At 38.7% G+C, this 72089-nt stretch overlaps 4 protein-coding genes, 1 long non-coding RNA gene and 1 pseudogene across 6 annotated transcripts; 2 read left to right on the plus strand and 4 right to left on the minus strand.

Moving 5' to 3' along the window:
• Positions 1-4189: 4189 nt before the first annotated feature.
• On the plus strand, positions 4190-6424 carry LOC144648458 (uncharacterized). The gene has a single exon (XM_078508006.1). It carries the CDS (start codon positions 4190-4192, stop codon positions 6422-6424), a length of 2235 nt encoding a protein of 744 aa, XP_078364132.1.
• Positions 6425-14440: 8016 nt separating this feature from the next.
• LOC144650230 (uncharacterized) lies at positions 14441-22649 on the minus strand. 2 transcript variants are annotated; one of them, XM_078509881.1, is made up of 10 exons: positions 22443-22649; positions 19304-19629; positions 18517-18562; positions 18033-18179; positions 17447-17533; positions 17154-17333; positions 16516-16689; positions 15923-16036; positions 15462-15613; positions 14441-14844 (listed from the first exon to the last, which is right to left on the minus strand). In XM_078509881.1, exons 2-10 carry the CDS (start codon positions 19484-19486, stop codon positions 14821-14823), a joined length of 1107 nt encoding a protein of 368 aa, XP_078366007.1. In that variant the 5' UTR covers positions 19487-19629; positions 22443-22649; the 3' UTR covers positions 14441-14820. The 2 variants fall into 2 exon arrangements, with proteins under 2 accessions (XP_078366007.1, XP_078366008.1); XM_078509882.1 differs by lacking the exons at positions 17154-17333; positions 22443-22649 and having other exon boundaries at positions 19304-19880.
• A 1305-nt stretch (positions 22650-23954) lies between these two features.
• Positions 23955-30033, minus strand: LOC144650231 (uncharacterized). The gene is made up of 9 exons (XM_078509883.1): positions 29810-30033; positions 29041-29086; positions 28557-28703; positions 27913-28008; positions 27618-27797; positions 26347-26511; positions 25646-25759; positions 25152-25300; positions 23955-24380 (listed from the first exon to the last, which is right to left on the minus strand). Exons 1-9 carry the CDS (start codon positions 29990-29992, stop codon positions 24363-24365), a joined length of 1098 nt encoding a protein of 365 aa, XP_078366009.1. The 5' UTR covers positions 29993-30033; the 3' UTR covers positions 23955-24362.
• Positions 30034-31857: 1824 nt separating this feature from the next.
• On the plus strand, positions 31858-34774 carry LOC144648459 (uncharacterized). The gene is made up of 3 exons (XR_013569698.1): positions 31858-31959; positions 32278-32420; positions 34623-34774. It is a non-coding gene; the product is annotated as an uncharacterized LOC144648459 (long non-coding RNA).
• Positions 34775-38152: 3378 nt separating this feature from the next.
• On the minus strand, positions 38153-39544 carry LOC144648461 (uncharacterized; annotated as a pseudogene).
• Positions 39545-44925: 5381 nt separating this feature from the next.
• LOC144650218 (uncharacterized) lies at positions 44926-47493 on the minus strand. The gene is made up of 3 exons (XM_078509869.1): positions 46607-47493; positions 46210-46402; positions 44926-45953 (listed from the first exon to the last, which is right to left on the minus strand). The coding sequence occupies exons 1-3, from the start codon at positions 47474-47476 to the stop codon at positions 45118-45120; spliced, it is 1899 nt and encodes a 632-aa protein (XP_078365995.1). The 5' UTR covers positions 47477-47493; the 3' UTR covers positions 44926-45117.
• Between the last annotated feature and the right edge of the window lie 24596 nt (positions 47494-72089).

Genomic DNA, 72089 nt, shown 5'->3' on the forward strand with positions numbered 1-72089 from the left:
TAGTAAAATAGTAAATCAATTTAGAATCGCTGTTTGCAATAATGCTATGAGTATTGATCAAACATTGTCTGGGTTTAATATCAATGCATCCAACATTAAAATCAGTTCAGATTACTATGTACAAAGAATCGCTTTTAGTAACACAGCAATGTCAGTGAATAGTCGAGAGTATCACAAAGTCCAATTTTTAGATAAAACAATGGGTATATTCTTCGAATAAATTATCTAACTCACTATTATATGAAAACTGCAGATTTAATACATGAGATGCTGAAAACTATTGAACGATTGATCACAAATATCAGGAAATTATGCAACAGATTTAAAAATAGAAATAAAACATAGTCTAAGCATAATATATATGCCGAAACAACACAAAAATATATTCGAATGGAATCATATTAGTGACAAGTTAAATCAAGCGCAAATTCAAGAATTGAAAGAATACTACAAAGTATACCATAAGAAGTGTTGGTGTTATAAACAAGCTACAAAAACCTTTAAAAGGCTTAAAATAATAGGCAATTCGCTGGCTATTTTATTTGCTTCGGGGGGCATAGTATCGTCCGTTTCAACTGGTGGTATCAGCCTGGTTGCAATCAGCACGGGAGCTTTATTGATACAAGGCTGGCTTAAACATCAAAATCTCGATTTGAAAATTCAAAATTGTATATATGCAACCCAATCCTATATGCATATACTTAACACACTAAAATTTATTTTGCGAACGGGTGAATTCGACCTATCCAATATCCTAATAACGATGAAAAACACCGATGACTACATAAGTGATAACAGCCCGATTATAGATAAGTATATGGTAAAATATGATAAAATTTTTACTTTATAAGGCGCAATATCTCTGCATTTTTCAATTCTAAAATATTTGCCCAATATCGATTATAAAATTCAAGCGTTTTTCTCGATTCAGTAACACAGATAAAATTGTATGGGATATCGAGCATTTTAAACAGCTGTCTTATAATATATTTCGTTGAGATCATCCTCTTTCTTCTTTTATTTATAGATGGAAGAATAGTACCGATCTCATGAAACACTTTGTAAATCTTATAGCGCTGATTATGAGACAATTGAACTCCATTTTTAATACATAAATCGTTTAAAACATTCTCAACATGGTATTTACGATGATAGATGCTTTTTCGCCATATCTTGTGTATGTTCTCGTAAAAATCGAAATACTCATTGTAATAAATAGAACCATGAACCAAACCGCAATTAATACAAACATTTATACCGTTTTGATTTGACATATCCTGCTTACTACAGCATGGCTCAGCATCCTTGTTACCTTCTATCAATAGTTGATCGCATAAAGGGCATATAGTTTCTTTTAAAATTTTTAATTCATCGTGGATTTCAGAATTACAAACCATTATATATATAACACACATAACTTAACGGCACAGCTGTTTTGGCAGTAAATTTTAGAGTAAACTTTTTGAGTAAACTTTTTGAGTAAACTTTTTGAGTAAATTTTACTCAAAAAGTTTATATATAAAAAACTTTTTACTTGTTAAAATATGATTGGTCAATAGAAATCACGTCATTAAAAACATTGTGGAACCATCTTTTACTCATTAATCATTTATAACTTATGGCTAAAACCGTAAACTGAATAATTATGTATTTAATGTTGATCCTTACGAGGCCTTCCACGTTTTTTCTGGTTTTTAGGTATACACTCTAAACGTACATGATTTTTGTCTTCATTTGATATTTCAGATCTGCTGTTAAGGTCTGAAGATAGCATTTTAATAATACAAATATTTGTTTTAAGGATGCTCTGAATACAGTACATTTTATTAATGAAGTCTATATCGTTCAAGCTTTGATCAGCTTCTGATATGTGTTTGATATTTAATGTTATATCACTCATTCTATATATATTAATAAAGAAAATAATTATCTGTTTATATCTATCACTTAAACGCACTATAAAACTACATAAGAATAAAAAAAATTCTTACTCATGAAGAAGCATTTTAAATATTAATCATTTCAAAACCGTTGGGGTTCCAGCCCTGATTTGCATATGTCAACCTAAGCCAAAACCAAAAAACGAACCAACTTTTCAACCAAAACCAAAAAACGAACCAACTTTTCAACCAAATGGTTTAATTATGGGCAAGAATTCATGCATTATTGAATATTAATCATGTTACGCATCTGTTTATATCTAAACGCACTATAACTGGTATAAAGAAATAATATATAGTATTATATTAATGGGAAGGAATCTTAAATACGATAATGATGAAGACAGACGTAACGCTATTACTAAATCAAAGACGAAATACATGCTTAATAAGCCTTGGTATTGTGATATTTGTGAATATCACAGTTGCCTTGCAGGAAAATGGAGTCATATGATGACCAAAAAGCATATTAAAAATGCTGTTATTAAAGCTCTTGAAGATGATGATCGGTTTAATATTATACCTGATGAATAACATATAAAGAAAAATTATATAATTATATATTGTATAGCACAGTATATATGAATTGCTGTTATCTGTTGCCTTAGGTGACCAAAAATATATTTATTTCTGGTTATCTTCAAACACACCAAAAATCTCAAAAATAATTTTTACTATAAATCACTTAAAGAAATATTAATACTATAAATTTAAAAATGGAAAATAAAAATTTTATCTCAACCAATATTAATATGGATGAATCTGATCTCAACAATCTATCTAAAACTGAACTCATAAAACTAGTATTATCACTAAAAGCAAACCAACCAAGAGTTTACAAACCTAGGCCACCAATCCCAACTCCTCGTAAGAGTGTTAAACAGATGATTGATGATTATGAGGAAAATGTCATTCAACCACCTCCTGAATTTAGGGATGATTACAAGCCTAAACCCATGCCACGGACTATAAAGACAGCCCCACTACCATTACCAAGGACAAAGATAGAGGAAGTTGCTAAAGCTATGAAAGGCTACACAAAGTCTTTTGAAATTGGTATAAAAAATAATAAAGACCCGTTATTACAGCTTCAAAACACAAGAAAAGCTGTAGAAAATCACATAATAAAAGAGCTATCAGCAATGAAAGGACTCAAATTTGCTGAAACTCTTAAGGTGACATTTTCAAAGATGACTGGCGATAGTGTAATATATAAAACAGCTTATTTTAATTGCAAACCACAAACAATCATCAATAATCTAGAGATCGCAGCATCACTACAAGCATCTAAACAACAGATATTAAATTTCGTAGCTCAGTGGATATCAGAAGGCTCGGGCTGGGTATTACAATCTGTTGATGGTCATTATCTCAATATAGTGAAATATGAACCAATGAAAGGCTCCTCGTATATTCAGCCACCACCAGAACTCAGAAACAGCGCAAAAGGATTGATTAACATTAAAAATGAAGATAATGAATGTTTCAGATGGTGCCATACAAGGTGCTTAAACCCGCAGGATAAATACCCTCAGAGGATTAAAAAATCAGATAAAGCATACATTGAGAAGTTGAATTACACTGGGATTGAATTCCCAGTAACCATTAAACAGTTTAACAAAATTGAGAAGCAAAATGAGATTAATATTAATGTTTTCGGTTATGAAAACAAACAACCATATCCCATCTATATATCAAAAGAAAAGTATGACAATCAGATGAATTTATTATTGATAACTGAAAATGAAAACAAGCATTATGTTCTAATAAAAGATTTTAATAAATTCATGTATAACCAAACTAAACACAAAGAGAGGAAGCACTTCTGTATGCACTGTTTACAATGCTTCAGTTCTGAAAAAGTATTAAATAATCACAAAGATAATTGCATTCAAGTCAATGGGACACAAGCAGTTAAAATGCCTGATAAAGACAATAATATACTAAAATTCAACAACTTTCATAAGCAACAAGCCGTCCCATTTGTGATATATGCTGATTTCGAAGCTATAACCGAAAAGATTTCCGGTTGCAAGCCTAGTAATAACAAATCATATACTGAAGCCTATCAAAAACACAAAGATTGTAGTTATGGTTATAAGGTTGTTTGTTGCTATAATGATAAATATACCAAGCCGGTACAAATATATCGGGGTGAAAAGGCTGTATACAAATTCATGGAAGCCATGCTTGAAGAGGTTGATTATTGTAAAAAAGTGATGAAAAAACGATTCAACAAACCATTAAAAATGACTGAAGAAGATGAAGAGGAATTTAAAAAAGCAAAAGAATGCCATATCTGTGATAAATCATACAATGATGACGACATACGAGTTAGAGATCATTGCCATATTACTGGTAGATACCGAGGTTCATCTCATCAAGACTGTAATCTAAAATTGAGAATTGAACCTGATAAAATAAAAATACCCGTGATCTTTCATAATCTAAGAGGATATGACAGCCATTTCATAATGCAAGAGATTGGAGCCATTGTAAAGAACAACACATACAAAAACAAGAAAGGAGAGATTAAACAAATGAATATAAATGCAATACCTAACAACATGGAGAAGTATATGGCTTTTATGCTTGGAAATCATTTAACATTTATTGACAGCTTCCAGTTCATGAGCTCTAGTCTTGATAAATTAGTTAGTAATTTGCCTAGAGAATCTTTTAAATATACATCTGAAACGTTTAAAGAAAAAAAGCTTGATCTAATGACTAAAAAAGGAGTATATCCTTATGACTATATGGACAGTTTTAATAAATTCAATGAAGGGTTGCCAACTAAAGAAGACTTTTACAGCATATTGAATAATGAGCATATCAGTGATGAAGACTATCAACATGTTAAAAATGTCTGGGAAGCATTTAATCTTACAAACATGGGTGAGTATCATAATCTGTATCTTAAAAGTGATGTGCTTTTACTAGTTGATGTATTTGAGAGCTTTAGAAAAACATGTATTCAGTATTATAAGTTAGACCCATGTCATTACTTTAGTAGCCCTGGTTTATCATGGGATAGTATGCTAAAGATGACTAACATCAAATTAGAGCTGATGACTGATATTGATATGTATCAATTCATTGAAAAAGGTATGAGAGGGGGAATAAGCTATATAGCCAATCGATATGGAAAATCAAACAATAAATACATGAAAACATACGATGAAAAGGCGCCCTCAAAGTATATAATGTATCTTGATGCTAACAATCTTTATGGATGGGCTATGAGTCAATATTTACCAACTGGTGGATTCAAATGGATGACACAGAAACAGATTGATAAAACAAATATTACTCAGTACACTGAAGACAGTAAAAAGGGATTGATATTGGAAGTTGATCTTGAATACCCCAAAGAGCTGCATGATTTGCATAATGACTACCCTCTTGGACCAAAAAAGGTGAAAATAACTGGAGACATGTTATCAGATTATTGTAAAAACATTGCCAATAAATACAATATATCAACAGGTATTGTTCATAAACTGATTCCAACTTTAAACAACAAAGAAAAATACGTATTACACTACAGAAACCTTCAGCTATATCTCGATCTTGGGTTAAAATTGAAGAGAGTACACCGAATCCTCAAATTTAATCAATCACCATGGTTAAAGCAGTATATTGATTTCAATACAGAAAAACGTAGGGATTCTAAAAATGCTTTTGAGAAGGACTTCTTCAAGCTTATGAACAATTCAGTGTTTGGTAAAACTATGGAGAATCTCAGAAAGCGGGTTGATGTAAGGCTAGTGACTGATAAAAACAAATTATTAAAAATTGCTTCTAGACCAACATATGTAAGCAGTAAAATATTCAATGAAAATCTAGTAGCAGTACATAAAATCAAAGAAACACTAACCTTGAATCGACCTGCATATGTGGGTATGTGTATCTTAGATCTAAGCAAGACGTTAATGTATGATTTCCATTATAACTACATTAAAAAGCATTATGGAGTCAAAGCAAAGCTGTTATTCACAGACACAGACAGCTTGACCTATGAAATCGAAGCTGAAGATGTATACAAAGATTTTTGGAATAATAAGCATAAATTCGACAACAGTGACTATCCTGAAAGCTCCCAGTTTTATAATAAAACCAATAAAAAGGTTATCGGTAAATTCAAAGATGAATCCGCAGGAGTGCCTATACGCGAATTCGTTGGTTTGAGATCTAAAATGTATTCATATCTAAAAGACAATTATAAAGAAGAACGAACCGCAAAAGGAATTAAGAAAAACGTCATTAAAAAAGATATGACGCATAAGAATTACAAAGACACACTCTTTAATAACAAACAAATGCATCATACCATGAAAACCATCAGAAGTCAATGCCATCAACTTGGAAGCTATGAGATCAATAAAATATCACTGAGTTGCTTTGATGATAAACGATATTTACTTGATGATGGTATAACAAGTTATGCATACGGGCATTATAAAATAAAAAAAACTTTAATATAATTCAATTATATATGGAAACAGTAAATCAACTTGCAAACCACATTAAAAAATTCACGGTAAAAGAATTAAAAAAAGAAATATTAAAGGTCAAAAAAACATTTCAAGTTTCTAGGCTACGACGTTCGGAAGTGGAACAAGTTATACTTCTAAATCATCAGTATTTCACTCACTTATTAAAAACAAATAAAAAAACCGACAAAAATCACACAATGGTGTATTACGGAGCCGGTTGGGATATGAAGTTTTTAAATATGAAAAAGTACGCAAAAATAAAAACATTCATCCTCATCGACGCTTTGCCTAATTTACAGCATTATAAGCCTGATTCCACTGGTTATAAAGACAGTTACAACAAAAAAGTATTCATAAATAAAATAACAAAAGAAGCCAGTATGAAGGGCTACAAACTAGAAAGCATAAAAGGAAATTTATTAACTTACACAAATGGTCCCAAAAAGATCTTGTATTACATAAATACTACGGTCGAGCAGAGTCTAAGAACACCTTCAATCAGAAATAAAATCAATAAAGCTATATGGATACACATTGAAGGATTTAATCCATACCAGTACGGATTAAAGGCAGGCGACTTACCTAATTTAAGAGAAACAATTTCAGATCTATGATTATTTTTAACAAGCTAGATTCAAGGTTTAGATTTAGGTTTATATAAACGCATTGTTTTTTCAAAATTATAAAAAGAGTATAAGAAGATTTTTTTATTTGAACCAAGGGTTGTTTTAGGGTTGGTTTTTCAGGCTTGGTTTTACAGGCTTGGTTTTCTAGGGTTTGAATTTCAGTTTTTGATTCTAATATTTGATTCCAATATTTGAATCCATTTTTGGATCCAGTGCTGTGAGTAGTATAGGAGTTGGGGATGTATGAGATCATAAAAATTTTTATGATCTCGTACCCCCAACTCCTATACTACTGTACATATGCATTACCGGGTGTGCGGGAATCATTAAATGCCATCAAAGAGAAACTACTTCTACTCGAGTACGATTAATTATATTCTCAATCTTTCTATCCCGCCCACCACTTGAAATGTTAATTTTATTTACAACATAATCCTTTGTTTTATAATGGGAAATAAAACGATGTTTGTTTTGAAGTAAATAATCTTGTCACCTTCTCTGTAACCTCGTGATCAAGGAGAACAATGGAAACTACTGCTTATCAATTAGGCTATGCCAGGAATGTGGAAAACTTTGGCCAATTTTTTTGTTATGTTAATAAGCTCTCTGGCAGTTTTTTTCGGGTCTGCGGCTCCTCATGTTCTTTACAACAACAAAAAACAGACAGACGAGTTGAGGCTTTGATTATAAAGATTTTAAATTAGATTATTGTTTATAGTAGATTTTTAACTTTGAGTACATTTAAGATGACCACAAATTTACTAGTTGAAAAACTCTTTAAGTGTCACCCTTGTAAAATAAAGTTTTGATTTTGATTGATTGATTGATTGATTGATCAAAGCGTCAAGTATACATGAAAGACACTGAAGCAGAAGTGAAGAAATCAGAGGCAGAAACTTGTTGAGTTTTTTTAAATAAATTACAACACTTGTACTATCAACACCCTTTGAATCAGGATTGTGTATCGAGAACTCAGGATGCTATTTTTCAATATAAGACATTTGTAGAGTAGGTAAGAAACAACTTAGTAGGCCCAAACAATACAATGTGATTACTGAATTGTCATGACTTTGGACCAGCAAAAGAAGATTAAACCTAAGAAATAGACATAATGCCTCCCAGTGTAATGACCAAAATAACAATGAATTAGCCTGGTCAGCAGATCAACATTGTATAGTAGTAATTACAAGTAGTGTGGCATCTATCGGCTTACCAAGGTTTTTTATATTTTTTGTTTATTAACTGGAATACAAACAACATTTTACTATCGACTTACCCAGGTGCTCAACAGCAGCGGCAGATGTATTCCTAGTTTATATGCAGTCCCAGTCAACCTCGCTACCTTGGGAAAAAAAAACAAAATGGAAACTTGGTTTAAAAACACCAAAAGAAATGGCAGTCCAAATTGTTTTTCATATTCTGTGCGCAGCATAAAGAAATTAAGAAAGCCTGCATTTGGGATCTGTAGCACTCCTTTTAATTGTTTAATCTCAAATCGGCATATCATACAACATCATATTATACAGACTGCTAGTTCTTTAGTGGTTCAAAAACCTTAACAGTCTATCGAGGGTCCTGTTTCACGCACAAATTTTAACCAAATTCACGCATCACATATACTTGAAACAGCAGAATTCACAAATCACATCTCTTCTAGCTATTTTCATCTGTCACTGAATAATTTTTGCCCTATTTTCACACATCACTGACTTATATTTGTCCTTTTTACATGTCAAACATAGTCCCTTTGCTACCCTCTCTATGCCATGCAGAAATCAGTGTCACATTCCAATAATTCATAATTTGTGTTTAACAAATAAAGAAGCTTAAATAAGGTCTCGGTCGAGAGCGACCGAGCAAAGATGAAATTCAGCAATTAGTTTACGGGAAAACCACAAAACTGACACAATAATTATATTTCATTCAGTGTCCGACGTAAAATAAGGCTAAGCATTTCAGGTAAGTTTTTTACCTTTCAATCTTGATCTCGTCTTTTTGAACTTCAATATTAAAACTTCAACGACTCTGAGTGCAATTTCGTTTCAGCATAATATAGTAGTCTCGATGACAGCCGTCCTTTGCTTCGTTCGACTTGAACAAGGCGTATAATTTCCAGAAAAGCTATTGCTTTGGATCTTCCCGTAAACATTAATTGTTGTCACAATTTTCCAGGATGAATAGATGATTTAAGAGGAGATTGTCGATGAAAATATTCAAAAGAAAACTGTCTCGCTCGCTTTCCTTGCGAGTTTCATTCAACTCAAGAAGTGAACACCGCGCCACAATTTTTCCCGCCTCACTTCGTTTACATCAAAATGAAATGTCCAGTGGATTTATACTTACAAAGGAATTTAATAAAAACAATTATTGCATTCGCCCTTGTTGGATACAAGAAGAGAAGCCTTCGAGAAAAGCTGAAGAAAAACGATAAAATATGATTTTTCTATGTTTTACACTCTGATAAAACATAGATTTTTAGCCAATCAGAGCGCGCGTAGACTCCTATCTATATTATAAATAGTAATAATTTCATAGTAATAATTTCAGAAATTAGAAAATTGGCACTGATTAAACATTCATGTATATTAATTACAAATTTGTTTGACAGATTTTTTGCAAATTAGGAAATTGTGATATTTTGCCGATTTTTAAAGAATCTCCAAATCTATCTTTCATATTTTTACAAAAAAATTGGGCTGTGAGCATGGTTCAAGCCGAAAATTAGGCTTTATTATAAAAGTTTTCGCGAGATTTTAGGTCAAAAAAGGCTTTCGCGACCTCTAAGGAGAATCAAATTGCCCATGCCCATTAATTTATTTACTATTTGTTTTGTTGTGAAGATTCTAAGCAAGTTAATTAGTGGACGGTTTATGTATGATTTATCGTTTAGACGAAGTAGTTTCGTCTCCGCGAAAAAATGCAACAGCTTTCTTGTGCTGCTCGACTCGGAAACCGACGAAGACTCGGTCTATCTTGCCTGTAGGATTTGTTCGCGTCTTCAATGGATTATTAATGAAGTTTAATACAAAGAAAGTTGACTTACCGTGGTGTTTTGGTATCTCTAGCTCTGAAAATACGAGCGTTGACTTGACGTCGTGCAGGGTCGTGACAGATCAACGCGAGCTGCAAGACTTCCATCGAGTTGTAGCGAGAATAACAACTGTACCAGACGTCCATGGCTCGAACCAAGAAGAAAGACGACCTTTTTGTAAAGAATACTGTCTTAGCTGTACAAAAAGTATTCGTTCAGAGTTTTAAACTCTCTATAACTCGCAAGAACAACGCACATGTCACACTGCAAAGCGAGCTGGGGGCGGCCATTTTATGGGCTGTTTTCGTTCCCATGCCCTTGCGGTCGCCCTCGTGTCTTCTATGCTCTCGACCAATAGCAAGCAAGAGCGATTCACGAGCATCAGTGGAATGGACTGCGTGGAAAGTGGTCTCTGGAGCAAGATTTGATCTTTCTTTTCTCTACTTCGAACGTTCGGATTTATTTATCACAAAAAGAGCAGCCCTTTTGTGACCCTTTAATGCCACGAGGCAATAATTCTCCATCCTTATTCAAGTTTACGTACAAAGTGAAGACTACTCTCTGTACGGTCAGTTTTTTGACCGTTGAACTCAACTGTAGGGGTCTGTTTGGAAAAGCTCGCAGAGTTTGCTTAAGCATCAATATATTTTCTATTGCTAGAATGAAATGTAATTAATGGTTGACTGCATTAAGAAAGTAAACAATAAAGATAGCTTTACGGCGAGCTTAGTTTCTTTGTTGTTGTTCTTTTTTTTTTGCATTTTTACAAAAGCAAGACAGGTATGTTGCTAAAATCCTGAGTAAATTATATTCTCCTGTTTCTTTGTTGCTTTTCTTTGCCCCTTGAAACTTGCCGTTCCAAGGGGTGATCTCAACTTTATTACCGGGGGGGGGGGCACTTAAAAAAGTTCATGATACGGGGAGGCTTAGTCCAGTCCCTGAACTCTCTCTTCCGCGCGCTCTTATAGGGGTTGAACCCAGGCGCGCAAAGAGAGTCGTTGAACAGTTCGTTACAGAACGCATACCGAGATTAATGTAACGTCTCCCCGCGCGCGTTCTGTTATTCACAAACATGACAAATATCGTGTTAACGATGAGCATGATACTTCTTATTCGTGTACGTTTTTGCCACGAAAATAATATTTGTTACCTGATAGTGAGACTAAGCAGAATCTTGACGAACATGACTCAACGAGAGTACTTGCGTCAACGAAAAACCACTGTTGCGGTACTAAAAAGATTATTTCGGAAGAATCATCGGGGAGGATATACCAGGAATCGCTCCGAGAACAAATGGACACATTAATAGTCTCTGTTTTAACAAATATATAAAAACCGTTTTAGCAAATATATATCTCGCACAAAACAAAAAACAAAAACCAAATCAAATCAAATGCCATTCCCGTATAAAAAAATATTCCCATCAACAAAAAAATCTAGTCCCGGAACTCTCTCTTCGCGCGCCTGGGTTCATCCCCTATAAAGGGCGCGCGGAAGAGGGAGTTCAGGGACTGGACTAGGGGAGGCTCTGGCCCGCTCCGCCCCGAGCTTTAACCCCTTATCCTTTCATATTCCATTTTGACAGAAATTGTAGCCCTTTCGTATACCTTTTACTTAAAAAGGTACCCCTTAATAAACCTGTAAGACATGGCATAGACTAAGAACACGCCTTTTTGTCATTTTCAGAGTAGCGCTTAATTAATTAAATTATAAAATAATACGGCCATAGATTGCATCAGTTCGAAATATTTAAATTAAAAGCCCTTTTAAAAAACCTAAATGAGATATTTCCATACCCTTTCGTTTACCTAAACTTGTGAAATCCCTACCCTTTTATATACCTGAAGCCTTAAAAAGGTACCCCTTTCGGCCGGAGCCTCCCCGTATAGGCCATTATAGGGAGTACGCCCCCTCCCGAGCTATATGAGTTGCCGAGTATGTTGCTTATCTAGGGAACTTTGGCCCTCTGTGGGCAGTTTTGTCGCAAATAGACCGTAAGCAATCGGTTTTTTGTTTCCGAAAAACTACGTGCGACAGTTAAGTTCGAAGTACGCAAATGAGGAGACAAAAACAAGGATGTAATCTTATTGGTAATGGGGCGGGAGAGGCAGAAAGAAAAAACACTGCGGTGGTTTCTTTGTTGAACAAATTCCCGTACGCGGGAAATCCAGGAAAAATTCAATACATGCGTGTTACCCGGGAAATCCTTGCGAGTGAAATATAGCGGATCGCAATGTGTGTATATGCTTCTCCTGGCTTCGCCACTCGATACAGAGGCGACGGAGCGTTTTGGCACGTGAGGGGGTTAAGACTGTCCTAAAAATACTTTTTGTTTTCCGAGCAGTTTTAAGTCCGAATATTTCCGAAGATTCTACGATTTTTGTTCGAGGGCCATACGAACTTTTTCGAACTTTTCCGAAGATAAACGAAGTTTCTCGAAGACTTCCAATGAAGTTTTGAAGATGTTTGATCTCACTAACAAGACGGAATATCTTGACAAACCAATTTAGCGCTGCGCTCACGATATTTTCGGCACCAAACCATTGTGGGGCTGAGCCCACTGCTCCCGATGTACACGCTAACATTGCTGTTTTCGCGTTACACAATAGGAAAAAAAAGCCGACTGCTCGCAGTCTATGTGACAATGATCAATAAAATTCTCACACCCAAATCGCGGATCCTGTTCACCCGGACAAAAAAAATCAGCTTACGGCAGGTCACCATTGAGCGGATTTGTGTGTTTCATTGATCTTCACTGTTACTTTTTTCACTCGGTACATGAGTTGTGCCTATTTGTTTCCCAGGATCTAATCGCAGGTTTCGCTCGCCCGAAAAAAAAAATGCTTGAAGTACAGTAAAAACCCGCGAGTAAGAACCTATTGTTGTTCAGATTAGCCTAAACAGGTGCTTACATAAAGGGTCATTAACACGAATTTAGGCTAATACGGACCTTTATAGGTTTCATCTGTGAAATATCTTGAGCTTATTTTTCACAAACTAACTGTTGATGCAAAAAAGGCCTAAAAAAATTGTCAACGTTGTTTTGCATACTTTTCTGAACATTATCAACCCAAAGAAATACTGTACATTCTAACTACGTGCCATCTGTGTTAGAGCTAGAACTATACATGGGCTGTAGACGCACTTGATGTTTTGTTACAATTAATTTTGGATTTATTTTCATATATGTTCATGCACTTTTTAAAATAATTTTGCTATATAGAGTCAATTAAATCATGTTTACTACCACTCCTGTCCAATCTATATTCCACCTCTATTTAGCGGCCAACTTCTATTTAGCGGCCACTTTTCAAAGTCCAAGGGTGGTCGGATTGTATTTTTTTATCGTTATGTTGTGGTTAAAATTTATCTTTGGTTTAACCCTTTTACACCCAAATTTTCCCCCAAAAACGCTTTGTTTAGCCGCTAAACTGAAATTTTGGTACTATGGTCTTGAATTTACCTCAACTTTGGAATGAAAAATTGCTGAACCGTTCCAAATTTTTTGGGGGGCTTTTTTAGCTTCTTTTTTTTTTACAGGTGTAGACCGTGTTGTGGCCTGTTTAAGCAATGATTTTGCACCAAAAATGGATTGTGCTTTTCTTTCATTAGCTCTGTCAGAATGCAACCGATATTCAAAATGAACAGTCCTGTAGAAAGGACGATCCAATCTCTGTCAGATTGTCATGAGATTCCACTGACGTGCTAATTGATGACGTCACAAGTGAATCAATAACTGCACCTCCAAATAGCGTGTTTAATATTTTCAAACCAGGTTGATTTTCATTCCCTTTTGTTTCAGATCACGATAATGAATATGAGACAATGAAAATTAAAAATTAAGCTAGTTTGAAAAAATCTTAAACTAAAACAGATTTGAACCGGACAGTTTTATGAGTTGTATTACGGAACCAAATTCGCAAAGGGGGAGGGGGAGCCCTATATTGCTAGTGGATTAGGTCCAGAGAGGGTCTAGTGCGTTAGGTCACCGACATTATGGGTCTGTGGTTCGAACGTGAATGAAACTTTTGACTACAAACACGACTTCTTTTAAAACGAGATGTGGCAAGACGTTTCTTAAACAGTTGCTGATAAGAAACATAAGAAAAAGTGCGAATGAAGACCCCGATGTCAAAAAGGCAGTGTACCATTTAGATGACATTTTGAGTGTTGCGGTCAATATGATATGATGGGTCTGTAAGTACGCACCATAAATAATCCGGCTAACTCGCGACTACCGCCATACTTTTCATATTAAACTCGCGTGCAGTAAAACAGTCAGGCTGAAAATCGTTACCGTATTTTTATGGTTTTCTTAATATACACAACAGAGATACAATTGTTTGTTTATATTTATTTTTATTTCTACTTCACTTATTATTTAAATATTACATTTTCCAGGTGACATAAGCTTTTAGTACAATATATTTACACGTTTGAAGTCGATAACTTAATGCATGTATGTTTTCTGTTCGTAGAAACGCGCTCAATTACGTATTGACCCCCGAGTAGACTGTATTGACCAGTTAATGTCGCGAAAATGTTGCTTTACATATCGATATTAGAAATCTGCGACAGAAAAACGTGCGATAAATGTCGTACATTTTGTCCATTCCATGCTTTTTTTTAAATTGAATATATAACTAAATATCTACAAAAAATACATCAACATTTTTTCTGATTTATATTTACAACTTCATCAACAGGTCTTAACAATATATTTCCTTTTACTCGAGTAACAGCGAGGAATTCTGCGAAGAAGAAAAAGAAGTGTAAGTTTGTCAATCAAATCAAAGGGTTTAACTTTTCAAGGTTACTACATTTCCCATCAGTGTTTTCTCACAGCCAGGATGTTTTCGTACACTTACTTTCCTTAAGAAAATCTGTTACGCTCTAACCTTGCACGCATATGATAAAATAATTACCGCGACTGGATCATACTTCGGTTGTCGCCTGCTTATACATGTTCTTTTCGAACAGTCAACGAGGCTCAAAAAGACAACAAGGGGAAAGTAGCCTAGTCGTTTAAGTACAAATTCTGAAGCAATGCAATCCAAACCTCGCAACTATATGCCCCTTTAAGTCCAAAAGAATATTATTTGTGTTTTAAAAAGTAACGGTCGAGTGACTGTGTTGTATCAGCGAGCGTTGAGAGAATCAATCAAGGTTTCCGGGCTCAGTTCCACGCGCCTGGGTTGGACCCCTGACGCGGCAGGAAGAGTTCAGGGACCGAACTTAGAAATCCGGGGGTACAATTCCATCTGCTCCGTGTAGTAGAAATCAAGCCATGCTCTGGTCACACGAGTCACTGACCTTGAACATTTTTTTGTACTCGATCGAACAAAAAAAAATGTTGGTGTTGGCATACCTCGATAGTCCCCTGTATTTCCTTAGAGAAAGGATATTCCTTCTCTGAAGCGATGTCTTCTGTTAGGACAGGAAAGTTCTTAATTTCGAGGCATCCAATGTTGTCTGCCACAGTATCAAACCATGAAGATTTAGAAGTCGCTGAATGTTCTTCTGAGAAAAGAAACAAGATTCGTTAGACGTGATGATCTTGATGGAGCTTTTTCAGTAACGTTGAAATTCCTTTTTCGGCGATTTGCAAATTCCAGTTTATTTGCAACGAGGTAAATGCACAGAAGGGGAATTTGTGTTATAGAAGCAACCATGCCTCGGACAACTCAACGCATTGTCCAATCAATGATGTAAGAGAATTGTGAAAGATAACAGTTTTATTGCCGGTACTAAACCATGTGTAACCCTGACATTCAATTTCAATAAAGGCTGAACTCACTCAATTTAATTTGTATCTTGTATTATATATACCTGAATCCACAAATAAATAACGAGTGCTAAGAGAGAAGCACCTATCAGCTCTTTTAGGCTCGCTAGCTGCTGGGGTAATGGATAGAAGACACGCCTTTGGTCCACAAACGTCATCTGAAATATCACATACAACATAGCTAATCAATTTTATGATATTTGGAGAATTTACTGCATCCGGACTCTGACCTTGGAGACTAGTTTGTTTACAAACTGGAATTTGTTAATCAGTTCAGACAAGTAAGGCTAGTAGTTTATAGGAAACGTTATTTGTCAGTGGTTAGTTGTTTTCCCCTTGCACAGCCAACCCCAGAATGCAAAGTCGAATCCAGGAATTTTTATTTGGGGGAGGGGGGGGGGGGGGGTGGTACCAGACTTCGATTTAGAAAACACACAAATTACTTCATCACTACACTTCTCACACTTAAACTTTGCCGATTAAGTGTCTAGTAGGGGTTGTCCCCCCCCCCAACCAAACCCTCCACTTGGATCGGTACTGGCATGTATATTGCGTTCTACCATTGTAAAAAGGCATAATTGTTAAAAAGGCATGTCTACACACGGATACTCGACGCGTCATGATTTGTGATCTTTACCTTTTAAAATATTTGTAATAGCGCCTGCATTGTTGCAAGGGATACTGTGGACATTTCTTGATTCACCCTTTTCTTTTTGGCCTTTTGGCACCGGACTAAACTCGATATCCAGGCAGCCAGTGTTATTCAACAGTGTGTCAAACCACGACGGTTGAACGTCAAAGTAATCTTCGGCTATAGAAGAACAATTGTATAAAACAATGTCGTATTAGACCGAAATATGGGCACACTAGTGACTATCTTCGTCCGAGTAATATATTTAAGGCAATAAAGGGTGTTTCGTTACAATCTTAAAGCCCGTAAGGTCCGTAAGGGAAGCTGAAAATAGGACCCGCAGCCATAACTAACTATGCTGCAGAGGAGTATTTTTCATGAGCTTCGAGGTGTTTGAAATTGTGATGAGACACTCTCTCGATCGACTGTTTGATGTATCTTCTCTATGAAAACGGGTGAAAATATATCCTTTCTGAGATTACATATCTAAACAAGCGCTATGATTAAAGGATCTTGAGGAGAATAATCGCGGGATGCTTTCGCGCTAACACTAAGTTAGCAGACCCACTCCTTGTGCGAGAGTTTTATATTTCTCAGCAAATTAGACAATATCGGGCAAATAGAGGATATCTGCTGGTCCATACCATTGATCCTCTCTGAAGGTGTGTCTGCGTTGTAGTGGGAAGTGTTGCCAACAATTCTAGATTCCTCGTTGTGATGTTTTTTCTCCTTCTTTAGCACCGGATTGAACTGGATATCGAGACAACCAATGTTGTTTGCTAACAAATCGAACCACGATGACTGAGCTTCAAAGTAATCTTTACCTAGGGAAGAAACATTAGATTCAAATTTCCAATATCGATGCCGACCCATTTAGCATGGGAATACTACTTAACAATTTTCGCGAAAATGCGACAGCAGACACTACTATAGATACCTTTCAACAGCTCCGTATCAAATCCACCTTTCTGGTCGGTAATCGTTTGAAACTGCTCTTGTGACAATTCGTTCTTCTCGTCTTTGTCTGTGACAAATATAAAAAAAATCGAATAGTAATGGCCAAATATACAATGTTTAGGTAATTTTCGACCTTCGCTAAAAAATAACATAAATAAGAAACGGACGATAACTGCGACTCATTGAAGACATTCACTCGTACCCTTTCACCACACCCACCTGTCTCTTCCACCTTTCTATCTTACATTTGTAGCATTGGCCTTAAAATATCACGCTGCGTGGTCTGCCTGTTCCGTGAGCTAACTATTTTGTACTCACCTTTCTTGATGCAGGGGCAGTTGAGAGAAATGACAAATAAAACGAATAGCTATAGTCGATACATTATTTTTATGTTCTTAGCTTGATCCGAGTTGCTTTTGGGTGGTCCAGGTAGACGAGAAAACGGTATAGGGTTGGTGCTGGACATGTGGTTGGTTCAGCAATTCTCTACTTAAAGTAGTCAAAAGACTGACAGTACCGGGCTACAGATGGAGTCTCGCCGTAGTTTTGTTGCTGAGAGCACTTACCATGCATCGATGGAAGTTCTCGGCGAAGCTTTTCGCCCTCTGCCACTTTCTCAAGGACGTACTTTTCAACCTCCGACACGGCCCTCTTTAATTCATCTAACTCTTTTTCGATGGCGTCTAGTTTCCTTGCCAACTCAGTTTGCCCTCCTTCAAAAGAAGTAAGAATAACCATAACCATGAAGCTTACACTAACTGAACACTGGTTATTTTGTACTCTTTGACCGCTTGTTTTCGGATTGGTAAAAAGATTCGACATAATATCTCAGATGTCGAAATTTGCTGCGTTAAAGTAACTGATTACTAATCGAAGTGCGTAAAGTTGTATCATCTTTGTAAATATTTCTGCGCATTTTCTCCCAAACAAAACTTTTGGTAAAGGAAATGAACAGTATCGAAGAACACAGAACCGAAAAACCGGAACACACAAATCGCGGTGAGAACTGTATTGAGTCGCTATGAGGTAGAAGTGCAATGTTGAACTTACCGTTGAACTGTGCCTTGTAGACAGCGTTGATCTTCTCTTGCTTCGACTGAAAGGAAAGGTCGTTGAAATAAAACATGAAAATCATGCACAGTTAAATAGAGATGTGATTTTCTATATTGGCTGCAATATGCGATGAGTTTTTTTTTTCTCCCTCCCCCCCCCCCCCCCCCCCGCAGTAGTAGTAGTAGAGTAGTAGGAAGGGAGCCGACATGATTTCAGGTTTGATCGGCCCCTATTGTGGTTTTCCTGTTTTGACAATATTTTCTCGGTCCAGAGTGTCTAACAAAGCCTTTTTATTCTATGATTGTTATTTTTGCCAATCTTTCTCGCGCTCATTCGATCCTCTGATTGTTATTCTTTTTTATAATCCTGCGCGCGCTCTCGAGAGAAATAGTCGAATAGCTTGACAGTGACGTCATAATCCACGGGTGTATCCGCGCGCAGTTTCTTTTCTTATTTTCTAGTGATCAAAATAAAAATAATTTTTGTCCTCGCTGTAAAGGCGGAATAGTTTTTGGATTGATAAAATATCAAAGGGTGGTACTAGGATAAATTGCTTTCTCGAAACAAACTTCATTAACATCCCAACAAATGAATATAATCCATACCAGAGCCCCCGTATTTGGCGGGCTTTTAGAGTTCTAGAAATAAACTTCATCAATATGAAAAAATAAAAAAAAATAAAAAGGGCGCAAGTCTCATAGACTTCTGTAAATGCCAATGCAGTCGAGTTTCTTCATCGGTAACTCATCTAACAGTTTAAAATGACTAAAAAGGAAACGCCTACCTCTCTTGCCATACGTTTAAGAACGAGACCAGCCTCGAGGAGTGCATGCTCACTAGCGGAAAGATCAGCAACGCGCGCTCGTTCAGAAACAACAGTTTCCATAGTCAGTTTGTCGTCAGATATGTCTTTAGGCAAGTTACTCAAATTCTCATTCCAAGTGGCTTGCAAACACACAGCATCCATATCTGCACTTTGTTACAGCAGGCGTCCGAAGCGAAATCAGTTTTTGAGAATGTGATCGGTTGCCATGGCCATCTCCATCGTAACCTGTCATGCCGTCACTTCACAACGTCAATCCAAATAGAGGGAAACCTGGGCGCTAATGCCTCACAAATGCAAGTTGACGCGAAAAGAAAAAAAAAGAACAGCAACAACAAAACAATCTAGCCTGAATTTGTTACGTCTCTGTACGGTCACAGAAGAAGGCGACTAGAAAGACACCTCTGAAACTCAGTCTAAAAACAATCTAGATGAGAAAACGCAAGCCAGTTGTCAGAAGATAAAAATAAATTACCAAAAGGGCACAGAAAAGTACAAAGAAAAGGTCAGAAAAACAAACAAACAATATAACCCTGTATTAGACGCGACAGTTTTTGCCATGCCTTATGCTTTCACTTTCGCTATTACCAGGCGCTATTACAGAATTTTCTGATAAAAATTGTATAAAACGCGAAATTTCCAACCCGTTGTTGTATTTTGTTACGGCTGCCTTCTCTGCCTGGATCGCAAACAAGGGACGGACCATTATTTTTTGCAGGGAGGGGGGATGAAAAATTTTCCCCTGCAAACTTTTTTTTAGTTTTTACACCTCTTTTTCAAAATTCCACCTATGTTTTGTTATACATATCGTGTTTGCAAACAATTTATTTTGTCTTTTTAAACCCTGCAAACATTTTCCCTAAAAACTTCGGCCCCGCCGCCTCGTACGCCTATGTTTATGCATGTTAGAACCTGTTTAGGCTAACCTGAAAAATAATAAGTTCTTACTCGCGGCTTTTTACTGTATCGCAATGCTAGTGTATGCTCCTCCCGGCTTCGCCATTCGATACAGAGGCAGCGGAGCGTTTTGAAACGTGAGGGGGTTAAGACTGTCTCAAAAGTACTTTTTGTTTTCTGAGCAGTTTCAAGTCCGAATATTTTCAAAGATTCTACGATTGTTAATCGAGGGCCATACGAACCTTTCCGATCACTTTTCGAACTTTTCCGAAGATAAATGAAGTTTCTCGAAGACTTCCAGTAGCTCACAATTGAGCGGACTTGGTCCTCCTTACCGAAACTCTATTCAAAGGTTTGTTTCTTTGTTACTTTTTTGATCGTTATGTTGTGGTTTAAATTTTACTTTGTTTTAAAATTTGGTCAACCCAGTTACATTTCCTTTTGTTTCAGATTATGATAATAATACGAGACGATGAAACTAAAAATTAAGCTGATTTGAATAAATTTAAACCAAAGATGAATTTGAATCACAGCAGTTACATGAGTTGTGCAAGAGAACCGAATTCGCGTAGGAAGGGACCCTATATTACTAGCGAATTAGGTCCAGGGGGGTCTAGTGCGTTAGGTCACCGAAATTATGGGTCTGTGGTCCGAGCGTGAATAAAACTTTTGACTAAAAACACAATTTTTTTTTTAAAGGAAATGTGGCAAGACGTTTCTTAAACAGTTGCTGATAAGAAACATAAGAAAAAGTGCGAATGAAGACCCCGATGTCAAAAAAAGCAGTGTTTCGTTTAAATGACATTTTGAGTGTTGCGGTCAATATGATGGAACGGGTCTGTAAGTCCGCACTATACCTTAAGGTTATTATTTTTAGCGGCTACTAATTTTAGTGATTTTAGCGAGTTGGGAAAAAATCGCTTAATTTAGTACTCGTTAAAATTTGTCCTCGTCAAATTAATACTCATCGAGTTTAAGTACCGCCCCCCCCCCCCCCCCCGCTCCCGCACTCCCACACTAAAGGGAAACCAAATTAAGCATAATCGACTTGAAAAATTATTTTAAAAATAGATGCCTGAAACTTTTTTCTTTCTGGCAATGCAAATTTTCGTTCAATAGCAAATGCATGAGTTTGTTATTTTACCGAACATTTACTTCCATCTTAGCTATATGTTAATTTAAAACTGGTTCACACGATATCACTAACTTTTTAATTTTTCTGAAAATCGCTAAATTAAATAGAACTCGGATAACTCGAACAACCCCGCTAACTCGAACAAACTTCCATTTCCCTTGGATTTGAACCCACCTTTCAGACTTATTCAATCGACCCCGATAACGAAACCCCGCTAACTCAACTGACTGATTTTCGTTTTTTTAAACACTTCCAAGAAGTTTTAATTTTTCTATTTTGTATTTTTATTTCGTGGCGCATCTGAAAACTAGCTTTTTAGCTAAGTGTGCGGACCACGTTAAATAAAGATTGTTATTGTTATTGTTGTTTTCCTTTAGAGTTCGAATTACCGGGGTCGCTAAATCTTGCTCTGAAAAAAAAAAAAAATCGCTAAAATGAATAGCCGCTAAAAATAGTAACCTTAACCCTTTAACTACCAATCGTACAAATTTGTACGAATAACACCAGTAGTGATTAAAAAATCTCTAGCCTTTACATATCTGGACACATGATAGTAATGATTGCTTTTTATGGCAAAGTGATAACTTTCATAGCTTTAAAAGCCAACTAACTGACTACAACTCTTGATTTACGTTGCATATGGTTGTTTGTTCAGCAGCAAATCCGAAAATGCCCGTTTTCTACCTAACAGGACAACAGCAAAAAACACACATCTTTGCTTCCATTTTTTTAATGCAAAAAAATAATTCTGACTTCAAAAATATACATTTGCAGCAAACTTCAACCCTATTCGTTTCCGTTCACCAAGGAAATTTCCCATCAATCGTTCAGCAGACTCAGCAATTACTATTCGATTAGAGCTATGCTTGCAAACCTGTCGAGCCATCCAATCCTGCCGGCAAAATGTTGTACCCATTGCAATCTTTTGAAGTCAGAATTCGTCCAAATTGCCATGGCAGGTCTCGGAATCCACCCACAGAACGGCCAGAGAGACAACTTTACTCATGAATCGCCATCTTTCGATTCGAACATTTTTGGCGTTCCAATCAAGACAAAATCATCTCTCACCTCTGGTTTCTTTCAGACGCTGGCCTCTACCCACCATTTTAGCTTAATGATGCCAGCCTGGGGGCTTCTGCAGTGAAAAATGACTCCAAAAATCACTTATAAATACAAAACATGCCAAATCAAAGCCCAACAGCTCGCCTACGAAGGAAGCAACTGTCGACTACTGACGTCACAATAAAAATGTGAGCCCTCGGTGTTTCGAAACAGCACACATTTTTACTTGAACTTCTAATATGCGATCACGAATTCGAAGGTCTACAGAATGTCTAAGCCAAGAAAAAAACTTTAAAAAGTCACAGAAACTTGGTAGTTAAAGGGTTAAGGTAATTAACTCGCGATTACCGCCATAGTTTTCATATTAACAAAGTATTACTGTGGTTCAATGGGATGCATAACACCTCTATTTCTCCTACAAGCTACGAATTTCTCTTTGGCATACCACACTCTAAGGACAACACCCTAAGAAAATTTAATGCATCAGTCAATTCCAGCAGTACCCATCCCCCCCCCCGGGCAACCCCGGGGCATTTCCTAATGTTGCCCGTCCCGAGGGTGGGGCATTTGCGTACCTCGGGTTGACCCCCGGGCATTTGACACGTACTTTCAAAACCGTGGAGTGAGTAGCGTATTCGTGATGGAGGCGTTTATTGGCCAAGACGTGGACTACGTTGCAGATTAGCTAGTTCACGAATGACTAGAGAAGCTCGTGGATGTTCCTGGATGTTTTTAAAGGTATATTTTCTCAATTTTAGATATTTCTTCATTGCTAAGAAGCAACAACTTGTATTATATTCTTATATCACCTATCGAGAGATTGAAAACAATTAACCCGGGAGCGGGGCATTTGCCCGGTTCCTTCATCCCCACCCCGGGGAATTTGCCAATTTTATTTAAAGAAATGCTAATGCCCGGGGGTTAGCCCGGGGGGGGGGGGATGGGCACTGTTGGAATTGACTGATGCATAACTTCTGCCTCCTCTTTGCAAATTACTACCTCCATTTTCAGAAAATTAATGAGAGAATTCTTAACTGGGCTGAGTTTAAAACAAAACTGACTATAAACTAAGATGTGAAAATTTACCTTAATCTTTTTTTTAGTAAAATAAGTTCTTCTTCCTTTATTTATACGTCCTTTTGGTTAAATAGGGAGAGCTAAATAGTGATTATAATAACTGAAGCAATGTGATGTAGTATGTCTCGTAACAAAAGTAACTTATTGTACATTAGGTAATGTAACCGGCATGTGAGTAATGTGTGTGCATGTAGTGTAAGTAGTGTGAAGAATGTAAGTAATTCTAATGCAGTGAAATGTAAAAATGTAAGTAATTGTACGTTAAGTCATGTAGGTAACCTAAGTAATTGTTCTGTAAGTAGGCTATAATTTTTTTTTTCTGTGTGTTGCAATAAAAAAATAAATAAATAAATAAAAAAACTTGCGTGCAGTAACTTGACCAGTTAGTCTTTAAGGAAAGACAGTAAAAAAGACAGGCTGAAAATGCATTTTTATGGTTTTCGGCTTAATACACGCAACAGCCATACAACTGTTTGTTTATATTTATTTTTATTTCTACTTAACTTATTATTTGAATATTACATTTTGCTTGTGACAAAGGCCTTCGATACAATATACATTTACACATTTGAAGTCAATAACTTATTGCATGTGTGTTTTCTGTCCGTAGAAACGAGGTCGATTAAGTATTAATCCCCGGGTATTGAGCAGTGCTTTAGATATAGATACCAGAAATCTGCGACAGAAAACGTGCAATAAATGTCGTACATTGTGTCCATTCCATTCTTTTAAATTGAATATATAACTAAAAATTATATCTACAAAAAATAATACATCAATATTTTTTTCTGATTTATATTTAAAAAATCATTGACAATATAGTGAAGATACATAAAAAAATATTTCCTTTTACTTGGGTGAGGAATTCTGCGAAAAAAGAAAAAGAATTGTAAGTTTCTCAATCAAATCAACGAGTTTGACTTTTCAAGGTTACTACATTTCCCATGCTTTTTCTCGCTGTCAGGACGTTTTCTTTCACTTTCCTTGCGAAAACCTTGCACATATATGATCAAATAATTACCACGTTTCATACTTCGGTTGTCACGTACTTTTACGTGTTCTTTTGAACGTAAATGTTGCGTAAATGTTAACGATAACACTACGAGCCAGAGTCTTACGTAATCGACATAATGGAGCAGTCAACGATAATCGAACTGTCGACGAGGCGCATAGCCTGCGAACGCAGACGTATTTTTTAAGAGAAACGACGGTCGAAATATGTCTACGTTCGCAGGGTACGAGGCGCGTAAACAACAAGGGAAAGTGGTAGTTGTTCAGGTACGAATTCTAAGCACTGCAATGCAAAACTCACACCTTGATGCCCCTTTAAGTTAAAAAAAAATAATATTTGTGTTTAAAAAAAGGAACGGGCGAGTGATTGTGTTGCATCAGCGCCCATTAAAAAAATCAATCAGGTGTCTGGGTTCAGTCCAACGCGCCTGGGCTGGACCCCTATATAGGGCGCGGTAAGAAGAGTTCAGGGACTGGGCAAATAAACCCGGGTGTACAATTCCATCTGCTTCGTGTAATAGAAACCAAGCCATGTTCTGGTCACACGAGTCACCGACCTCGAACAGTTTTTTGGACTCGTTCTAAAAAAAAAAACACACAAAAATAATATTGCCGGTGTTGGCATACCTTTAAAGTCACCTGTATTTCCTTGGAGGCAGGATCTTCCTTCTTTGACACGCTCTCTTCTGTTAAGACAGGAAGGTTCTTAATTTCGAGGCATCCAATGTTGTTTGGCAAAGTATCAAACCACGAAGGTGTAGGACTCACTGAATCGTCTGAGAAAGGAAACAAGATTCGTTAGAGATTATGATGTTGATGCAGCTTTTTTAGTCACGTTCAAATTCCCTTTTCTGTGATTTGCAAATTCCAGTTGACTTGTAAACAGGTAAATGCACAGAATGTGAGTTCGTGTTGACTGGTTAATCTTGGCGAACGTTTACTATCGAGAGGAAGCAGCCATGCCTCGGATAACTCAACGCATTTTCGAATCGATATTCATGATGTAAGATAATTGTGAGAGATAACAGTTTGATTGTCGGAACTAAGCCATGTGTGACGCTGACATATAATTTTAATAAAGGCTGAACTCACTAAATTTAGTTACAATCTGGTAATTATACCTGAATCCACAAATAAATCACGAGTGCTGAGAGAGAAGCACATATCAGCTCCTTCAGGCTCGTTAGCTGCCGGGGTGATGGATGGAGGACACTCCCTTGGTCGACAAACGTCGTCTAACAAATCAAATAAAGACATCACTAATCAATTTTATGATATTTGGAGAATTTACTGCATCCGGACTTTGATCTTGGCCCATTGCTTGTATTTTTAAAGGTGATCAGTTTGTTTATATATTGGACTTTGTTAGTCAGTTCGAATAAGTAAGGCCTGTAGTTTAAAGCGATCGTTTTTTGCCAGTAGTTCTTTGTTTCCCCTTGCATAGAGGCTCCTGCATGCAAGGGCGAATACGGGAATTATTTTATTGGGGGAGGGCTATTCCAAACTTTGAATCGGAAAACACTTTAGGCGCAAATAAACTTCACCCCCGCGCTTCTCACACTCCGAGCTATGAAAATGATTAATTAATGTGCGCGACAGTCGTGCACGCCTGTTATCGCAGAGTCAAGTAAGTGTTAGATCTAATGGGGGTGGGGTCCGGACAATTATCCCCCAACCAAACCCTCCGCCTGGATCGCTACTGGCATGGACATCGTGTTCTATCATTGTAAAAAGGTATCATAGTTAAAGAAGGCATATCTACACACGGTGCAGCGAATAATTACACGCGGATAATCAGTACGTCATGATTTGTGATCTATACCTTTCACCCTCTTCGAGGTAGCGTCTACATTGCTGGAAGGGATACTGTTTAATCCTCGTGATTCTCCCTGTCCTTTTGGCTCTGGACTAAACTCGATATCCAGACATTCAGTGTTATTTACCAGTGTGTCAAACCACGACGGTTGAACGTCAAAGTAATCTTCGGCTAGAGAAGAACAATTATATAAGACAATGTCGTATTAGAACGATGTATGGGCACACTTGTGACTACCTTTGTCATGGTAATATATAAAAGACAGGAAAGAGTGTTTCGTTACAATTCTAAGGACCGTAAGGCCAATAAAGGAAGCGGAAAATTGGACCCGCAGCGGAGTATTTTTGTCGAGCTTCGAGCTGTTTGAAAATGTGATGAAACACTCTTTCAATCGAGATGTATCTTCTCTACCGAAGCTAGCCTGCAAACAGGCTCCCGAGTGGGGTTTCGGTGAGCAAAGCGAGTGGGGTTACGCGAGCGAAAGGAGCTGAAGAGCGGCGCCTGTACTCCCGCTCCCGCTGTACGTACAGACCCCGCTCTTCCGCTCGCTTCGCTCACCGAAACCCCACCCGGGAGCCTGTTCGCAGGCTATACCGAAGCGGGTGAAAATATATCCTTATCAATATTACATATCTAAACCAGCGCTACTGTTAAAAGATCTTTATTAGTATATTTGCGGGATGCTTTCATGCTAACATTCAGTTAGCGGACCCACTCCACATGCGAGAGTTTTATATTACTCAGGAAAATTACCTTATCACATGAAATTTTCGCGACACGTTAATTTCGCGATTGTAAAAACATCTCGAAATCAAAGTGGCGCGAACATAACATTACGCGAAAATTAAGTGACTCGCATTATGCAACAAAGAATAAGTTTAATACCAGCAAATGAAGGCTCAAGAACAATAATTCATGCTGACCTACTTGTAGCCTTTGGGAGAACTGCTCTGTTGATGCAAAAGCCGAGATTTAGTCTCGCCCTTGCGTTTTTGTTAGTTTTGATGTTATTGCCCCTTTAATGAAGTCGTTTTATTTAATTCAAAGGTATGTTAAATAATATTGCCAAGGAAATGTAAATTGTGTTTTACTAAAAAACGCGGAATAAAAGTGATTTAAAATAGAAATTTTTTTTGCAAAATCGCGAAATTAACGTGTCGCGAAAATTTCACGCAATAAGGTAGACAGTATTGGACAGATATGGGATAATTGTGTTGTTTACTTTCCGAGGGCGGTCTTTCATCCGCCTTTCCATTCTACTGTTTCATGGTCCGTACCTTTGATCCTCTCTGAAGGTGTGTCTGCGTTTTCGTGGGAAGTGTTGCCAACCATTCTGTATTCCTTGTTGTGATTTTTTTTCTCCTTTCTTGGCACCGGATTGAACTGAATATCGAGACAACCAATGTTGTTTGCCAACAAATCGAACCACGATGACTGAGCTTCAAAGTAATCTTTACCTAGGGAAGAAACACTAGATTCAAATCTCTAATATTGATGCCGACCCCTTTAGCATGGGATTACTACTGAACAGTGTTCGCGAAAATGCGACAGCATTAACTATACTGTAGATACCTTGAAACAGCTCCGTATCAAGTCCTCCTTTTAGGACAGTAGTCGTTGTAAACTGCTCTTGTGTCGATTTATTCTGCTCGTCTTTGTCTGTGATAACTTAAAAGAAAAATCGAATAGTAATGGTCGGTTATGAAATCTTAAGGTCAATTTCGACTTTTGCTAAATAAAATATAGTACAGAACGCGCTAAAAGGAGAGAGGCGCGCTAGGTGGGGGAACATGGGATGAAAAAAGGTACAATAACTGGGACGGATTTACGACATTCACCCGTATCCCTTCATCGCATCCATCCCCCTCTCCCACCTTTTTGTAGTTGTTGTAGCATTCGCCTTCAAATATTACACTGCGTGGTCTACCCGTTCTGCAAGCTAACTATGTTCTACTCACGTTTCTTAATGCTGGAGCGATAAGCTGGAGAAATGACAACTATAACGAATACCTATTGCCGGTACACTATTTTTATGTTCTTAGCTTGATCTGAGTTGCTTCTGGGTGGCCCAGGTCTGGTGGACGAGAAAACGGTATAGGGTTGGTGCTGGACATGTGGTTGTTTTAGCAACTCTCTACTTAGAGAAGTAAAAAAACGTAAACAGTACCGGGCTACAGATGGAGTCTCACCGTAGTTTTGTTGCTGATAGCACTTACCATGCATCGATGGAAGTTCTCGGCGAAGCTTTTCGCCCTCTGCCACTTTCTCAAGGACGTACTTTTCAACCTCCGACACGGCCCTCTTTAATTCATTTAATTCTTTTTCGATGGCGTCTAGTTTCTTTGCCAACTCAGTTTGCCCTCCTTCAAAAGAAGTAAGAATAACCATAACCATGAAGCTTACACTAACTGAACACTGGTTATTTTGTACTCTTTCACCGCTTGTTTTCGGATTGGTAAAAAGATTCGACATAGTATCTCAGATGTCGAAATTTTCTGCGTTGAAGTAATCGATTATTAATAGAAGTGCGTAAAGTTGTATCATCTTCGTAAATATTTCTGCGCATTTTCTCCCAAACAAAACTTTTGGTAAAGGAAATGAACAGTATCGAAGAACACAGAACCGAAAAACCGGCAGACACAAATCGCGGCGAGAACTGCATTGAGTCGCTATGAGGTAGAAGTACAACGTTGAACTTACTGTTGAACTGTGCCTTGTAGACAGCGTTGATCTTCTCTTGCTTCGACTGAAAGTAAAGGTTGTTGAAATAAAACACGAAAATCATGCACAGTTAAAAGGAGATGTGATTTTCTATATTGGCTGCAATATGCGATGAGTTTTTTTTCTTTCCCCCGCAGTATTAGTAGTAGGGAGGGAGCCGACATGATTTCAGGTTTGATCGGCCCCTATTGTGGTTTTCCTGTTTTGACAATATTTTCTCGGTCCAGAGTGTCTAACAAAGCCTTTTCATTTTACGATTGTTATCTTTGCCAATCTTTCTCGCGCTCATTCGATCCTCTGATTGTTATTCTTTTTTATATTCCTGCGCGCGCTTTCGAGAGAAATAGTCGAATAGCTTGACAGTGACGTCATAATCCACAGGTGTATCCGCGCGCAGTTTCTTTTCTTATTTTCTGGTGATCAAAAAAAAAAATTTTGTCCTCGTTGTAGAGGCGGAATAATTTATAGTTTGATAAAATACACAGGGTAGTACTAAGATAAAATTGCTTTCTCGAAAGAAATTTCATTAAAATCCCAATAAATGAATTTAATCCATACCAGAGCTCCCGTATTTGGCGGGCATTTAGAGTTCTAGAAATAGACTTCATCAATATTAAAAAATAAAAATAAAATAAAATAAAATAGGGCGCAAGTCTCATAGACTTCTGTAAATGCCAATGCAGTCGAGTTTCCTTATCGGTAACTCAGCTTACAGTTAAAGAATTACTAAAAAAAAGGAAACGCCTACCTCTCTTGACATACTTTCTAGTACGAGACCAGCTTCAAGGAGCGCAAGTTCACTGGCGGAAAGATCAGCAACGCGCACACGTTCAGAAACAACAGTTTCCACAGTGAGTTTGTCGTCAGACATGTCCTTAGGCAAGTTATTGAAATTCTTATTCCAAGTGGCTTGCAAACACACAGCATCCATATCTGCACTTTGTTACAGCAGGCGTCCAAAGCGAAAATCAGTTTTTGAGAATGTGATCGGTTGCCATGCGTATCTCCATCGTAACCTGAAATGCCGTCACTTCACAACGCCAATCCAAATAGAGGGAAACCTGGGCGCCAATGCCTCATAAACGCAACAAAACAATCTAGCCTGAATTTATTGAGTCTCTGTACGGTCGCGAAAAAAGGCGACTAGAAAGGGACCTCTGAAATTCAGTCTAGATTGACAAAACGTAGGCCTGTTGTCAGAAAAGAAATAAATTACCAAAATGGCATGGAAAAATACAAAGGAAAGGAGAGAAAAACAAACGAACAAAACAAACAAACAAAATAACCCGATACTGGCCCCCTTACTGGCCACGGCAGTTTTTGCCACGCCTTCTGCTTTCACTGTCGCTATCGCCAGGCGCTATCATAGAATTTTCTTGTAAAAACTGTATAAAACGTGAAATTTCCAACCCGTTGTTGTATTTTGTTACGGCTGCTTCCCCTGCCCGGAACACAAATAAGGGACGGACAGGTCATGGGCTTACGGTGACGGACCATAATACACCTCTTTACGAGTATCCACCTATGTTTTGTTTTACATATCGTGTTTGCTAACAATTTATTCTTTCTTTTTAAACCCAGCAAACATGAATGGTCCGTCCCCGAGGAGAGAAGACAGAGAACACTTGAGCTTTCTGGTAAAAAAACATGTTGATCTTTTTAAAATCTTGTTAAAAAAAAAGGTTCGAGTAAAAAAACCGCGAAATTTTAAACTAGTTGTTCTTGTTGTGTTTAACTTCTTTTGTTACGGCCTCTCTCTTCCTAGGTCACAAACAAGGAGAGGACATTTGAGTTTTGAAGGGAAAACTGGACATATTAACCTTTTTTAACTTGTGTTTCGTTTTAAGGTTCGTTCGACCTTTGTAAAACTTGGGTTTTAAATGTATAGCGCCCATTTTGAGACTACCGAAAAAATCGAAAATTGAAGTTATCAGAAAGGTTATGGAACCCAGAAAGTAGTAGTGCTTCTCTTAATTAATCTTAATCCGAAAGGGGTACCTTTTTCAGGCTTCAGGTATTTAAAAGAGTAGGGATTTCACAAGTTTTGGTATACGAAAGGGTATGAAAATCCGTCATTTAGGTTTTTAAAAGGGCCTTTAGTTAAAATATTTCGAACAGACGCACTTTATGGCTGTATTATTTTAATTTATTTAGCGCTGCATAAAAATGACAAGAAAACGTCCTGTTCTAAGTCTATGCCATGTCTTTTAGGTATATGAAAGGGGTACATTTTTCAGAAAAAGGTATACGAAAGGGGTACGATTTCTGTCAAAATGGTATATAAAAGGGTAAGAGGTAAAAGCTTGGGGCGGAGCCTCCCCGTATAAAACTTTTTTGAGCCCCCCCCCCCCACCCGGGTTAAGGTACGTTAGCGTTGAATGGCGAAGCTGCGTTTTCATAATATCTTCGTCCACCCTATGCCCCACCGTTTTGAAAGCGATGTAAAAATGGGAGCGCTTTCAGAACGGTTCGGTTTCACCAAGAGATAGGAAACGGCATTGATCTGAAAACGGTTTATTTTTCATGTTTGGCGCGAAATTGGCGCCAAAAAACATGATCAAACATGGGAACCTGGCAAATAGTTCAGGGTAAACAAACTCGCTGAAACACCTGGAAAACGGTTCGATAACTGCCTTGTAATGTTCAAAACTATTGTCGTTTTCGATGCAGTTTCGAAGTCATAAAACCGTGTCGATATAAACCGCATTCGTGAACGCTTCTTGCGTTCCTTCTTGCGTGAAAGAAATGTAAAATTGCGTGTCGTGCGTGACGATTCGCGTCGCGTGACAATAACAAATGTGGGAGCTCTGGGTACTAGTCAATCCGGGAACAAGAACCGAACGTCGTTTTGAGCTGAGCGGCGGCGGAGTTTGCAGAGTTCATAACATCAACTGTGAGGTGAGTTGCAAAGATTCTGTTAGTTTCATACCATGCTTTAGCATTTAAATGTTAAATGAATACCACTTTCTCAGGCCATTGTTGTTTTTATTCGACCCCCGGTGTTTTATTAGCTGGTGTACTTGCGTACACTCGCAATCGAATCAAGGCTCGCCCTCGTGCGTTCAAAGCTACAAAATAACTCGGGTTTTCACTTGCTTTTCGCAAACGTAACGCTCCAGGTATAAAGTTCCTTTCCCACCTAGAGGCAGAAAAATATATCTTATACTAACTTATGGTCTTCTTTTCCATTTTGCTTCCCACTTTGGAAAACTCTAGGTGACTCGGAGCGGTTGCCGAGAGTACTTGACAGTTTACCACTCAGCTGGCAGAGGCAGTGTTTTCCTTGATGTCTACGATCCGCGTGGTACTCGACGACACTTACCAATGGTCGCCAATTGTGTACTTTACTTTCAAAGAAGGTAGGCTTTTAAAATGTTACTTGACATCTGATATTTCCAGAGAGAGATGACAAGTTATTAAACTTAATTTCAAAACAAGGAATGCCCCTAGAGCGCTTGTTTGTACAAGCTTAATTTATAGCCTTTCATTTGCAATTGTGCTTTTCTTTAGATGTCGTTTTTCGCAAATTGTTACAGCTATTAACTAATTTTAATGTCTAGCTCGCCTTTCACGACCTTTATTTTGAATGACCAGGCAACGTCACAGGGCACAGAGGAGTCAAGTTTGTCCGCAATTCAAAATCTCTACCGTGCAAAACGACCTTCAAAGCGATCGTGTAAGCGTACGTGATACAAACGCCGTCATGCGATACTTGTTTGCAGATCGCCTGGTGATATCGCATTCTGACAATGGTCGCCTGGGGCGAAAAAATTGTCGCCCGAAGGGCGACGATTTGTTTTCGGAAAGCGAAGCTTTCCGACGAGGCACGAAGTGCCGAGAAGAAAAAAAAGACAAGGGACGAAACATTATACCACGTGATCGGCTCGATGTCGCCCGAAGCATACTGGTGGCGGAAACGGAAGTCGTGTGTAGATCCATGCTGTGACAGATGAAATCAACCGTTACTAATCCGAAATTCAAAACAACAGTGATCCTTCGACCGGCGGTAAGATTCAAAATATGACTAGTGCTCTCCGGGAAAAGCGAAATTTACCAGACGAGGAACAACGCAATCCGAAGAAATTGAAAGTGGAAAACAAGGTTTTCTCTTCAAAGTGCTAAGTTACTTGTGAAACACATTACGGTATTGCAACATCACATGTCTCGTGACGCATTTCCGCCACCAGTATCCTCCGGTCCACATTGTACGAAAACAAATTTTTAACTGCCTAAAACTCGTCCCCCGAAATACAGCTTACACGACTTGTTTGAACATTTTCTTACAGCGTATGGGGAGAGAATACTAATCTTAAACCACATGTCAAAAATGAGATCGTTTCGTTTGATTTTGAGCGAGGAACGAGGGATCGGAATTTCGCCTCAAATCGCTTTCGTCCCTTGCTCTCTTTCTTACTGCTGGTCTCTCTGGTAACGCCCATTGCTGTCTGCGGATGTCACATGAGGGTACGAATACGATATCACCAGATCAGACTATCTGTAAACAAGTATCGCAAGACGGCGCTGTATCACGTACGGCTTACACGATCGCTTTGAAAGGCTTTTGAAGGTCGTTTTGCATGGTAGAGATTTTGAACTGCGGACAAACTTGACTCCTCTGTGCCCTGTGGCAACGTCAGTTCATGTACACTTTGTACATTAGTTTTTGGGTGAAGGGAGGGGGTGGCCGGGCGGGTGTGTGTAATTTAAACTCTATTTATAGAAAACACTTCACACATTCACTCTAATGTTGTGTGAGTTTGGATGCTAACTGAATGAAAGAACAACAAATTAATGTAAGTTTTTTTAATTATAAAGTGTTGATGTCTGCATGAACACATGCCCCTTTTCTGATGCTAGTAGTAAAAACTTCACCCTAACATATTTATCTCAGCATTGTGTCGTTTGAGTAAACGCCACTAACTATCATTTGCAATTTTGAATTTTGTTATGAATAGTTTATAAAGTTAAGCAGTCCTTTACAAAACTTATACAATTCAACTAAAACAACATGCTGCATCCACCCATTAGCTTCAATTCTAGGAAGTTTTACAAAGTCATATTTTTAGTAACATGACATCATGGCAAGTTCTCAAAATAAGTATTTCCTGAGAAAATACAAATTTCATCACACTTGATTAAACACCAAAACATTGGCAAAAACTTTTAACATGTCACACAGTCTCAAAGTAACACAATGTTTTTAAACAAATATCTATGATACATATACATATGAAACCCATATTTATTATGTATTTTCTAATGAAAGCAATAAATAATTCTTGAGAAATAAGAACATAGTTCATGAACCAAAAAATAAACAATGTGTTAATAAAATCAGTGATAAAAATCGATGCAAATTTTTAAGCCTTCCTACTTTTGCTGAAAGAATGATCAACACTAAAACTCTCCTAAAAATCCCCTTTAGTTAATGGACTGCCTGATAGGAAATAAGTCCAGGAACAGTGAGGCTCATAAAACACAACCTTTGACATTAAATTACAGATTGACATTACACTTCTCGTACATGAACGAAAAAAATCTTAGCACAAATTTTTTTTCAGGTCCATATGGCTTAGCATACCGGGTCACATGCCTAAACATCATGCTTGCTACTGATAGGCAAGAAAGTTCTAACATTGCATTGATAATTTTGTAAACCTGGGCAATGACGAGAAGGACATAGGGAAAATACCTAAATGCTTGTAAATGGCACATTGCTAAAACATGAGAACCTGCTGCTGCAAAACTAACAAAAATGTTCAAAATACATTGAACAAGCATACTTCTTATATCCTGCCAAAAGACAGCATCCAGTGCAATTCTTTTGACACACAGCTCTTTATAATAATTAAAAAAATTGTCAGCATTGTAAAGTGCTTACGACAACAGATGTATAGTGATATAAATCCCAGGGTTCAAAATAGCAGCCGGCTGTCGGCGGTAGCCGACACTTTCATGACACTTGCCGGCTACTTTTCCCCAAAGAAATACAAAATATCATGCCTTGATCGGCCAACTGAAATCAAAGTTGCTGTAATGTTGAAGTAAACATTTCATATCAAACAATAAAGCAACTTAACAGGGCTAGAAAGTGCGACTCACTGATCGCTAAAGCGACCAAAATCTTATATTTGGCGACTAAAACTTCTGGTTTTACAGTTTAGTCGCCAATGTGGCGACTTTATTTCTGTGTTAAGATGAATAACAGGCCGCCCCACCTTCTCAGGTATTGTGTCCCTCCAGAAAATTATATTAAAGATCTTATTTGCTTCTCAAACATTCAAAATAAGAAAAGAAGTCACATTGCTCCAATCCATTCTTTTGCTTTGCCGTAAAATATTTTATCACTTCCACGCAACTGGATCGGAAAACTTACAAATGGCCGACTGTGTCAGAATGCATCTGGGTACATCATGTATGCATATGGATTGTGTCCCTTGAAAATGCATAGCTCTCTCCAAATAGCCGGGAAAAAATGAGCCTTGACAAAAAGAGCTGACAAATTCAGGCTAAAAACGAAATTTTATTTTGAACCCTGAATCCTAGATTATAATCTTAGTTGATTTGCAGAACTGTTGCCAGAGTGCTCAATAGATATACTAGAGCGAAATATTTGAAGACAGTCTGATCAACCTTGGATTTGACTTGGCATATTTATTACTATATAGTTTGGTACTGCACAACTTGTGCAGCACTCATCAGATAATATAGCCAACTGCTACATAACGCTGATATATATAGAAAGAGACGCGGCATGAGTGGAAAGGTATAAAATTACAACGGTTTTTTGGTTTGAAATAATACAATAGAAGCTCAAAAATAAAGATATATATAATGCATAACAATACGCGGTAAAATAAACAGTTGTTATCGGGTGACTACTTTGGCATTTCTGAGAAGGAATTTGTTTGCGTGTCTACAGGAAGTAACTAATTCATTTCGTTTGTTCAGAGTACCTAACGGATTTTATTATCTGTGGGTCTGCAGATAATAAAATATTTCTCCCAAAGGCATAGGTTGCAGCGGTTGGAAGTGGGGTTATACAGTGTAGCTTGTTTCAAAATCTTCCATGATATCGTGAAATCAGTTTTAGTGTTCTTCAACTGCCAGATGTGTTTGCTGAGTTCAGTACTGTATTTTTTGCTCGGGGTGGAGAAAGAAGCTTTGTCAAGCCTACGTAGGTTTGGTCGGGTCTGTTGTCGTTGGTTGATACTGTCGCTTGATATACTACAGATTGTTTAAGACAGTCGCCATTCATGCGACAATCAGCCGGCTTTCTACAGTTGCATTTTTTTGTTGCTACGTCCTTCTTGTTTAACACTGATTTGTTATGGCTGTCGATGTTGTGCTTAATATTTGACATGCAGCTGTGGCGAATTTTTATGGTGTTTCGGTTGAAGATCTCAGATTAAATTACAATGATTAAATTACAATGATTAAATCCTAGATTAAATTACAATGATTAAAAATGTTAATTATAAAAACATTAACAATATATGCTAATTGACATGACTAGTTATGTTAGGAATATTGGTATGAACAATAATAGTAAGAAAAACAAGTGGAGCATCTATGGTTAAATAAGTCTGTTTCTTTTAAGTATTGGAAAAGTTGGTGTTTAAAGGAAGATAATTTAGTTTGCCTCTTTAATTCTGTAGGGAGCCAGTTCATTTGCGTCGTCATGCATAAAGGTCCTTCTTACTGATCTTGTTTTTGCTTGTGGTACATCAATATTTGCTTTGTCTCTTAAGCTTCTACCATGGAACTCACTTCTACCAATGAAACAATCTTTAAACTGCTTAGGGCAGTCTTGCTTATTTACAACCTTAAAAAGATAGATGAATTAGATGATTACTAGTGTACACAATAAAATCACACCATTTGGCACTAGTGATGCTCATCCTTCCTTGCACCCGGGAAGAGTAGGCTAAGTCTCTTGTTAGTCTACACTGATTGGCACCTATCTTCTCCATGAAAAAACCTGGATCTGAACAGGCATCCAACAATGTCATGTTAAATTTTGTATGCAGACATTTTACTTCAGCTAATCCAGAACATCTGAAATTGACAACTTTGGCATCTGGTTCGGCACCAATCACAGTGAAGCTTTTTGACACAACAATGCCACTTCTGAGAACAGTAACAGACATTTTTGTATTAAACATGAATTTTTGATACTCTTGTAGAGCAATGGGCTAATATTTAATAACATGGCGCATGTTTTGATGAGAAGGGCTTAATATATAAGAGACTGAGCAATTTTTAATGGTTCCTTTGCCCTCTTGCAATCAGTCGGAAACTTGAGGCAGTAAATGGGTATCAACACTGTTCTTTTCATTCAGTGCAACCTGGTTGGTTACAGGTACCACTCTCAATGGCATGAATTTTGTTATTATCAACTGTTAATTTGCAAGGAATAGTTTCTATGGGTCAGTCAGGATTTGAAGTACAACTATATCAGTTTCAAAGGAGAGAGGAAATTGAATTCAATCTTTTAAATATGAAGCTTGTTAAGGGCCTGCTATTCCTCTTGGAGCACTTGTCGTTGTTATTGACTCTCACTGTGTTCAACTTGTGTGTCTGTTTGAGTAGATATACTTTATAATTCTGTTTTCTTGCTTCCTCAAGTAAGCCAACTTGCCTTATTCTTACTAATTTTCGCACGTACTTAACTTCCCCGAAATAATAATAATATTCGCGATTGCAAGAAAAATTAAAGCGAAGGTGTATTAAATTTCGTGATTTTGTCAGTGTTTTATTGATCAATCGTCAGAGTAAGGAACTACTTAAAATATGCAAAGGTCTTGTTCAATGTAACTACAAGGAGCCTGCTAAAGAGGTTTTGGCCGATTCATTAGGTATAGAAAACAGTAATCAGAGGAAGGGTGCTAGTCGAAAACAAGATGGAAAGATATTTCAAGGGTAAATAGTTGCAGTTCCAAGCATTTAAATTTTTTGTTTTGATACTGATATAATATTGGTATTAATTTTTGGGTGTTTAAATTTTGTGCAATGTTTTTTTGCGCGTATTAATAAAATTTCGCGATTATTTTGAAATTGCGAAAATCGCAAAAATTATTACTCACGAAAATTAGTTAAAATAAGGTAACATTTCCCAGAGAGCCCATTTGTTAGTGCTCTTCTTCACAAGGGTGTCAAATTTTTCCATGGTAACAGAATTACGTCTCGTTTCCCTTTTATCAATCACTGCCATGTCTACAACAATTTTTGTTGCATGTTCCATGAGGGTGTAGACACAATATCTGGCTGAATGGCCAGGGGAATCATTTCTTTCATCCCATACAGGCAGAGATCATCGTATTCCTTGAGTATGCTGATAATCAAGGAGTTCATTTTGTCCCAAATCTCCTTGACTACAGAGGCTGCGCAATGTTTCTGGAAATGTGTAAATGTGTTTACACTTATTATATTAAGCCCTAGGGCTTTGCACATCAGAGAAAATTTGCTGTAGTTGTTCCCTAAAATGATAATGATGGCTGCCAACAGGTTATCATTCAGGAAAAACTTGTTTTGCGGTCCCAAAACTTCAGACGACACCCACTTTTGAGAGTGTCTGTAAGTGCACTGGTGGATGATCTCCACCCTGGAACCAACAGGTAATCGACCAGGAAAAACTCGTTGTTTTGCGTTCCCGGAACTTCAGATGACACCCACTTTTGAGAGTAGTTGTTTGTGCACTGGTGGATGATCTCCACCCTGGATCCACAGATCTTCACACATCTTTATTAAAGTGAAGACCCTCCCCACAGACTGCACATTTCTCAGCCAAAGGCTCAAAAGCTTTTCGATTAAAACCATTACTCTCATTCGAGAGTGAAGGGCCAGATATGCATCCAAGTCATCAGGGCTAGTAAGCTGTTGAAAAGCAGCCTCCAGTTTCTGAAGTATTTTGGCTTGATTTTCTTCTGCCAATTTGCTAGTTTCTTCCTTCTGAATGTCACTGTCTGGTTGCAGGATCCCCGCAATAGAACCAGAAGCTTCAATTGCAGCTTCAGGAATAGTACAATTGTGTTACACATGCTAGCTTGCTAGAATTGCAATGATGAGGTTACACGTGGCCTGCAGCTTATATACATGGGCTTGGGTCGGCATTTCCGTAATAAGTATTTAATCTTGATAAACAGGTTTATCACTCACACAATGTTGTTGAGCGAACGAGACAGAGCACCAGGTGATGAAACCTGAGACACCAAAGGCTTGATGCAATGATCTGAGATCAAAACAATGATACAACAAACAGTTAAACAATTTCATTAAGACACCAAGGTATTCAGGCTTGATTCGTCTTAGTTAGAAGAAATCACTTTCCACCATTGCACTGGAGACAACCTGAATTATCTGCACCATTTTAATAAGGGCCTGCTATTACTCTTGCAGCTATTGTCGTTGTTATAGACAAGTCATGATGTCCTTTCACTTTGCTATCTGTGTCGTTAAATTGGCAGTTCAAGTTAAAATTCATTATGATTTATCTGTTTAATATAAATCTGAATGTTGTTAAGACTCGCTGACACAAGGTTTGAATAAAGAGCTGACATTTTCCACTTATAGAGCTGTAAACCTACTTGAGAAAACCTCTTTATGCATGATCTTTCTCGCTTCAATCTTTACTACTTTGCTACTAACCTGGCAAGATGCAAGCACATGTAGTTATCAGTTACCAGTACCTCACTGATTGTGTTTTGTTTATCAAGTCTTCTTCTTTTTAAGGTAGTAAGTAAGGAAAAACTTTATTTCCGTGTCTATGTATTTAGCCCTTGTGGGCTAATTGGGGACACCAATTAAAATTTGGACCACATTTCTTGTAAAAATTACTTTCATATCCTTAATGAAATTGATAACCATACAAATGAGAATTCTCATTGGTTTTTGTCGGATCTCTTTATGTAAGTGACAGGCTAAACTGCCAGAGGTTGTTTCTACCCCCTTGATACTTTAAGAGGAAAAGTTATGTTTCCAGTCAGTTTGTATGGTTTTAACCTTTTACAGCCCAAATTAATTTTTGCCTACAGTTGAACCTCTCCATACGGACACCTTTCTAATACGAACAGCCTCTGATTTCCCAACAAAATTCTCATTTATTTGCATCAGAGCACAATTTGCACCTCCTCTCCATTCTTTTCCATTGTTCAGTGGTAAGAAGATACTCAGGGAAGTGCCTTTCAACCTGCCTTGCAACCATCTCAATGGAAAGCCTTTGACGTTTCCTTCTGGAGCAAAAGTCACTGATCAAGTCTTTGACCAGACTGATAGGAAAGCTTTTCAAGTTGCACTTTCTGTGACATTGTGATTCCTGCTATGGAATAAAGGCATTGAAAACAGCTCTGTCAAGAAGATCAAATGAAATCCTAATCCACCATTTTTTTCCAGACACTGTGATGGTGTAATAGGTTTTCATTTGATCATTCTTATTGACACCACCCATGCACTTGTTGTATGCAGAGATGGTGGGTTTACAGGAAACTTTTAGTATTCTGCCATTTGTCTGCTTCCTCTTGATCTCTGGGAGTTGTGAAGGAGGAGCTGTGGTGTATGTGCCAGCAACAAACACAGGTTTCTTGTCTATCCATGCAACAGCAAGCACTGGGCCTTTCATTGGCTACAAAAAATCACCTCTTTTCAAGGGTGTCAGAGCTGCTTTGTCAAAGATACAACAAGTGTTGCGCAGTGTTTTTGGAGTCCTGGCTTTCTTGCTTTTAGTCACTCTCGAGATATAACTCTGGACGGGATTTCTACTTTAACCAAGTTTATTACATTGTGTACTTGTCGGCTTCAGGTATCGATCCTTTCTCTATCTCTGTTCTTCTCTGTTCTTACACCCTAAAGCAACACTAATATAAACCACGCTCTAGATCCACAACTCTCAGTGATTGGTTAACGTGAATTATGTAAAGCTTTGTGATTGGTTAAACTGTAATGTTTTGGAATGGTAATCTTACATGGCAACGGCGGCGTTCTTTAATCTTGCGCGAACCGCGTTCTTACTTTTTGCTGTACAACTTACAATAACTAGCAAATAGATCAGCTTAATGGAACGGCTTATACGCGTGAACATAAATGTAAGTTTCCCCAAATATCAATCCCTGGAATTGCTGGACTTAAGCGGGTTTTTCCTTCCGTACGTGATCTACTATCACAGTGGTAAATTCAATAACACAAAAGGATCCAAAAGTAACATGTAAATATTTTGTGGTAACTAGGTAAACTAATTAAAGCGATCCATTGTTCATAAAGTTGAATGGAATCAAAGTTCCACAGTTCGTGCTGGTCAAAAGACCAGAGTGTCTAGAATTAACTTAAACTAAGTTAAGAACACTTAAGAACATAAATGCTAGTAATTATAAATAGTGATCAGGTTTTTACTTGACTGTTGGGCGCACACAAAAACATTGATTGTTTAGTTTAGTTGGATCAAGCCAATCAAGTTCTCAAATCGATCTGGAAACAAAGGAAAAGGGATTAGAGCGTAGAAAAGTTCCCACGGGAAACTTTTCCAGCTCGCAAAACAAAATGCAAATTGCTGTGAGAACGTGTGCAGAAGTCAGCTACAAATTCTGGCATGTGTATGTTGCTTAGTAACGTTCTGGTCATTGTACGAAAAGTACAAAACAAGTTTCTAGTTCAACTTAATCAAATAAGACTGTTTGTAATTGATTAACACTTGAATCGGCTAGAATTTAAGAATATAAAAGCTAATATGAAAATATCTAAAATTGTGTGCCAACACAAGGGAATGTTGTTCCACAACGAGGTATCTTGTAATTTCAGATCCTCTATCAGCTTGCATATGATGAAAACGTCGTCACAGAAAATGCTATACCAGTGCCCCTTTGCACACAGCTTGGTGACAACTGAGTAGCCCAGCCCATGTTAGACACCCTACTGGGACTTTCCAGTATGGATGTCAAAATCACACAGGTGGCCATTACTGCTGTCTGCCCTACACCACATCTTTATGCCCCTATTGATTGGCTTCATGGGCATGTACTGCTTGAGTGAGGTTGTCCCTTTATATTTTATCATTGCCTCATCTACAGCTTGTTCACGGTAAGGATGATAATTGACCTTGAAGTTTTTCTTCACTTCTTCAAGAAATTGACGAACCTCGAGAAGTTTGTCATCTCCAGGTCTTGTCATCTTTGAATTGTCTGACAAATGCAGATTACTCCAGATGTCAAGAAACCTAATTCTAGGCATGATGTTGGCATAAGCTGGGACACCCAGTACCCAGTCAGATGACCAGTTATCTCGAAGAGATTGAAGGTGATGAATGCTTATAGCAATGAAAAGGCCTAAAAAATCTTTTTATTTCTTGTAAGGTGACGGGGAAAAGTTCAATCCATTAAGAAGGATCTTTATTTTGTTTTCCTAAAGTCTGTAAAGCCTGCATATGTTGGAGATGGAATCATAACTAAATAAAGTAATACATGTATGAACATGCAAATGTGAAAATTAAATATAATGATTGTGAATACAGGTATAAATAAAGAAACTTAATGATTTTTGAAACAACTTCCACGCGGAATTCATTATTGGGCAAAACCCGCTAGTTTAATAACAATGATGCAAAGAAGAAATGCACATTCTGTGTGAAATATGTTAAGTATAAATGCTAATCAATCAGTGTTGAAAGCTAGGGACCAATACAGTAGAAATTAATGAGGAAATCATATCATGTAGCATGCTGGAATGCTCTATAACATAAAAATGTGGCACTAAAAGGAAAAAAACAATAATGGGAGGTGTGATGTGCATGCAAGAATAAACATTTAAAAAAGTGGTCAGATATATACCCTGTTCAATACAAAAAGGGCTGAAAATCATACCCTATCTGGGTGTACATTTCGGTTTAGCCCTTATAAGGGAGTGCCCTCACCTCGGGTGTTAAGCAAGGCATGATTATATATCTGGAAAGATACTAAACGGGTAGAAGTGAATGAATGTGGCACTAAAAGAAAAAAAACAATAATGGGAGGTGTGATGTGCATGCAAGAATAAACATTTAAAAAAGTGGTCAGATATATACCCTGTTCAATACAAAAAGGGCTGAAAATCATACCCTATCTGGGTGTACATTTCAGTTTAGCCCTTATAAGGGAGTGCCCTCACCTCGGGTGTTAAGCAAGGCATGATTATATATCTGGAAAGATACTAAACGGGTAGAAGTGAAGTTGTTTTTCAAAACAGGTATCAAAAGTTCAAGCAGCTATGAGAGTGTCTCAGAAAGATCAAATACAACTGCTCTGTAAAGATTTTGCAAATTAATTCTTTCTATATCATTAATCTTTCTAGCAGTACAGAAAACTAAAAAGCTGTGAATTAGAAATTGCAATATTTTTCTTACCATATTGTTTGGGCCTTCCCGTTTATTTTTTTGGTATAACGATATTAAACTTAACAATAACGTGATATATCTGCAAAGAGATAAAGAAATTGTAAATTTCAAAATAACTGGAAATTGTGAAAATAACTTGAGTTATATCAAAGGAGTTACATCCATCTTGCAATTAAACCACGTATAATTAAACACAAACTTCAATAAATCTCTAAAATATTTGTTAGCAAAAGCAAGTTGCATACTCACATTTACTATTTACATCTGTGGCTGTTTTTTTTTTTCATCCCTCATGTTCCTGAGGGATCGCTGGTCTGCTTACCAGCGTTCTGTTTAAATAGTACAAAAAATTAACTAGAGCATTAAATTGGCAATAAAAAAGTTGAGAAAATGTCGATTAAAAATTTCTTAAATTGAGAGAAATTACAACAAATCTTACCCCACAGGAGCATCGGGTGTTGTTGTTTCTTGTATTGGAAATTTCTCTTTTTCTGCCATGGCCCTTATGGCCATGGCAAGAAGAGCTGTTAATGTGAACAGAGGCATATCTTTTTATCTGCAAGAAATTTTAATAATAATTTGGTTATCAATAGAACCTTAAAATGGGGAGCGAAGAGACGTTTGTTACTCTGCTAATACCGATGAAGTGCATATTATTTCTTTGTGAGCTTGTAAACTCAAGAACAATTTTATTTAGTGTGTCTCCTTGACAGTGAAAAACCTGCAGAATAGCTTACTTTTGTAGGCGTTGATAAAAGGCCAATTATTTGTTGCAGCTGTGTTGCATGTTAGTGACAGGTTCGCTGCTCGTGTGCCTTGTCAGCAAATAGCGCACGGAAGAAAATTCTAGTGTTAAATAAAACTACAATGTATTATACATTGTGTAAGTTAGTGGTAAGATATGCATGATAACTGCATTACAAGAAGAGAAGTTAAACTCATCGCCAATAGATGAGCTTGGGGAAGGTGCCTATGACAGTGGGTGGTGGTTCCGCAGCGATACAACGAGCTCAAGCAGGGCACGCAGGTATCCATGGCAACTCTGAGAGCGGCAACCACCCAAAGCCTTCGCCCACAAAAGGGGTGCTTGGAAGGGCGAAGGGCCCGCAAACAGAGTTGACGTGAGACCTGCGCCACCCCCCCAAGAAATATCCAAGCACCATCCCCTAGCTCAATGGCACGAAGCATACAATGCAAACTTACCCAACTACGAGCACAAAAGATCATACCGCCTGCCGAGGACTGTAGGAGCCTCCATGAATCCGCCGGAGGAGGGACGTTTTAGGCAAATGAACCACAATGCCCGTCCCGAGAGTCACTGCTAGTAGACCACATGAGCGAGCCGTTTCACTGCATGATCCAGAACTCCACCACCATGCCAGCATAACTGCCCAATGGTCCATGTAGTCCGCAAACGTACAAGCATATCAGCAGCACACTCCTCATGATCCGCAAATGTACGAGCGTCTCCGCTGCCTAATCCGCATAATCCGTAATCTGCACAATCCGCAAATGTACGAGGATATCCGCTATCCGATCCGCATAATCCGCAAAGGTAGGGGCATATCTGCTGCCAACTCCGTGACGAGATAGGTGAATCCGCCGCCAGATCCGCAATAACATGCCAGCCAGTCTCTGCAAAGGTTTGCCTGATCCAGACTTAAATGGTGAGCTCGCAAGCACCAGCTTCGCAGACCACTTTAACTAGTGGATAGACGAGAGGAAAGTGAAGCCAAAGACTCAGTCGGGGTTCGGATATACCCCTGGTACGCATTACTAGTCCAACGTCCCAAGGCTTGAATAAGGTGGTCGGGGATACCACTGCGCGCTGCCACCGTAGCCGCACCAATACGAAAGCTGTGGCTAGAGAAGTTACCTGGAACACCGGCATGCCCCAGAATGTCGCTGATCTGGGAGGTGAGAGTGGCGCATGATAAAGGCCGACAATCCTGAAAAAGGAAGAGAGGGCCACCAGAACCTCCCCTAATGGCCAAGTAGGCCAAAACGGATTGAAGAGCACACAGCGGGTAGTTTCCCTTGCCAATATGGATGAAGCAGCCTTTACGAAAAGGGTCAGTCTTAGAAGCTTTAATCCTCACTCTCAAGCAGGAAGGGTCTGTGTCAGAGTCTACTGAGATGTCCTGAACGCTCAAATGAAGTGCTGAAGAAAAACTTGCCAAACTTGGAACAGTAAATTCTGCTGATCTCAGGAAACCAAAGTAAGCCAAGTTACATGCGGCCCAAAACATGCAATGGTCAGGCATTGATAAATCCAAAGACCTGAAGATGATCATTAGGATGTCATTTGTAATCAGAAGACGTTGCGCTTCTGAAGAACCTTGAGTACGTTTGATTCCCCGAATGACCCTCTGTAGACGTAGACAATTAACCAGGGGGTCGGGGAAGCCCTCTTCGATATGCCTAGAACGAACAGCTGACAAATAAACTTTAATAGAAGCGTGCTGGACTGAGCCAGCTAAGAATGTTGCAAACAGGCACAAAGTCCACTCGTTGGTAGGGCAAGGAGAGCCACTGGAATGCAGCTTGCCCATCTGAGCGCAAAAGGTAATCAGAAGACGTTGCGCTTCTGAAGAACCTTGAGTACGTTTGATTCCCCCGAATGACCCTCTGTAGACGTAGACAATTAACCAGGGGGTCGGGGAAGCCCTCTTCGATATGCCTAGAATGAACAGCTGACAAATAAACTTTAATAGAAGCGTGCTGGACTGAGCCAGCTAAGAATGTTGCAAACAGGCACAAAGTCCACTCGTTGGTAGGGCAAGGAGAGCCACTGGAATGCAGCTTGCCCATCTGAGCGCAAAAGGTAATGAACTTCTTCTGGCCTAAAGCGTAAGATCTGCGCGTGGACGCTGCCAGACCTTGGACCAGAAAAAACTGACACTGTTGCTCTAGGGAGGGCCGATCAAATCCGTCAGGAGCTGAGGGGGGACAGAGATTGGTAACAACTGTGCCTCGGGTGCCAGCCTCCGGAATTCCTGCCAATGAAAGCGGGACAGAGCGTCAGCAATGCAATTATGAATTCCAGGGACATGTTAGGGAGGAGAAAGAGAAATTGAAATGCGCTGCTGAGGTGAGAAGGTGGCGAAGCAAGCGCATCAGGACTGGGATCTTGGATGTTCTCGAATTGAGAATATAAACCACTGCCTCATTGTCAGAACGGAAAAGAACGTGACGCCTTGCAAAGTGTGGACCCCACACCCGAGCGGCAATGACGATTGGGAACAACTCTTTGTAAGCAATGGATTGAGAGGCTTGAGAGGAAGCCCACGAGCCACTGAACCACTCGTCATTGAAGTAGGCCCCAAAACCCACTGAACCGGAAGCGTCAGATGTAACCTCCAAATCTGGCGACGCAGACATGCCTGGAAACAACCAGAAGTAGACTCCATGCCAAGACGACAAAAACTGTAGCCACCACTGGAGATCCAGGCGAAACTCAGAATTGAGGCGAATGGGGTGGTCCCGTTTGCGAAAACAACGAAGCAAGTCTATCATGTGACGAAGGAAGGTACGACCTGGCCAAACAACCTTAGCAGCATGATGCAGATGGCCGATGAGGGACTCCAATTGACACCTAGTACACCAACATCGATCACGCCAAGAATGAATCAGCTCCTGCAGAGCGCAAAGTTTATCTGCAGGAAGGCGAGCCACCTGAGCCTCTGAATCTAGCTCGATGCCCAAAACCACCAATCGCGTGGAAGGACCGATGCACTTGTCCGGGTGGAGAGGAAGCCCTAAGGATCGACATGCGGCTACGGACGTGGCCAGATTGTTTGCACATCGGTCTGAGCCTGGGGGGGCCGCTGTAATAAAGTCATCGAGGTAATGCATGAGGTCAGATACATTGAGCGTATTAAGGAGAATCCACTCCACCATCTCCGCCACTGAATTGAAAACGTATGGTGCTGATCGAAGGCCAAATGGAAGCGCCAAATCAACATAAAATTGGTTTCGCCATCTCAGGCCCAAAAGATATCTATCCGACGGGTGAACCGCAATGTTGCGGTAAGCTGCCTCTACATCAAATTTGGCCATCAAAGCGCCTGGGCCATACTTTGAGATCATACGAATAATTTGGTCAACCGTGATATATTGCAGGGTAAACTCATCATCAATTCCATCATTTACGCTCAGGCCAGCAGGGGATGGCAGATCCACTATGAGTCTCCATTTGCCCGGTTGACCCTTTTTTGGAATGACCCCGAAGCTGCTAACATGCAAATTTGGAAAAGGTGGGGATGGAAAGGGCCCTGCAACCCTCCCCAGGGAGACCTCGTTTGCCAGGTAGCGGTCAATGACCTCGGGGTGATGGTTAGCTGAGGGTTTGTTTTTGTTTGCGGACTTCAGTTTTCTCGAGTGTTGAAATCCAAGTCTAAAGTCATTTCGAAGACCATCCACAACAAAGGGTACGAGCTGCTGGTCTGGATGCTGGATCAGTTTGCTAGCAAACTCCTCAGGTTTTAGCGGGCTGACCATGGACACTGGTATAAAGGGAGTGAAGGCTAGAAGGCAAAAAAAAGAAAAGGAAACAAGGGGTGAACCCAGCCTAGAACCCGGGATTGGCACACACAAATAAACAACTGCACACTGTCACTAGATTTAATTCAAACAGGCTGAAGAACTAAGAGTGAAAATCTAATGGTCCAACTAACAAGGCTACAATGTCCATCATGGTCAAAATCGATAAACAAGCAAGTCCCAATAAAAACACCCATACAAGCATCACTCTGCAAAAGGCTACCTAGCGTACGAAAAAAAACAATTATAGCGAGACAAATCAAAACGCTAAGTGCCAACTGAAACAATAAACGAGAAGAACTAACACGAACGAATACAGCTCAACATGAGTTCAAAGTTCCCTAACACAGAAAAGTCATTGAAGCCAACAGTTAAAGGCGTCGGGATTTGCTGTTTGGCGCAGAAACAACTGCCGGAGAACGTGATCGACGCTTGCTGCGATAGTCAGGCTTGCGTTCTTGCCTGGAGTTGCAAGATACCGAACGGTGAGAGCCGCCACACGTGCTGCAACGGTGGAAGTAACGGCACGTCGCGTACGGGGCTGTACAACGCCCCTTGTTCCACGACATGCAAGGGATGGTAGATGAACTGGAGCCCGGTGGTTCTGCTGAGTCGGTTGACAAGCCCGAGTTAATGCTCCTAAGAGAAGCACCGGCGGCGTGAAAATTAAACAACTGTGCTTTCATGGCCGACCAGTCGACGAGCCGAGTGGCCGCAGCGTGTTCGCGAAACGCTCGATCATACGTGAGCCAAACCCGACCGCTAAATTGGCGATGGATCCTCAGGATCAGCAGCTTGTAAAGGTTTAAATCACGCCAGCGATGCGGAAACGACGAGGTTAGAACGAGGCAAAACACCGTGAAGGCTTCGGTCCACGTGGCGATATCTTCGATGCGCCGACGGGGTTTCTTTGGGGGCGTTGAGAGCACAAGTCGCCCGTCCAGCAACAATTGCGGTTCAGGCTCAGCATTCGTCAAGTTGGAAGCTAATAAATTGGCCAAGTCGACAAATCTGCCATTAAGGATTTGAGTGACATGTTTGGCCGGGACTGGCGAGAAACCGGGGCCTACGACGAACGGCTGTTCCGCTAAAGTACTGACATTCGACGAGGGCACGCTCGCGGCAATGCCGCTAAAGGCCTGAGCCGACGACGACACGAGCGCCGGTACGGGAGCATTAAAAGTAGAAACGAATGTTGGGACAACAACTGACTGGTTCCTACCTTGGGACGACGTGCTAGAGGGCTGAAATCCGGTCCCAGCGGCGAGGAGAGACGAAGCCATATTGCTCAATGATGAATTTGACGAGCTTAGTGCCAAAGAACTGGGGGCGGTACTCGTGATCGCTTGCCCACGAGGCCCTTGAGCTGCCTGCATTGCAGCCTGCACGGCTTGATTGACAAAGCAGCGAGTTCGGGAGAAATGCCCGCGTTTGTTGCAGAAGACGTCGGGATTCGTGCCGCAGCGATGCCAGCCATGGACGAGGGAACGACCACGGAATCGGCCGGCAAGGATGACACAACGGTTGAGGAGTTTTCACTCGTTGGCACGATCGACAAGGACCCAACTGCCGAATAGGCTGCGTCCAAACTATTGTTGGTTTGTCTCAGCGTCATAGTGAATTAACGAAGACGAACAAAGCCGCAAAAACTCAAAGCAAACAGCAAGTCACACGTACGTTTCGGCGTTAGAAACGAAACTGCACAATCGCACGCGGCTGGAACACACAATACGAGCAAAACAGGAAACCCCGTATGTGACATCATCGCGCATGGTCTATTGACTGCCGCTGACCAGCATTGGCTCGATAACTTAGCCTAAATTAGCCTAAATTACATTCAGCCACATATAACTTTATGTAATCTTTCCTTTGACTTTGTGATACTTCTGTATAACATGTGATCACGTTTGAGTCGTGGAATGTTTTGGCAATTGCTGTGATACTTTAGCTTTACGGTCAATTATACAGCTCTTAAAATTTGCTTTGTTTGCAGGCTTATTTGCATGAAGGCTTATAATCGAGATTAATCATTAAATTTACTCTTTAATACATACCAATCCTCGCTCACCAGGATTTTGTCTTAGGGAGTCCCAGGGCTGAAAAGTAGGAGCCCTATAAGAACATTAGGGGGACAAAGTTTCTTGCAGTTCATGACTGATGATTTCTCTTCCTTCAGTCATCAAAGCATGTTTCAATGTGAATTAACTCTTGCAATGGTGGTCCTTCAGCTGAAATTGTCATTTGTGTGTCCAACCTCTCTGCTGGAAGTCTATTTCTTTGACTATTAAAAAGTTCAAGCAAGCAACCGTCTACGATATCCTACCGATATACCTTGGATCAATAGTGATCTAATCACTTTGACATATAGAAAACTGAAATTGAAAAGCAGAGACCGATACAACATAGAATGATAGAATTAGTTTAGTACTATATTTTGGCTGGCCAAACCAGCCTTCTTCAGGTACAGGGTAGTTTACATTGGCTGTGTTTTAATTGATAATGGTATCTTGCAAAATACCGGAAATACATAAAACTAAATACAGGAAATATGTAAACACTGTAAAATAAAGAAATTAAAATATGCTAAGCTTAAAAAAACAATAAAATAGTACAAGTAGAAAAATTAATAGGTTTCTTTGCGTATGTTAAGACCATTGGGATCAAGTGATATGCCTTTTGAAATTAAAAAAAGCTTCCCTGGCCTTACGGATTGAGTCTCGTTTAAAGAAGACTTTTTTGATGGGAATTAATTGTATGTCATTAGCAGTGTGGTTAGGCGAGGAAATGAAATGTTGTGCGGCTGTAGTGGGTTTAGATTTACTGTTATGGGTATCTACACCGCCGTCCCAAAGACAAACACAAGACCGGGAGTATCTATCGGGCGTGAAAAAAGTCCTATTTCATGAATGAATTAAAAAGCATACTTTTAAAAGTTCCCATGCTTTCATGCTCTGCTGTGTCACGTAATGTCAATGAAAATCATGCGGTATCAATAACCTGAGCCCGCACTCCAAATGTTCTATTACATGAAGTACCTACCTGATCCAATATGATGGACAAGATGACAATACTTGTGTGTCAAACTTTGCTACATACGTTTGACTAACAAAGGTAAAGGCAATAAAGTGAAAGGCTTTTAATCTCCTGATAAATGTTTTTCTTTTTTGTAAATTTTCTAATTACAAACTGTGGGGTCACAGAAGGTGGTTTTTGTAGACCAAGATTTTTAAGAAAAGTGTGTCAATAAAGCTCCATAGTTATTGGTGTAAAATATAAGCATAGCTGTTAGAAAATTGGTATAAAAAGATTGTCCAGCTTGCCCCTCTGACAAGATAGAATAACGTTACAAGGCCCCGAAGGTTTTCTCAATATGGCTTATTTTGTTGAGATTAAAGTTGTACATATCTATCTCTCTCCGATTTTGCTAGGCAGGCTGCCACATGGTTGTTGATTGAGAATAACGGGCAGCAATGAGGGCTCCAATGCCCATGGCAGGTTGTATTTGTGCCGTTATTTTTTGTCAGCCTCCCCCACATCCTTTGATTGGGACGGATCATCAATAACGTACCCCATCATAGTGGTGCTAGCCACTCTTTCCACTGACCTATAATATACAATATTGTGTCATTCTAGAATTTCCGTACTACCCTACAGAAAATTACTGTGGGTGGGGAATGTTCAAATACCCAAAAAGCTACACATTGTTTGTAGGAATAATAAAATAATAAAAATATTTACAAAAATGATCACAAAAACAAATACCGAAATTTTAAATTTACATTCCTAAGTTAGATGACAAGAACCTCTGTATGTTTAATATGGAGTCCCCCACTGGGAAACTAGGCCAAAGTCCAGCTTGCCTCCACTAACACATTTTGTGGTTGATTATTTAGTCAGTTTTAGATTGCAACTTGACTTGTGTTCACACATGTAGTAAAAATGTTGTAAAAAAATATTGTTGTTGTTGTTGTAAAACAAGTGGACCATTTTACTTGGGACCTAGGATCATTTTATTTATTTCAGTTATCTAATACATAGAATCTATCAATGTATTCTTTTTCTTGTGATATGACATTGACAAGACAGTGACAAGAATTGTGTTGAGCAGCACACCCATCTGTAAACTCATGAAGCTTGTTAATCTTCACTTGCAGTTGACTTTCCAGGTATCTCAATTCCTGGGCCTTGTGAACTGAATGGACATATTAAATAAAAAAAATTACTGTTAATAATAATGGTAATTTAATGATAATGATAATAGTGAGGAGGCCTCCAATCACTAGGAAGGTCCTCAAAACATAAAATTGACCAATAAAATTAAAAAAAAAATTAAATTAAAAGCCAACTTGACAATCTTAAACGGATCTAACAATCTTCCCTAGAGCCTAGATATTTTAATAATTCCCTTGGTGCTGTCTTCTTTGTCACCAGAGTGATTTTTCTCTTTTCCTGCTTGCTGGATAAAAATTTCCCGGTCTGCAGATATTGTTTCCATGTCACTTCTTCTGTTGATACTTCTGAGGTTTCTTCGAGAAGGAGTTCAAGTTTGTTCACCCCCAGTCACTACATTATCTGCTCGGGCATTTAAGCTTGTGATGGTTCTTGTCTTTAGGCTTTAGACAAAGTATCAGGTTGACTGCCTCTGTTTGTGTTAGGGGAATAACTGGATCAGTTTCACTCCTTTGGCATACTGCCTTTCTAAATTTCATGCAGTCTTTAAAGACTATTTGCATTTCAGTGTGCTTCCTTCAGAGGCAGGATCTCCTGACCTTTTCTCTTCCAGACTGCACAAAAAATGGCTTCAGGCTTTCAAATTTGGGTTCTATCTTAAGGTCTGGGTATTGTACCTGGAACTCCAAAAATGCGCCAGTTTGCGTTTTTTTCAGCATGTGCTTTGGTGTTCAGTGTATTGTTTCTTTCCTGTTCTTTTTTGATGACATTTTTTTGTCTCCTGCTGACCTGCTTCCTTCATATGGCTCAAGTGTTGAAAATGAACTGCTTGTTCTCAGTGCTGATAGCATCACCTCTAGTTTTCCTTTCCAGATCAAGCCAACTTGTTTTCTTTTCCGGCAAAATTTTTGTCATCCCCCTTATTCTGGTACTCACGCTCCTACGCTCTGAATTTACTACCTTGGAAAGAGACTTGACTGATTTGCATTTTGAAGCGTTCTGTCCAAAAGCAAGACTTTTGAAGGCTGAATAGGCAGCTTTGAGGGGCGGTAAGGGGGGCTTGTGCACACAGTTCACGACTATTAAAGGTGGAAAATCATGAATCGCGTTAATTAATTTTCGAGTGTCACAACTCACGGAAAGTAACATGATAGACAAGGAACTCTTGTGCACTTATGCCTCCATATTGAGTGCACTCGTACAAAGGCCACCTTGCTTTCGACAGTGTCATTACTCTTGGTGGCTTGGCTTGTTCTGTTACCCAAAGGTCGCATTCCATGGTGGGCTTTCATAACAACCCCACTCTTTTCTTCTTTAGATTTTCAAGCTTCCTGAAATGATAGGTGTGCAGGTTGGTGAACCAGGCCAAACTGCAACTTGTGTTGTGCTGTGATCTGCATTGGATATTTATTGATAAATGCCCTTGCAGTCTGATATTTAACATCATGAGGGGCGTATCCTGTGCGGGTGATAAGCTTTCAGTCAGTAATGTCCAAGGTGTTTTCATTAGTTTCATTAATGAAGATAACTTCATTGAAAGGGTTGATCATAGCTTTTTTGAAAGCTCATTGCTTCATCACCGTAGCAGTATTTTCATGAAGTACCAGTCCCTGGATTGGTATTCTGCCGTTGGCCTCTCCAACAAGGCAAGGCACCATGCCCTTGTGTTTGCATCATCATCTTGTCACGCCTTTCTAGTTACTAATACCCGATTCACATTCTTCTTCAGAATCATTCGTCCTCCTAGTTTTGGATGAATGGTCATCTCCTTCTGGGGACACCTTCCTCTTTCTGTTGGACTGCTCTTCGGCTTTTTCAAAAGCAGCCAAAACCTCCTTCTTTAACTTTTTGGCTGTTTTCACGTGTCCTCTTGCGAGGAGCACCTTAAAGATTTCTATCTCTTCTTAGAGGTGACTATTGAGGTCATTTTGTATGGTAGTATGGTGTATGGAGGGAAATAGAAAGAGGGAGAGGACTATTGCGATAGTATTGCGATAGTAGGGACACTATTGCGATAGTATTGGTCAGAATTTAAATCACTCAACAGTTCTACGGTAGTAGCTAAAGGGTCCTAAAGTGTACGTTATATTTAACACCACCAACCTCCCCAATTAAAATGAGAAATAAATTTGTAAAAACCACTGTTGTTGTCGTGTTGTGTTAGTTTTTATTGCAACTCAAACATATTACAGAATAACAGAGAACTGAGAAATGTTATAATGTTGCTCTGTTTGAACTGTGGGGTAATTTTGCCGTGAATAATGTCAATAGAGACTGCTGGCTGGAATTTGTACACTGCTTTACCATCACTGGAGTATTTGACTTTGTAGACTCTGCTAAAGTCGAATCAGTCGATGACTGCTGCAAATATTTTGCGTGTTTCTGTCGCACGTGGGGTAGTGTTTCTGCTATACTTGATTACCATTCTGCACAACTTGTATCTAACTCTGGTTTTATCAAGGGGCTTGTCAGGCTCCTTTATAAACCCAAAATGTTCCCATATGTTTGCCTTTCCCTTTTTGTTATTGATTTCAAAACACTCCGGTTGGTTCTTATCCGCCATCTTTGTGGAACAGCAACAATCATTACTCTGTACCCCCTCTAGGAAATAAGAGAATGATGTCATTTAAGCAGTCAATTTTCTTAGAGGTGGTACAGCATCTTGTTTCTACAAAACAAACATGGCGGAGAAGTTTTAAAAAGTTTATATATTTCGTGCTCCTTTTGTTGTGACAGCGCAAACAAACAGCGGACATGGATTTTGACGTGTTTTTCTGTTAAAGAAGAAGGCTACAGTGAACTATTTTAATTTATTCAAAAACTATTGAAACTATAGCTAGTGTTATCGATAGTTGGATTTGCAATCGATGCATCGCTATCAGGACACACGCTATCGCCATAAATCGATATTTCGCTGTATCATTACACCTCTATCTCTTCCATGAGTTTAATTCAACAGTTCAGGAAAATCTTCATAAAAGGTTGACACCTCACTTTGGGACAAGCTGTTCTCCAGTATTTCATAGATTTACTTTGGGTCAGGTTCTTTGGGCCGTTTACTGGGTGTTTCCCTTTAAAAGAACCTGCCCGTTGATTGACTTCAAGAGTTGGGACAAAGCAGGTGGCTGCCTGATCCAGTGCTTCGTTCTCATCTATTGTCCGCAGCACATTGATTATGTCTTGTTGGGAGGCTGGATCATTGTTGTTCTTATCTTTGTTATCGAGTTTCTGCAATGCCTCTTCCATGGACTCAAAAGGACTTGCAAGATCTTCCACAAAGCTGGCGGACAAGATGGACCTGCTAAATTGCCTGATGAGCGGCAGGTTGTCTTCGATGGTCATTGCCATTTCCAACATGGCGATGTTGGGACGTTTTAACCACTCACAGTTCCACTTGTGCAGATGCTTCAGTACGTCATCCTCTGAGATTTCCTCAATGGCAGGTCCATAATTGAGGAGGAAACTGCACGGGAAATGCTAGTTGTAGTTCGTCTTCTTGCCATTGGACGAAAACGAACCCTTCGAAGATTGTTAGACTGAGACATCTGCAAAACTGAAAAATAATTGGAAATTGTCCAGACAATGTCTGTTTGGCAGGTTGCAACAGTGACAATCTCTAGTACATTTTGAAAGCAATTTAGGATTTAAAGAGTCACAAGAAGCATTTGCGCAACAACCATTGGTTGCAGGATGGACATATGGCACTTCCTGCGGATGCGGGAGAGAGCCACGTAAGTCAGGCTGGGAGGTACTGTTGGACAGTCCAACCACAGCACAAGATGTTTCAGATTCTGGCCTTATGATTTGCAGATGGTTCTGGCGTAGGCAGGAGTACATGGGAAGGTAGTGACATCGCCCTGTCCATTGACGTGATGCGTCACCGGGTAAATAAAAGTGCGTTGGCTGTCAGGAAGCTCGATTAATAACGTGTGTTGACAATGCGGCTGGCCTTGTCTCTGTTCTCCGTTATCACTATGCGCATACCATGATACAGAAAGATGTCTGGGCCGTCTGCCACAGCAGCACAAGGCATGTCACAGAGAGGGTCTTAAGCAGCGAACAGTTTGTTTACTGAGATGGTGTTGACTCTTTGTGCTGCTGCCCAGGACACTGTCATGATTGAGGTCCTGGGTTGGTTGCTGAAGGCCTGTGTAATTTCGCAGTCTTGGAGATCTCCATCTTGGCACACCATGATGTCTCGTGCTTAAACTCATCAAGCTGCGACTGAGTGGGCTAGCTGTAACGCAACAAGTCGACAAAGTGTGCGTATTCAGCGTCAACGATCCTAAATTGCTGGTAGAGTCCATGCTTCACCGAGTTCTCACCAGTATAGGTGGCATCATTGCCGTTTGGTGCGGTCTGTAATGGTTGCTGCTGACATTTGTCACCAGTCATGACCACCACTGGACGGACATTAAGACGATTTAAGGTGCTTCTTGAAGGTCTGCGGAGAAAGGATGCCTTGTCTGCGACCACCATGTCAAATTTATTCAAGCCAAAGTTCATGTCCCCATTGACGTCCTCGTTCACTGGAATGTGGAAGGCCGAGTGGATGGTTTTTGCCTCCAGATCTGAGCCAAAGATGGACCTGTAACCCTGTGCAAAGAGGGCCACGGGATTGGGATTCCTGTCGCAGGGCAGGGTGAATGGTTCGGATTAGCACCCGAGACTTGCCGGTACCAGGTTTGCCACAGAGCACGCGGTACTTATATATTACTTGAACTTGGCCCAGGATTTGGATTAACATCTCCTGCTAATGAAATTACCCAGAGTATACAAGAAAAAGACAGGCTACAAAGAGATCAAATAAAGTTTCGGTTTTAATACGATAGTTAGATTATTATTCAGTATTAGCAAGATCAGCCTAAAAGGCGAAATAAAAATTCACAGTACAAGTAATCAATGACAAGCTTACATGCATCAGGGAATTAGTCCTCTTCTCTCAAGTAAGCTTAATTGTTTCTTTGTTTTCGCACATTGTAAACAACAAAGGTCGAAAATCCCGGCCCATTGAGATTGACGCCCATTTTAAATAAAACTAGCACAGTTACTAGTACCTGGCGAAAGTAATTTGCTAACCACAGAGAACTCGTTCCGTGCCCATCTCTAAGAGGCAAGCCATTGCTCTAGATACATGCATCACTACGAGTAGTGAACGAAAACAATGATAACACAATAAGCTTACATGTAATTTTCTTGACTTTAATACGACTACCATTCTGCAAGGCAGGAAAAAACGGCATTACAGTTCGTCTCCGCCATCCAAAATGGTCCACAAATGTTCAAAAGGGATGCAGGTTTCTCATGAACCAGAAATATTCGCTTTTCCTCACAGAAAAACGTATATTTTCGTCGAACTACATCTGGGACTTTTTCTCGCTAAACTGGGACTTTTTTGCCATTTTGTGCCAGGCCTAGCGCTATCGCGCTCGGTTCCAGTCCTCCTCCACTTACTCGCATAGCGCGGTATGGCCTGGGGACGAGGCTGTTCTCATACTATTCTTCTTTCTTGTCCCCTTCACTGACTTTGTCACTACATTACTCATCAGAGACAGTGTCATCAGAGTAATGGGGGTAGACATCAGGAGGCCTTTTATCAATCAGTGATTGATATGAATAATGGTGACAGTTTATAGATCCATCACATGGAGGCTCTATGCAGTGGAATCTTGACATTCCAGGAAGAGGTAATGCTTTAAAAAAGCACTTGTCAAGATGAAGTGAACCCGAGATATCATTCATTTCCTTTTGTCTTAAAAATGAAACAGTCAGCGATGTTGTAAGACTACTGGCAACCTGAAAGAAAGAATGTGCATCAACAACAACAGGCGATTTCCTCAACTTCACAGCATTCCACACAAGGCACTTAAATCCATCCACTACTCCCTTTTGATGGGAAGTAGCAAATAGTAACAATAAAACTTTAATATATTTTATTGACCTCTCCCAAAATGGGGCTTTTCACGGCCAATGTGAAACAAATATTTTAAATAAACATAACATGGCAGGAGGGAGACCAGTTAGCTATTTACAAGCATAGTAGAGGAGTTGAATGCTGGTAACCAAGAACAAATCCAGCTAGTGGTCAGAACGGGACTTAAACCTACGACCTCTGGATTTCAAGTGAGTCACTGTAACCACCCGGCCCAGGCAATTATGCATTCAGTCAATCCAGGTAGAACAATCTTAGAGTACACACCTCTGCAAAATATGCTTGGGTGTGGTACATGTGGAACTGGGGGGTTACCTGGCCTTGGGAACATCTTTGAATGCATCCTCATGCGATTTTCTACAATTTCCCCTTTTTGGAAGCATTTCAGGCATATGTGCACCCACATTTTGACACTTCGTTCCTCATTTGTTGGTGCATTTGAGACCTCTGCTTGGGTGCAGGAATTTTCTATCAGGCCCTCACCTAACTCAGCTGAAGTCCATTGCAACCCTCCCAGGTTTGTTTGTTCCCTCTTTTTCATTGTATTCAATAACAAAAGCATTGTGAATTGCCACCTCCACTTCTTGAAAAAAGAACATGAAAAAAATGTAAACCCATACACATCAATTTAAGCTTACCATCCTCAACTACTGCTTCATCAGCCACGGGAGCTGCTGGAAACAAAAGCTTTATACTCCTGTTCAGAATATGATAATTTAAAAAAATAATCACTTATTAAACCTACCCGCAGCACCCCCTGGACCGGCCTCTACAGCTGCTGTTTGAGTTCTAGATGGTAAGCTGAAACTTGCCATCCAGCGTAGGGTTGACCAGCAAAGAAGCAAAGTCAATGTATTCTTGTTGCCAAATTTTGGTTTTCAACTTCTGGGGGACTCTAGCATCCACCGGCAAATTGATGGAATTAAATGAAACTTTCGGTTGTCTCATCGACGGGAACAAAGCTTGCTCACCAGACAAATTGGTCTGCATGGTGTCCACAATCCGCTGCACTGGGTTCCCAACAATTGGCAACTCTGTTTGTCCAGCTGGCACATTGGGCTGTCCAGTTGGCACAGCTTCATTGGCCCCAGGGAGCTGAGTTGACTCAGGAGGGACGTGGGCAGAGAGAAGTGGCTGTAACTGCTTGGTCACTTCCGTTGTCACTCTGGCTACAACCTGCTCTAAAAAACCAACAGGCAAAACTGTTTCCTGAAGAGCAGGGTTAAGTGGCGGTGGAGGTGGTGTCTCATTGGATGGTTGAATTTGGCCTCTCCTTCTGCGCACTGGCGGGCCTTCAGAGTTTGCTACAGCCTCCACTGCTTGTGTGGAGGGGCGCTTCCTGCGCACAGATCTTCTGGGAGGCATCTGAAAAGGAACACACAAACACCAAGCAAAATTGAAGAAAAGGCAAGCATGACCGGCAGAAGCAAATAATGCGGGCAACAAGGACTCAACCATTTAATAATTTGAGCAACACAGAATCAAGCATAAATAATTTGAGCAACTAGGGCTCAAACATAAAATAACTTGAGCAACAAGCGCTCAATGATAGCAATATTTTGAGCAACAAGGGCTCAAAATAACAATAATTTGAGCAACAAGGGCTCAATAATAACAATAATATCAGCAACAAGGGCTCAATAATAACAATAATATCAGCAACAAGGGCTCAATAATAATACTTTGAGCAAAAAAGGGGTAAAAATTATTTCAACAAGGGCTCAATCATGAAATAATTTGAACAACAAGGGGAGAACAGTTTGATTATGGCTAAATCGGAGAATAGTATACTCTGATTTAGTGGTAATATTCTCCGATTTACCACATGAAATTTTGAACAATTTTCGTATTCTACGACTGTAGTTTGATATTCTACGATTTTCCTTTATGATCTTTCTAAGATCATTCTCCGATTCTTAGATTCTTCCGATTGTACAATTTTCCCTTAAGATCTTTCTAAGATCCTTCACCGATTCTCTTCCGATTCTACGATTTTGCCTTAAGATCCTTCTAAGATCATTCTCCGATTCTAAGATTCTTCTTATAATAAATAATAATAAATATTATTGCAGGGCCTCACTGATGATAACACCTTTGGTGATGTAAGCTCCCTGGGTAAAGAACATTATTATACACATGGTGTTTTCCTTGTGGCGCTTGCAGCGACTGGGCCAACACGAAATCAAAACAAAACAAACTTCTAGGCGTGTCGCTTTAAGGCGTGTAGTAACAAGGTGTTAGGGACTATCTTACGGGTCGTCTTCGAAGGTGCAAATTAACCACGGAAAACCAAAGTTCACGGTTAAGGGCGATTTATTGCTTCGATTTAAGAATCAACGATGAATGATCAACAATCAAGATCCACATGATCCACAAAGTGTTTGATCCAATTTACTCATTTTGCGATTTTAAATCAATTAAAACTGTACAATAAACGTTCATTTGTGTACTTTGCCCGATTACTATGCAATTAAAACTAAACAAATTAAAGAAGCTACTTACATATCGGTCCCGCTTGTGCCAAAGGTTAAGAATAAGACTAACAAAAGGTACTTGTGATCAACTCGAATCTTGCAAAACTATACTTAAAAGGACGCTAAACGCGGTTTATATATGTGCGTGGGAACGCTAAAAGGTCCGATTACAAAACCAATGGAAACGCAGATAAACATGTATAAACACTGTAACTAGGTTCGTAGCTAGGATCAATACGTATAACTATTGTTGTATCAAGATAATGAATAACAGAGTTAAAAATAATTACTTTTGGCTAGTATCCTTAACACATGGTTCAGGTTTTTGCGATTATCTAGTGCAGGGCAATCAATTGTGTTGTTTTCGTAATTTTTGCGAGTAAATAGAACAAATAATGCCTATCGTCACGTAGTTTATTTGAAAGTATACATGCATATAAAACATGGTTTCGCAGTATGCACGTCATGCATTTTCCGCTGTCCGTTAACACTTACTTCTTTGTCTTACAATAAAAGCTAAACGCTTTATATAACTTGTTCAAATCTTAAAAAATTAAAGGTCTATGAAATGTTTATGAAGGGAAGACTAGTGTCACTCGTGAAATGTCATTTGTATCGATATTGTCACTCATTAGGAAGAGACATTAAAGGAGGCATTAAAATCGTCCTTGGTAATAGCGAGCAAAAGCAAAAATGTATGCGGATCATCGCTAAGGTCATCGAAGTTGGTTTTAACAGTTTGGCTTTTTTACTGTTGTGTGGATGACAAATTTCTCTCAGAGTGCCAAGCCCAAGATTTTCCATCTTCTTTAAGATTTGAACTGCTGATTGAACAGGGTATTTTCCATTCAGGGGCAAACACCAGCTTTTTCGTGAGATGAAGGATGGAGTTACAGACGTTTCCAAGTGCAGCACTATTTTACGAATTTTCTCGTTTTCCACATTTTTTTTATTTCCCACGATGCCGTTGATGGGATTTAAACCAGTAGATTCTTCAAACGTCGCTGGTACAGCTGGTGGGCAGAGGATGTATTTGACATTTATAAGGTGATTCATGAGAACAGTTGCGCGAACAGGTAGCCCATTAGTGTCATTGAGTCGGGTTGATGTGGACTTGATGCAGTGATCGGCAACATGACGAATCGTAGCTAAACGCGCACTTTGTCTCTTGGCCTTTGAAAGTACGCCACGGAAGTCGTTGTCGATTGTCGACCACTTTCGCTTGTTGAGCGTATCATGATATTCGATGAATGACTTCATGGCATTTTCAGCAAAAGTGTAGATCTTCGGCGACTCGTGTGAATCGATGACGCACTGGAAGACATCCTTAAATGAGGGTAAATGAGCGGGCAGTTCAGTCTCAAGATCTCGGTAGTTGACTTCAATTTCAGGCGGGACGTCAAATAACTGTCGATCGTTGAAGCCGTCATGATCGTCTCGATGAAGGAGCTCAACAACATAATAAGCTTTTTGCAGGTTTCACTGATGTTGTCGTTGGTTTTAATGGACTTGCTGTGCAACTTTTGAAGTTGTTCAACCAATGCAGCATTTTTTCCATGGAAGTGAAATTTTCGTCTAAAGTTTTCTGCTTAGCTTTGACTGAGTCTACATCCACTTCCAGGGAAGATACTTTACTTTGCAATCCTTTGACCGCTTTGTTTAACTCTGTAAATTGCGTTTACTTGCGATGGCTTTCATGATTATTTCTTCGTCACTCGATGACTCAGCTGGAGAGAAAGACTCTTTAAGCCTCTTACTATCGTCTGGGGATGGCTCTGAATTACTGTGACTCCTATATTTTCTCTTTTAAGTAAAAATATTTGATTCCATGGCAATTCAACATGATGAAAAATGTCCGGTTAGCGGAGCTCTTTCTTACCGTCTCCACTCCATGATGCTCTCCCCAATCTTCACCGTTTATTTGGGAGAGATCGATCAGACTGAACTGTTTATAATTAACAGTTTATGTGCTGATTTCAGTACACCCTCCCGGGCCAGCAATAAAATGTTGATCATAGAAACACAGTTATAAAGTAGTAGTATTTAGTATTCCACTATTACAACGATAGTTCTGGCAAAACATGCATTATGGTAAAATAATCCAAGAATATCTTTATACTACTACCGTTCTACTTTTGAATATTTATATTTTGTGTAATGCACTGTTGCAGAACCTTCTTATGGTGCCTTTCATAGGGCACAGGGTCCTGTCACATACATCCTTACCAGCTTGGAAGAGTCATTTCATTCCACTGACACCCACATGCACACCGATATCCTGCATGACAGCAATAGGCTAGTTGTTGTGGTAACATCCTGCTTTATCTGATCTGAGGTATGCTCTTTTTACACTTGGATTGGAAGATCTGATTGAAATTAGGCAGTTTTAAAAGATGGACAAATTGGGAAGGGAGTCGTGGGAGCAGCTGTTAAACAATTGGTTGTAGTATGTAATACTGTAAACAACTTTCCATGTCCTAACTGTAGTTAGCAGTACTGCTTTTGGATTGAGACCATACTTCTCAAAACCTGCTTGAAATTAGGCAATTTTAAAAAATGGACAAATTGGGAATGGAGTCGTGGGAGCAGCTGTTAAACAATTGGTTGTAGTATGTAATACTGTAAACAACTTTCCATGTCCTAACTGTAGTTAGCAGTACTGCTTTTGGATTGAGACCAGACTTCTCAAAAACTTCTCTTTAAGTTAACTACTGTTGGTACAGTACCACAACTGGCTTGCTAATTAAATGAAACTTCCAAAAAAGTTTCAAATATCTGCAAATTTTGAAATCATAATACAAGATGGAGACAAAATGTGGTGATATAAAGAAATGAATGAATGAATTGTACAATTCCAACAAGATGCTCATTCTCCCATTTAAAGCGTTCCTCTCTGGCAGTTTAGAGTAATTCAGGCTTAACGGAATTCCACTAAGTTTAATTTAGTTAAATTCCTTTAAGTTTGATTTAGTTAAATCTCCTTGAGTTAATTAACTCTAAGTGAACTTCTCCTCATATATGGCTGAAGCCAGTCGACATTCAGGCCAAATGCTAAACCCCTGTGTGCATTAAGGAAATTCTTCCCATTACATCTCAATGTAAGCAGGGCAAAAACGGTCGACGCGAGAACAACAGATTTGAGCCAAGATTTACGAGTTTATTGGACGAAATCAACACAACAAAAATGGAAACGAATAACAAATGTTATAGATAGCTACACATCTGTGGGGAACTTGAAAATATCTTGAACACTCGGGGCTGACACTCTCTAAGCAAACCAACTAACAACTGAACTAACTGAGCAAATGGCTGCCAATTTATAGTAGATTCCAGAAAAATGTATAAATTAACTAAAAACCTAATAAGGATAGGGAGTGTTTTTACTGCCTACAAACACAGGATTTACATAAAGGAACTGGGTGTTTTTACCTATACAACTGGATTTAGGTACAAGAAATGCGTGGAAATAATGCAATTATACAAGGAAAAACAGGGTGTGAAGGGAAATATAGAAATTTAGGTAAACAACCAAATAATAATTCCTAGGATTACACAAATAACTCATATTTTAGAAAATAACATAAACTAAAAACTTAAGTGACTAAAATGGAATAATAAACTTAAATCAACTTAACTTCTCTACTAACCACGCCCCAAGATAGATCTCTCTAATTTCCTAGGCTTCTGATGAACATCATTAGCGAAACGTACCCAAAATCAAAACATGCATACTCAGTAGATTTGTAGAATTAGATACGGGTTATAAAAGAAAGGAAAATGCAGTCCAGTTGTGTTTAATCAATATTCTGTACAAATATAGTTGAAATTACATTCTGTGTAGGTGTAATTCATAGCTTAATGTTTGACTCAATAACACTTTTGAATTTGTCGCCATTACAACAAACTTATATCATTGGTTCAGGTTAGTTGTATATACTTCTCATCATCACAACAGCAACAAAAATGAATAAAAATATTTACAAAATGACTTGTGTCTTATATTTAATCAGAAAAACCTAGAATTTTCGCAAAGAATGTTTTTATGTGGAGTGAAAGCACACATTGGGCACACTCATACAGTAGGTGGTCTCATTCACTCCATCACTTGAAGTTTTTCGCCCGTCTTTCTTGCATTGCACACAGTGCCTTTTCCTTGCTTTTCCCTCCCTTCGAGTAATGAAATGCCCTGTAGCATTCTCTGGAGTAGTAGTGGCTTCTAAAGACGCAGCTTTCATCGTGCGCTTTCTGTTCTCCGCTCGACTCGAAAACCCAGCAATGAGCTGCTTTGCGAGTGCAAAACGAAAGTTGACCAGGGTCCTTCTTCAACTCCTCTGGACATTTTCTTTAAAGATAAAAGAATTGACAAGAGAGAGATCAAAAATAAACCAGAACAGGTACTTGTACCACTTTTTTGAGGGTCGACAGGCGCTGTAGTACGATCGAAGTTGATCAACACCACCCATGCTGTTGTTGTACAAATCAACACACGCCGGTTTCTCGACACGCACAACATCTCCATTTTTTTTTCGTCTCTCCTTCACAGTTTTAGGCGCAAGGGGATCAGAATTTGTCGTCAAGATATTTACATCGCGTTTATCGTGCCATTTTGTATAGACAAGATTCCCCTTTTGCTCGCAGATTGTTTCTCCTTGTCTCTTTAGCTTTCAACGCGAAGATGGCGGCAACCCGATACGACCTGCACGAACTGTTGAGCAGGCGTAAGTTCCTTCATTCTGAAGATCTAACAATTTGGGGAAAGAAAAAAATTATCAAAATACACATGGTGATTTTTGTTTAAAAATGGGGTCATCAATTCCATAACCATGCTGTAGCCTAAGCCGTTTGTAAGAACACGACCTGGCTGTTTACTGAGGTAAACTTCATGATTGATGACAAAACTGTTTGAAGCATCGGCTGCCATCCACACTTTTATGCCGTATTTTGTCGGCTTTGCTGGCATGTACTGGCGAAAAGAAAGCCTTCCTTTGAAACCTATCATTCCCTCATCTACGGAAATATGCTTTCCAGGTTTGTAGAGCTCTTGTATTTTAGTATTGAAGTGAGAAAGAATTGGCCGCACTTTGTAAAGGCGATCATAGCCATCTTCTCCTCGCCTAGGTTCCATTGAAATGAAAAAAGCGGCTGATATTTTCAAAGCGATTTTTTGTCATCACTTTTCGTATTCCCTCATTGCCCAGAAATGGATCACTTGACCAGTAGTCAGCAGTAGAAGGAAGATGATTTACACCCATCACAATACATACACCAAGAAATGCCTTTATTTCATGTAGTATCACATCTTGCCATTTATCAAGTGCTTCGCCTTCAAGTTTTTGGCGAGCATAGTGGTTTGTTTCCGTCACAATAACATCAAGAATTTCAGCATTAAAAAACTTCAATAAAAATAAGCAACTTGTAACATTTATCAAAAAATAACATACAAATAAAGTTAAACTCTCCAAGCTTTTATGAAAGTTTGATGAATATTTACTAAAGAAGTTTAACAATGGTTTACTTAGTAAAAGCATGAAGGTTAAATCTTTCTTTAACGACAATACCTGATAATACCATAGCTGGTAAACTTAAGGCCCTCATATTTATAAAATTTCGAGTGAAAGGTAGTTAAAATGCAAAAATGATTCTGTTTGAGAAGAAATGGAGCAGTATTTTTCCAGAGACTTTGTAGGGTGTGAAGCTGCTTGTTATTCTCGGCATGTTTGGACAGAAACAAGCTGTTCAATGCAAGCGTTAGTTCAGCTGTTTCAGTTGTCACCTTTTTGCTTATTGCTGCCCCAAGGTGTTTGTTAGTCTTACTGAGTAGTTCTTTAGCTCTCAAAAGTTTGGATTTAAGAACAGGACCTAAAAGAAATTAGAACATAATGGAAACAACAACAACTGAATAATTAACTCCAAGAGAACCGGAAGAGCTACTTCTTTAATGTTTGACTTCAATGAAAATGATATAGAAATTATAGTAAAAAGTAATAGTAAAAAGTTTTAAAATTGGAAGTAACAAGGTATATTCCAAGGATCATTTTTCTTATATAAGAGTTGGAAACAGGCAATGATGAGGTTGTCGAAAACAAAGCAAGGTTTCTCACAATGGAAAATAACTAATACACTATAACATAAATAATAGAACAAAGAACACAATTTTAGTAGTTTAACTGAATATGCGTTGATAAAATACAACCTACGTCATACTGATAATTTGTACATTTGGCTCTACTTCTTCTTTCAGCTTTTGGATTTCATAAACAGAATAGGAAATTCTAAAAACAAAAACAGGAATTAAGGTGATATATAACACTACAAGACAATATTCTGGGAAATAGTTAGTTTTTCTCACTGAACTAAAGTAGAATTTAAATTGCACTTTTTGCCAATTTTACTTTACTTAAAAGGAAATATATATGCTATGAAATAAATCAAGATAATTTGCTATTTTATACTAACACCTGCTGTTAAAATCTTTCCCCTTTTATACATACACCTTTCACCATGCTTGATGCTAATAAAGCTTTTTAGGAAATCATGACGACAAACACTACCAAATACACCTTTCTCATCAAAGAACTTGTTTTTTCCTTTTGATCTCAAATTTGGAAGACTTCACCAGCATGAAAATGATTGCAATTCTGTAAATAGTGATAATGATGATAACGATAATCAATGGCAATAGAATTCCAATCAAATTGTAACACCAAAAAATCTGGATAAAAACTCTCAAACCAAAGAAGAAAAGAACCAACAACAAGCTAAACCTGGGTAAGTCTAGCCTGTGCCACATTAGTGAGAAGTCAGTGTTCTTGCCATTACACCATCACTTCAGATGATAATTATGATGATAAATCATAAACTTATTGTAAAGTGATATCATCTAGCAATAGAAATAGTGCTTTATAAATAACTGTTAAAGTAAAATTCTTTGTTAATAGTAATGTACCTGTTCAGACACACTAGTCCCACTATAATGATCAACACATTTGTCCACATTATCCTGATCCACAAAGAAAAAACCTTGGTGTTTTGTGGTTGCTAAGCCATATCCCTGTGACCGCTTTCTTGATAGGCCAAAGCATGCATCCATACATTCATTAAGAATTCCTTTTTCCTTTGAATAAATATGTGAATTAAAAATCAGCGTTGCTAATACCTTAATTATTTGTTTTATCACCCGGGGCGCTTATTTACTTTTAGCACCTCAAGGGAGGGCGCTTATTTGGGATGGGGTGAATATTGGGGACAGGGCTCTTATTAAATTTTTTGAGAAACAACCAAATGTTAAAAAAACTTAATAAATATTAAAGTAACTAAAAATAACAGAAACTTTAAAAGTTACAAATTGTTGAAAGTTTAGTTACTTTTAAAAGAATTGTTCATTTTAGTGGTAAATATATACATTAATGGTAGGGCAAATGTTCATGAGAGTATCTATTCGACGTCAATGACTTCAGTAGGGGAAGTTATCCACAATAAGGGTGCTTATTAGAATAGGGGCGCTTATTGGAATAGAGGCACTTGTTGACAAAAAGACAATCGAAGGGGGCACTTATTCGGAAGGGGCACTTGTTGGAAGGAGGGCGCTAAATGAAATCATTACGGCACCTCAATATACTACTACTAAAGTCTGCCTCAAGCCAAGTGGCCCATACTGCCGTTTCAATAGCATTAAGCTACTAGGACTATTGATACTCCCCCCTGGATGATACCCATTTATACACCCGGGTGAAGAGAGGCACTGTGAATAAAGCTATGTCGGATTGTAACTAGTGGATTAACATCAACAAGCAGCTATTTCAAAAAGAAATAGTGTTTCGTTTCCTGATTGCGGAAGGGTGAGAATAGTGTAACACTTAAGGAGAGGTGGGTTTGGGGTTTACTTTAATTTGGAGAAGGTCCTAGTGTATGTTGAATTTGCCGAATTTATGCACGAGTACAGAATGAAAATAAGATCTTCATATTCAGTAGTAACTTAAATTCCCATTTTACACCTACTGTCGATTTTATGTAAAGGAGACATAATATAAACTACGTCCTGCTGCAGTTTGGCTTTCAAGAGTTCAAGTAACACATAAATAGTTCTCTTTATAGAAATAGCATATGTCTTTCTCTCCAAATAAAGTTTAGTGAAGGGAGCTTAAGCTTGCCTTTATTGTTTTTACTCATTCAGTGGAAATTAAAATGATTTTTTTTTATTTCTGCAGAACACTTTTTTGCTTAAAAATGGCACCCGATAGCATAACTTTGAATGTTACATGAATGGAAAAATAACTTACAGAAAATATTTAAATATATTCCTATCAATGTGGGGAAACATGAAACCACAAGAGTAAAATGCAAGATCAGAGTAATGCAATTAATTTAAATGGTTTATTTTTTGAAACAAACAATCCTAAAAAAAATAAGTTCCATAAATAAAGTGTTTTGTGACTACTGATCTCTGATAAAATGCAAAACAACACTTTAATCGTAGATGAAATTATTACCTTTTGACAAAAAGCTTGAGGTATATACTTCTCTTAGTAGATCACATGCTCAAATCAAATAAATGCCAAATTCAAGACAAACCAAAACCCTTGTCGACAAGAACAGAGATAAGCACACTGTTTCGAAGCCATTTCTTCAAAATGAAATGCCTGTTGTCACTTTACAAAGACACGTAAACAACCAAAGCAAATTAATGTAAAAAGCTACCATTCACAGATTTTTAACAAGGATTTTTAATTAAGCAAAATTCAAGTTTAAAGAAAGTTATATGTTATATATAGTCGTATCAGGATTGTATTTTGCTCGATCCGCGCTGCACGCTCTCCCGGCAAATATGAAATTATCTCCACAGAATAAGACACAGCCAAGTTGATTCTATTGTCAGTGTAACAGCCTTGCATTGGTAACACTGATAATAACGATTTGCATTTTTGGCGATACTGTGGAGTTTCGATCAGACCGCGATGGCTTTGAATAATCCAAATAATGTTTATATCATTAATTTAATCTCAGAAATCTGCACCAGCAGTTGCAACGGTAGTTAATATTGAGCGTTACATCAACTAAGGAGACGAATTTAGTTCGACACGGCAGTTGCACACCTTGCTATTCGATACTGTCCATACAAAATTTAACTTTGAGCAGAATTTCTCAACTTTCCGTGCAGACTCGAATGTTTTTGCGACGCCGACGTGACACTAATCACGCAATCCCAGGTACATCCACGCGAGAACCCACGCAATTTTGCGTGTATTCGCGCTGTTTGTGACGTCGAAGATGGCGTGAAATTTTCCTGTACAAATAGAATAGGGCAATCTCCCACATTTATAAATTCCTCTGTTACATGAAGTGAAATTAACTTTGTAAGTCACCTGTAAATATGCACTTCTCTTTGTAGCGCACTTAAGCCGGCTCTACCGTGCGAGCAAATACGAGATACGCCAAGTCATCCCGTTTTTCTTTGCGCTTGTAAACACTGGTTGGTGGAAATTTACTTCCGTTTCAGAATAATATTAAACGCTACGAGAGCTTTCTCTAGTTTTCTTACAATACATCGCTTTAGTCAAACTTAAAACCATTGCAGTCGTTAGATATTTCTGTTTGCAACGAATCTAAATTTTTTTGGTCATGCTGAGGAATATATTTCTGATAATTGAAGAACATGACTGTTTTTACGAAATTAATTGCCATCGGTCATACGTATTTACTTTGTGGTTACGACCGCTCTTGTGATTGGATAGCAGCCCCGCGTGCAAGCAAACACGACAAGTCATCCCGTTTTTGTTTGCGCTTGCAAACACTGATTGGTGAAAATTTACTTCCGTTTCAGAAAATCGCTAGAATGTTTACTTAACAATTAAACGCTACGAGAGCTTTCTCTAGTTTTCTTACAATACATCGCTTTAATCAAACTTAAAACCAATGCAGTCGTTAGATATTTCTGTTTGCATCGAATCTCAATATTTTTTATCATGCTGAGGAATATCTTTCCGATATTTGAAGAACATGTTTTTACGAAGTTAATTGCTTTCAGTCAAACGTATTTACTTTGTGGTTACGACTGTTCTTCTGATTGGATAGTAGCCCTCACTGTGTAAATAGTTCACATCGAAGCCAAAATAATACCGTATCGTTTCTGAGGAAACGAAACAAAAATCAACTAAGAGAACCATGAGTGATGTCTTGCAGATCCAAAACGTTACTGAATTCACTTTTTCTTTTTTCTGAAACACATCTTTCTACATGTACATCATGCTTCTTATATCATGTACTTGTTATCATAGCCTACAAAAATTTATGTATTGGGGTTTGGTTGCTAACCACAAAGCTTCATGGTCACTAAAGTGTGTCTTGAGAACACCAGTTTGGACTATTGATTCATATGTATAAATGTGATCAATTGTAGTTCTGTTATCAGTGGTAAAGCAAAGTTAGTTATACATATTTTACAATCATTTGTTTATATTCACTGCTCCTTTGTACACTATTATTAAAATGAATGTTAAAATTACGAATTATATGAAAGCGTTCTGTTGACAGAATAGAATGAAGCTCTCTCAATGCTTGGTGATCTATAAACTCTAGCAAATTAAATATAACATCATCTGGCAGATATTTAACTTTTAAAATCGTTATTTCGATTCCACAATTTTTTGACAATTATGTTATTCATGAATACAGCATTCAATGCAGTACAAGCTAATATGAACTTAAGATGGCTCATCCTTTTGATCTTTGATAGTCGGCTCAGCAGTTATAGCAGTATACTTCTGTACTTCTTGTCTTCAGTTAAAGCTCAGGTTACAATGTCGTCAGTAGCTCAGATCACAAATATTTCCATTCTGATAGTGCTTATAGTGCTTTCAATGCTTTATATTCAGTTCAACTTCAGTCTTGAAAGGTAAAGGTCCAGCCGAAACAGCACAGACCTACTCCCGAACCACAATTTAGTTTAGTCCCTTAACCTATCGGTGTTCTGGGGAGTAGCATTTCTTGTTTGTTGCAATGGCATTCGTTGAGAATGCTCCTTACAGGTACCAGGTTCCAGTCATTAGAGCACTTTTTCCGACAAAATACATAAAATGATTTGGGGAGAATAGGGCAAGAACATTTCCCTCTCTCTGTTGCGCCACATGCAACACAGCTAAGAATAATCCCCTTTATGGGTATCTTGACAATCGATAATAGCACATTTCCCCAAACACATCTCTGCAAAGCCTTGATTGACTAAATTCGCAGATTGTTGTTCCGCTCCTTAGAGCTGCCAAGAAGAAGCGGACCCCTTCGGGAGTGGCAATGTGGACCAAATAACGTAGCATCTCCTCTGAGTAGCTCTCACCACTTTCACTGTCCCAGTTACTGGCATTCTCCTCTTCTTCGTCATTTGCATACAACTGGCAAATCTCTATGGCCTCGTCCAGTTCTCTGTCCTGTCCTTCTTTATCCACATTGTTTTCAGTACTTTCTTCCAGTGGGTCTGAATCAGTGGCAAGGACTTCCGAAGGCCTCAATTGTCCGATCTTTCTCAATTCTTTCTTTTTTTCTTTTTTCTTTCCCTTCGAAT

This window comes from Oculina patagonica, chromosome 4 (genome assembly GCF_052425735.1).
Source record: "Oculina patagonica isolate OP01 chromosome 4, crgOcupat, whole genome shotgun sequence".
Lineage (NCBI taxonomy): Eukaryota > Metazoa > Cnidaria > Anthozoa > Scleractinia > Oculinidae > Oculina > Oculina patagonica.

Coding starts and splice junctions, on each gene's coding strand:
- LOC144650230 (XM_078509881.1), bottom strand. CDS start 19,486: ATGGATGCTGTGTGTTTGCAAGCCACTTGGAATGAGAATTTGAGTAAC. Junction 18,563..19,303: donor TTAAACGTATGGCAAGAGAG/GTAGGCGTTTCC, acceptor CTTTCCTTTCAG/TCGAAGCAAGAGAAGATCAA. Junction 18,180..18,516: donor CTACAAGGCACAGTTCAACG/GTAAGTTCAACA, acceptor CTTCTTTTGAAG/GAGGGCAAACTGAGTTGGCA.
- LOC144650218 (XM_078509869.1), bottom strand. CDS start 47,476: ATGGCCAAATTTGATGTAGAGGCAGCTTACCGCAACATTGCGGTTCAC. Junction 46,403..46,606: donor CACACTTTGCAAGGCGTCAC/GTTCTTTTCCGT, acceptor GGAATTCCGGAG/GCTGGCACCCGAGGCACAGT. Junction 45,954..46,209: donor GATGGGCAAGCTGCATTCCA/GTGGCTCTCCTT, acceptor GCAAGCTGCATT/CCAGTGGCTCTCCTTGCCCT.
- LOC144648458 (XM_078508006.1), top strand. CDS start 4,190: ATGACTGAAGAAGATGAAGAGGAATTTAAAAAAGCAAAAGAATGCCAT.
- LOC144650231 (XM_078509883.1), bottom strand. CDS start 29,992: ATGGATGCTGTGTGTTTGCAAGCCACTTGGAATAAGAATTTCAATAAC. Junction 28,704..29,040: donor CTACAAGGCACAGTTCAACA/GTAAGTTCAACG, acceptor CTTCTTTTGAAG/GAGGGCAAACTGAGTTGGCA. Junction 26,512..27,617: donor ACCTTCAGAGAGGATCAAAG/GTACGGACCATG, acceptor GTTCTTCTCTAG/CCGAAGATTACTTTGACGTT.